A 60,948-nucleotide genomic window follows, 5' to 3' on the forward strand; every position below is an offset into this window, starting at 1 on the left:
CACTTGAAGCTCTCTTGGAGTGGAAGAGCTTGGACGGATGGTGCTCTGGGGTTGCTTGGGAATGAGTTTGAAAATGAAGGAGAGAGAGTTGTAAAGAGAGATGGGTGATGTGTGATGGAGTGATGGATGGGAGAGAGAGGGATGGGTGTGTAAGAGACTTTTTTTACTTTTGTGGCTAATGGTGTAAGAGAAGGTATGGGCTTGTAAGATCTTTTTGACTTTTGGGGCTTGCTTGGAAAAGGGTGAAAGGTGATGTGTACTTGACATGATGGGATTGATGGGTTGATTGATTGATATGACATCTCGTAGAGATTCTCTCAGATTTTGCAACACGCAGCGTTTTTCTCGCACCGAACGCTGGCCCACATCTCCCGACCAAGGTATCGCCTCGGCGCGCGAGTCGCGACATCGGAACCGCGGCGATGGCGTGGTCGCTAAGGTACAAGTCATGGGTTGAGTCGACTCGGGTTGATGGTATGAGAATCAGGGTCGCGCGCAATTACCGGTTAAGGGTCAAAGGTTACCGAAATTCGACTAGGAAGACCGCGGAAGTCTAAGAAACGGTACGGTCAAGGATACGGGGCTTACAGTATCCATAGAACATCCTAAGGTAGGAAACCTCATGAGTCAGGGATGGTGGTCATGGGACACTATGCTCGAGCTGTTGGCATATGCTGGGTGACGAACCCCCCTATAGTGACCATCGAGTCTACCTAAATTGGCTGGTTGTAATTAGAATAATAAAGGTTTGACTAATCATGCATCCATAGCATATGGCGATGACAAGTGCCTAATTCTGGATGTTATATCATGTGACCTTAGGTTTAGTAGGGTATCATTTCGCTAACTCTCAGACCATCGACTATCAACCCACGTACATGATGTACGATGGCTTGGTCATTATATTGTACGTGATGTACGCATGTGATGTACTACGCTGATGACCGACATTATGCATGGGTGACAAGCCCAAGTCCAACTGGATGAGCATTCCCAGGTCGATGTGCATTCATGCATCCATGCATTTAAATAAGACTGCATCATGTATTATTTTGAATGCCTTATTTTTTAAAAAAAAAAACTATGCTTAGCTAAGGTGGTGGTGTGTGATCTTAAGGGAAATTCACATTAAGTTGGCCACTCATTCGTCGAATATTCAACCATACAGAAAATGTAGGTTTAGGTGAGGACGACTACAGTGCAGGTCTCAATGTCGTGGCAGCAAGATTGGAGGAAGGATACTACAAGGAGGAGCCATATTAGGAGGCGACAGAATACTATGGACTTAATCAGTAATTGCAGTATTTCTTTTCTATTTTGTCTTGATATATTTGAAACTTATGAATTTTGTACTTAAGGTCCCCAGCTGAGTGGACCAGATTTCTGATATTTTGGTTATATGATCGTTCGCTATGCTTGGTTTTACCTTATTGCACTCTGATTACATTAAATTGTTTAGCTCACACACCAGTTTTTGGAAAGTGAGTCATGTACTCGGATTTCAAAAATCGAGGTGTGACAGTAAACATCCATAAACCACCAATGACACATATTGCAATCAAACTTGAAATGTGGACATGCTAGCTATTTACAAACCATTTACCACAAGACATCATTAACTGAGACCCTCAAGGGTCGATAAATCGAAACCAAGGCATAATGGTCTACACCTTGTGACGATTCACCCAAGTGATGGTGCTCGTAGGGTTAGGGTGTCAGGGAAAGATCTTCAAGAACATAAATAAGCATGCAAGCTTGTAAGAATTGAAATGAATTATATATAAGACCTAAACCCACAAACATGACTCAATACTTATATTCGATCATCACTGAATCAACGCCAATGAAAGGCAATGTTGCTATAGAGGAGATGACAGGGTGAAGGTGTAAAAATCCTCACACTTCTAAGCTCTCTCTCTCTCTCTCTCTCGCTCTTCTCCTTTCTCCTCTTTCTCCTCTCTCTTCAAAGCTAGGCTCAAAATTCATATGGGGAGAGGGGGCATGAAATGAATGGGTATTTATAATACTAGAAGTGAGGCAAATAGCCCTAATTGCCCTTTATTCTTTATATTAACCCTTGATGGGGTTGTTTCCCACTAATAGGACCCAACGGAAGGTATATGGGTCAATTTAAACCATGGGATAGGTGTCCCACAAGACGATCTACGTTTAGACACAATCATTCGATGATCGGACGTGTCGATCAATCGAAAAGGCCCTAACCCATATAGACGGCCACCGAACGTCAATCGGGTCTACAACTATATGGATGTGTCAAAAAATATCTTTAGTTGGTACCCCGACTTTAGCCATGAATCGACAATTCGAAAGTTATAACTTTGTGAAAGAGTAAACGGGTTAGTTTCACATAAGTTTCAGATTTCTATCTGAGGTATTTGCACAATTCAAGCACTCCCCTTGCGAGTCCAAGTTGAATAATTCGATATGTGATCTTGGCTTGATGTCCCACGATAGACATCACGCTCACTAAGATGAACATATTTCTATAGCCTCGAGTTTAGTGGCTCATTAACGAGAGATTTAGAGCTTATTCAGATAATCAGGGCATTTTTGGAATAAATTAAGTAGCGAGATTTTTTGTATACAATGATTAGGGTTTGGATTAGTTAAGTTCATAGTGTGGCGTATTCACAAGTAGCGAAAATGACGATTCGATTATAAACACTATAAACTGTCGGTTCTTAGGCTAAAAAGATATTGGATCAGTTTGGTTTATTAATTAAGATTTAACCCTTATTTGTCTCGGCTTTAAGTAGATCTTTATTTAATTATGATTGTCTTAATTAGTCAATAATAGGTCGGCTAGATTTGGGCTTTATGTGAACAAATCACGAGGCTAAGCCCAATGTTTAAGTGATCTGACGGATTCGTTGGCTTCCTATGGTTTATTAATCGGATTTGTACATTTCTTTCCCGGTACAACCCACGTATAGGCTTGCCTCGAGCGTTAAGGGTTAGTCAGTGACGGCGTAGGTTAAGTATATCAAAAAAAATTAATAATTTTTAAAAATTCAAAATAGCGAAAATTCGGGATGTTGCATTGTTCCCCACATATTCACACTCCACATAAGCCAATGTAACACACGTGCCATTGTCCATCTTCAATCCTCGAAATATGGCATATGCCAATGGTACTAATGTGCACTAGTCACCTCATATAGCTTTAGTGTGCGCCCACATGTTAAATGTGCCAATATGTATCTTCTATCACATGTGCTACTATACAACTTCAAGCACCTCATATGTATCACGCTTGCCGTAATTTAGCTAAAAGTGCCCATATATACCGTATATGCCACATATGTCGAAGTTCATCTCTAAGCATCCCACATGTGCCACATGTGTTGATCTAGCACATGACATGACAGTGACTATTTTTTTTTTCCAAATAACAAACTTGAAAATAAAATTTAAATTTCTATGAAAATATTATTGAAAAAAAAAAAAAAACAAGAAAAATAATATTATATTTCCTACAGTTTTATGGAAATAAAGTTTTCCGAGGAACAATATTTCATTTCTCATACTTTTCATGAATCTAAACAAACCTAAATGGAAATCCTAACATAATAATTACTTGATTTTAAAAAAAAAAAATCTTTAATTTCACCAGTGTTTCCAAATCCAACCATGAACCATCCCATCATGAGATGAGGAAAGGATGGCCAGAGAAAACATGCCAAATCAATAATGGGTTGGGTCATCTGATTAGTGCCACTTTATAATGTGGCCTATGAAATGTGATCTAGATTCGATGGATAGTCCAGATCAACTGATTGAACTATCTAAGTAAGTCTATGCAAATATGAGCACGTGCTCTCAGCAAAATTGCGATAATCTTATAGTTATTTGAGGGTAAATTTATGAGAAATTGACAACCGTTGAGATTTTGGAAATCCCATGTATTGATGTGATTACATCATTTGGTTAAATTCCTCCAAAATAGACATTGATATGTTGATGGCCATGACATCATCCGCATTTAAAGCAACGGTAAAGGGTGTTTGGATTTTATATATACGTTTATTTGTAATAAATATGTCATTCATTGTAGGTTCCAATGGATGGACGGTCCTAATTGATTAGATCATCCTGCCACACCCATCGTGGATAAATGATTCTACTATATTCTTGTTCTACCGACTCTACCATATCCTCCCCTGGTTTTACATACAACATATCTGACAGTGCTCTAAGATACATGTAAGGATTTGTACTGTACACATCACATTTCAATGAATACCAATCGTCCTGTTGCTCCCATTCAATCAAATTATGCCGCCTGTGAGAAAGAGGGTTTTGGTTGGTTGTTCATGTGCGGGTAAAATAGGCAGACATGTCAAAATTTACTCAACTCAAAGTTTGATTAAACCGCATGTGTTCCGTATGTTAAGCACAACAGATTGGAAACTGGGATAAAAAATCTATAGTTTTCTTAACTACCAATATTTACACTTCCATCTTGCGATTTGTGAAAGGATAGGGGATAGCCCTTTTGAATGGGTTCTTTTTGCCTTGCGACAATAGATGTGAGCCTACGTATTGAATGATTTTTTTCTTTTCAACGTGATTCACTACTGAAGTTCAGTAGTAAAAATGATGGAGAAAATATATATAAACTGAAAGTGTTATTTTATTAATAATTTTTACAATAATGGTACTCATGATCGGCTTAAGAAATGGTGATCAATTTGTTGCTCAATCGTGACTGAGCTTCGTAGTGGGACGGTCGTCTGTGTTGTCAAAATAGATGTATTCAATCTGAATTTGGGTTTGCTCGACCGGTCAAGAGCAAGGCTTGACCGATCGAGGGTCCACTCGACCAATTGAGACCTGCTCAACTCAAAGTCTAGCGACCTATGTTTTTTGGTGTCCGGGCTGCTCTACCAGTCGAGTGGATGGCTCGACCAGTCGAGCGGGTTGCTTGACTAGTCGAGGCCCTCCTTCGACTGGTCGAGGCTACACAAATCCTGCGTGGACTGTATAAATTTGAGGCAATTTTCAGGCTTTTCCGGACTAGGTGCGTAAGTAGAGTTTCCTAAACTATAAATAGGGGTCCATAGGGCTATTCTAAAGGATTCTAAAGCTTTCTAAAAGTTTTCCAAAGATTTCTAAAGGGTTCTAGGGTTATCAAAGGGTGTATTAAGGGTGAGATTCGAGGTTGTTCGAATCGGGTAAGTCCTCTCTCTTGTAATTTCTATTTCATAATGGATTTATGTCGCTTTGTGCCGTGGTTTTTTTCCGCAAGGGTTTTTCACGTTAAATCTTTGTATTCTCTTGTAATTGCTTATTGCTCTTGGATTGCTATCGTAGATCTAGATCTGTATGATTCCGCAGCAAAAATTCCCAACAAGTGGTATCAAAGCAATCGTTGGGGCATAGATCTGAATCTGGAGGATTAGTAACAATGGGAAACGACAAGTTTGATATTTAGAAGTACTCGGGCAAAAATAATTTTGAGTTATGGAAAGTTAAGATGATTAGTCTGTTAACCAAGCAAGGCAAGATTAAGGCTCTTGAGGAGCGAAAATCTACCATGAAAGATGATGAATGGGAAAACCTTGATAGTAATGCTTTAGCCTCTATCCGTTTATGTCTCACGGATGAGGTTCTCTATAATGTTTTGAGGGAGAAAACTGCGGCTAGTTTGTAGGCGAAGTTAGAGAACATCTATACAAAGAAGTCCTCTGAAAATCGCCTACACTTGAAGCTACAGTTTTATACTTTTAAGATGGCATAAAGTAGAGATCTAGAAGCCCTTATCAGCAACTTTAATAAATTGATATACAAATTGCTAGATATGTAGTAAGTGGTCAAAGATGAGGAACAAGCATGTATATTGTTGAATTATCTTCTTGCATCATATGAGTCTTTCAGAGATACGATGTCCACCGCAAATAAAACCCTAAGTGTTGACACTGTTATCTTAGCCCTTCAAGGAAAGGCTATGAGAAAGCTAAACGGTGACATTGGGGCATCTTTCGAGGCACTGATTACGAGGGGTAGAGATTCTAAGCGAGGTACAAGATCCTCAAGGCCTAGATCCAAATCCAAGGGCAAGGGCAAAGAAAAATTAAAGTGTTGAAATTGTGGGTTGTCTGGACACATGAAGAAGGATTGTAGAAATCATAAAGCGAAGAAAGAAAATTCAATGGATTCTTCCAAGGAGGCCAATGTTGTCACATCTAATGAAGAGACAAGTGGTGGTGAAGTTCTTTCTGTGTCTATGATCGGACATGTTCACGACAATCATGCAGATGAGTGGATCCTAGACACAAGAGCGTCATATCACATAACTCCTCATCGGAGTTGGTTCACTAATTACAAGGAATGCGATAGTAGACAGGTTTTTATGAGCAATGACAATGCCTGTAATGTTGTAGCTATTGATACAGTGAGCATCAAGATGTTTGATGGGAGGGAGCGTACCTTGACTGACGTCAAGCACGTTCCTGATATGAAGAAAAGTCTGATTTCTCGCGGTGCACTCAAGGCTATAAGGTGCAAATTCACCAATATTGATGGTGTCCTTAAAGTTTCAAAAGAGGCACTCTTGGTTATGAGAGCGAAGAGGCACGGAAACCTTTACAGGTTGATTAGAAGCACTTCAGCGGGTGGAGTGGCAACAGTTATTGCAGACTCCACGTCTTTATGTATGTGGCATGCTCATCTGGGCCACATGAGCGAGCGAGGCATGAAGGTACTTTCTGATCGATGTTTGATTCCAGCTTTTAAAAATTCTGATTTAGATATATGCAAGCATTGTATATATGGTAAACAATCTATACTGTCTTTTAAATCTAGAAAACATGTTTTTAAGGGAGTGCTTGATTATGTGCATTCTGACATATAGGGGCCATCATCAGAGTTTCCATTGGGGGTCGTCATGGTTTGTTTCATTCATTAACGACTACTCCAGGAAAGTTTGGATTTACTTCATAAAACGTAAATCCGAAGTTTTCACCATATTCAAGCAATGGAAGGCAATGGTGGAAAAACAGTCAGGGCGAAAAATAAAGGTTTTAAGGACTGACAATGGTGGAGAATTTACTTCCACTGAGTTTAATGATTATTACAAGGATGAAGGGATTATCAGGTACAACACATTGCGTTACACGTCTGTAATGCCCTGAAAATCAGGGGTCGTACATACGCTCGACTCCCGAGTTCCCGAGTGTCACTTATCATCGATTTTATGGTTTAAGATTAATCAAATTTAATTGCACAACTTGAAATTACTTGGAGCATGAACACAACTACAACTAGTCTACTGGAATGAAAGATATATATATATATACAAGTCCAAAAGAATGCAGATGGGTCGCCCAAGGTGTTGCCCAACAAAAATCACAAAATGTCATGTCCAAAAGAATAGGACTGAGTCTGCTACTCAGCAATCCAACATCTCACCTACTGATCCGATGAGGTCCCGCTCATCAACTGGAGATAGGAGAACTCGTCCTCCTCCTCGAGGCCCGCATCGCCATGATCCACACACCCCACATCACCTGCATGTACGGGCGAGTCTGGTTGGTATTTTAAAACACCTTCCTAGAGTGGGAGTGAGTGATCAACTCAGTGGGTGCTATTAGACTTAAGTTGTAACAAGCATCAGTTATAATAAGAATTTAATGAAAAGCAATCATTATCATTCACAAATACCTAATTAATCTTATTAATGTACGTGCATGGTGGATGATATGATGTATGCCCTCACCACAACTCTCCCTCGAGCGACTCCGTCTAACGATCGCGTATGTCAACGCTCCCTCAGAGCGACCTCAACTGCCAAGTCGCCAACCTAACTAGTGCAATGCAATGACAATATTAACCAGGTTCTTAGTTAAGTCCATTCATCCAGCAGATTTGGGAATCTGATACACCCCACGTATCAAATGCCATGAACGAGTTACGAGGCCAAGACCCCCCAATGTGTGAGGCTAAGACCCCGCGATCCTTGATCTTGTCGGGTTCCTCGGCCCCGACTTCAAGCACATGGGGAGTGTTGAGAGAAAGGGATCGCTCGCGGTCACTACGGGGGGAGGTGCGTCACCAGCGTAAGCCGACAGCTCGGACATAGTGTCTCATTCCACCATGCCCGGCTCACGAGACTGTAGATCAATATTCCATCCAGTATCGATGGGCTACAACGGTGGTAGGGTGTTCCAGATTCTATACATAAGTGAGCAAACATGGTTAACAAACAGGGTTGGACAGTAAATAGGTCAAACCGCACGAGTCAGGCGAGCATGCAACGAACGACATCGGGTACAAGGGACCCATGTAGTCAAACTACTGTCGCCCGTGCATACCTGCCCAAACCATGGGTTTAGCCCTAGCATAATCCTACCGATGGGACTACCGTCTCTTCTCATGTTCCTGACCAACCAAGGGTCCAATGTTAATTCCTAGCATACCAACCATCAAGATTACCAACTAGCATAATAGTATCATGTTTGCATACATCACAACATACGGTTCAATTATTCCTAACAAGCATGCTACAACAACATGAACAAGGTGCGTGTAAGTGGTGTAGGTTAGGGAGGAAGTTAAGCACTTTCTACACCTCAAGGGATCAAATAAGAGTAGTGAATCATGCACACCATAAAGCAACACATGTGAGAAAAAGAAATCAACAAACATGAGCATGTAATCATCCATACACTAGATCATGAGAAGCAAGATTTAAAATCAATGAGAACTAAACATGCCATTCCATACAATCCAACAACATGTCATTCATAGGTTCTTCTAGATTCTTCCATACAACAAACCAAGCAAATAAAATTATTAAACTCCTACTATAAGTGGTGTTAAGCTACCTAAGGATAATAGTCCGTACCTATGGATCGTTGGAGAGTTGGAAAATGACCTAAGAATGCGGATTTTAGGGTCAATCTGCCGAAATCCCTAAGGCAAACATTTATATGTTAGATTTCAATGTAAATCCCCTCTCATCACAAGGGTTTCAAGAAAAAGAGGTGATGGATCTTACCTAGACGATCAACGGAATGAAAGGGTGGTTGCGGATGAGGGTTTCTTCTTGGAGAAGAGGTAGGGAGTTGTGGGGTTTGATTTCCTTGGGCCCCACCTCGATCTAGGGTCCACCCTTGCTCTCCTTCACTCTCTCTTTCTCTCCTTGCTCTTTCTCTTCTCCCTTTACTCTCTCCCTCTTTCTCTCTTCTTCCTCTTCTAGGATAAAATCGTATGGGGAGAGGGGGTGCCCAAATGAGCCCCCTTTTATAATACCAGATTTGGTGGAAATGGCCCCAAGTGTTGGGTTTTTACTATACCAACCCTATGGGAGAGTTTTTCTGGCCTCTAGGGCTCACTATGGGGTGTAGGAGTCGACACCCATCGTTGGATAGTTGGCCCTAATGATGATTTACGTATGGATATGATCGGCGCGCCATTTAGATACGCCGATCGATAGATATGATTAAAAGTCTGTTCAACGGTCACCGATGGTCGATCAGGGCCGCAGTTATACAGATATGAGCAGGGAGATATCCTTACTCCACGTGTGAAGTTTGGTCGAAAACTGATGGTCCAAAACTCTCAACTTTGCATAAGAGTGGACGACCCAATTCACTTAAGTTTCAGCTTCTTCCTTTAGGGTATTTACACTTCTCATGCACTCGTCCTTTAACTCAAGTTGAGCGGTTCTGGGCAGTACCTAGGTCCGACTCTCGCGATGGACGTCAAGCCTAGTAAAACGGACATTACTCTATGATTTTGTAACTAATGGCCCACCAACGAGCGGTCTAGAGCTTGTTCGGAAAATTGGGACATTTTTGGAATGAATTAGGTATTGAGATTTCTCGTGGGCGATGATTAGGGTTTAAATTAACTATGTTCATAGTGTGGCCTATTTATAACTAGTGAAAGTGGAGATTTAGTCATAATTACTCTAAGCCATCGGTTTTAGGCTAAAAGAGTAACGAGGTTGATTTGGTCTATTATTCAAGATCCGGGCCTTATCTGACTCTACCACGGTTAGATCTTTAATTTAGTCATGCTTGCATTGATTAGTTACGAAGGATTGGTTAGATTTGGGCCCTCTGGCCTTAAGTTTCAATGAATTCCCACAATGACCCTCTAGGACTCCTCATTAGCTTTGGGGCGGACCCAACACCCCTTTGGCCATAAAATTTGGTGTGTATGTGCCTTATGGCTCAGTGAGGAGCTATATAAAATTTGAGAACAAACGGATGAATGGTTATAGGGTTTGAGTAAATGGTTTTGATCTTCAAATTGCCCTGTGGGGTCCATTCTGATTGATGGGGTAGTTTTGGTGGCCCTCTGGCCTTTAAACTTATAAGATAGGTGCTCCATGGCCCGATGAAGGGCCATGCAAAATTTAGGGTTGATCGGATATAGGGTTTGGTCGCACGGGTTTGATTTGTGATCAACGGTCACCGTTTCACGATCGGGTCCCAGAGTTTGTGGACGGGCGTAGAAAAATACATTAGACCCTTATCATAAATTATGAAGAAATCTGACGGCTGAAATGTCTTACATTTCAGTTTAATTTACACGCGCCAAATTTCAATTCTGGCATTGTGATACCTCATTACGAGTAGCTTAAATGAACGGTCCTGTGGCAAATCGTACGTGGACGCCCCAGGACACTGTTCTGGTTGGGCGGGACGTTACACTATACCTGATGTTCAAGTGATCGGGTGGATTCATTGGCTTCCTACGGCTAATTAATCGGACTGGTGCGGTTCTTTACTGGTACCACCCATGTATACACTAACATTGAGTGTTAATGGTTAATAAGTAATATTTAGGTTAATTAAATTAAAAAAATTGATGGATTTTTAGAAATCCAAAACAATGAAAATTCAGGATGTTACAACGTCCGAGCAAAATGGTGTGGTTGAGTGAATGAATCGGACTCTCCTGGAGAGGGCCAGATACATGTTAAGTAATGCTGCGTTGAGCAAGGACCTATGGACTGAGGCCTTTAACATGGCTTGTTATTTGGTGAACCGGTCTCCTTCAACGGCAATTGAATGTAAAATCCTAGAGGAAGTATAAAGTGGTTAGAAAATTGACTACTCAGATTTACGCATATTTGGTCATGAGGCTTACTCTCATTTACCGTTAGTTGAGAAAGATAAGCTAAACCATAGAGCCAAAAAGTATATCTTTATTAGTTATGGCATTGGTGTAAAAGGTTACAGGTTATTCAACAAGGTCATACGCAAGGTCATCACAAACCATGACATCAGATTCGATAAAAACTCCCTATTTTGCAAGAATGATCAAGAGGAGCAAGAGAAACAAAAAAGGGTGATCGTATACGTCCAGATTGACACAAATGATACTTAGGCAGAGACAGATGCGAAGACAAAAGTACAAGATCAGGTGGAGCAGCCACATGTGAGAAGGAACCCACCACATGATCGCAGGTACAAGAGCAGGTAGAGCAGCCACCTGTGAGAAGGAACCTACTGCGTGATCGCAGGTTACTGGCAAGATACATGATGAGCCTAATGCAGAAAAGTGAAAGGCGGCTATGGGCGATGAGATGGACTCGTTGCACAAAAATCACACATGAGAGCTGGTGAAGGTTCCCTTTGACCGAAAAGCGATCGGATGCAAGTGGTTATTTAAAAGGAAACATAATAGATACAAAACAATGTCGATAGCGAAGGATTATGCTCAGAAAAAAGGAATCGACTTTACAGAGATATTCGCGCCGGTGGTAAAGCAGGTATTTATCAGATTCATGTTGGCGCTAGTTGCCCAATACGATCTCGAGCTAGAACAGATGGATGTGAAGACTGGGGAATTGGAAGAGCAGATCTACATAAAGCAACCAAAGGGCTACGAAGTTAAAAGGGGAGAGAAAAAGATTTGCAAGTTAATGAGGTCGTTGTACAACTTAAAATAGTCACCTAGGCAGTGGTATAAAAAAATTGATTCTTTCATAGTGAGTCGGAAATTTACTTGGAGTGAATACGATCACTGTGTCTATTACAAGACACTGAGTGATGGAAAATTCATCATCCTAGTACTGTATGTTGATGATATGTTGATCCTCTATTATGATATGTCTGAAATCAACGTGTTAAAAACTCATTTATTAGGGACATTCGAGATGAAAGTTCTGGGGGCTGCAAAGAGGGTTCTCGGTATAGATATTCATAGAGACAGGAAGAAGAGCAGGCTTTGGTTATCACCGGCAGAATACCTTGAAAAGGTATTGATCAAGTATGGGATAGATCAGGCAAAGCCGGTGAGTGTTCCCCACGCGGCTCACTTTAAGCTTTCTTCAAAACAATGTCCTAAATTCAATGAGGAAAAACAAGTTGTCTCATGTGCCTTATTCGAATGCGGTTGGCTATTTAATGTATGCCATGGTCTGTACGAGACCAGATATTTCACATGCAGTTGGTGTTGTGAGCAGATACATGTCAAGCCCCGGCAAGCAACATCGGGAAGCGGTGAAATGGCTACTTCGATACATTCGAGATACGAAAGATTATGTCTTAACTTTTGAAAGACAAAGACAAAGTTGGTAGGATATGTGGATTCTGACTACGCAAGCAGTATAGATTCTAGGAAGTCTACTTCAGGATACTCGTTTGGACTAGCGGGTGGAGCAATTAGTTGGATGTCAACGCTTCAGTCCATGGTAGCTCTTTCCACGACTGAAGCAGAATATATGGCAGTGACCGGTTATTTCACAAGTAATTGGTGTTGTGAGCAAATACCCCCAGCAAGCAACATTGGATGGCGGTGAGATGGTTACTTCGATACATTCGAGGTATAGAAGACTACGTCTTACTTTTGAGAAGATAGAAGCAAAGGTGGTTAGGCATGTGAATTCAGATCCGGCAGACATGCTCACCTAAATCGTTTCTGTAGAGAAGTTCAAGTTCTGTGCAACTTCTTTGGGCTTAGAGATGGTGTAAAAGAAGGACGGAGTGTGCACGAGAAGCGTTGATTGAAGTTATGATGCGATGCAAGTATAAGAGAATAGATCAAGAAGCTACATGGTTAAAGATTGAAGACATGGTGGAGATTGTTGTAAAACAGGTGTCTAAAATCTTGGTTCACCGACCACTGCTGAGGGTCGAATATTGCATAGCAGACCCCGATTACTGCCCGATTTTATGTACACGATAATGCCTAACATTATAATTTAATCGTATTTTTGTTGCAGGATGTAATAAGGAGCTTGGACTGAAAAATAGTACTAAAAGTGTGGATTTAACGCTCCAAAGTCACCAGAGCAAGGAATGAACTCCAGGGGACCGAGATCGATGGATATACATGCCAGAGATCCGAGAAAATTGAGAAACTGAAGCTCAAGTGGCCCGAAATTGGTCCAGAATGCAAGATTACAGGGTTTCCACCATCCACTCAGCTCGAAACTTCATACATGGCCTGAGGACCATAAATTAACCGTACACGTCAAATTTCAGCCATTAGATCCTTATGGAAGTAGCCCAACAGAGAGATCAGAGACAATAATCATTAAGAAAGCATCTTGGACATCCTTGGGAGATCTGGACCCAAACTGAACTCTGATAGAAAGAGCACGAAAAACGGTGGATATTTGCCAAATTTCACTTCTTTTGGATGGTGCAATCAGGAGATACTGACGGCAGATATAACAAAAGAGAAGGGCAAATCTGTAAATAAATGTGCCATGCATGGCTTACGTGAAGGTAATTATATTTTTAACGGTGAATGTTGTCCATACATCGGTTAAACGTGTGGCCCACCCTGAAGTCAAATCTACTTTAAACTTGGAGGCCATGGGCAAACACTATGTACAGGAGCCGATGGAGGGAGTGGATTTCAGACGACCATCACGGTGGACCCCACCTACTTTTGCGCAAAATATCCAAATTGAGAAGTTTCACACGTCCAGTGACGGACGCTTTGGATTGGGTTTTGACGGTGGGCCCCACCCATCATTCCATTAGATGATCTGACCCGTCCATTTGCTCTGGAGGATGGCCAAGACCCTGTATATGATTCCTTTCTGGTCCCATACAAGCGATCGTGTGAATTTCTTATCCAAAAGGAAGACGGACGGTGCAATGAAACGTTCCGTGGGCCACACCGAATCTAACCCAAAACCAGTCAATTCTACATAGTTTTTCGAGCAGAATCTAATGGACGACGTGGATCTTTCACCTGACACCAAGAAGTGGGGCCCACCAACGTCCAAAGTAAGCTCGGTTACGCACGCCGTCTTCTACTGTGCGTAAAGGCTACGCATACAAGATCTATAAGAAGAAAGAGAGAGGAAGCTTGAGAAAAAAAAAAGCTTGGCGTGGGCAGCCGTGGAGGCAGGGAACGTGAGCAAAAAGAGGAGGCTTTGGGCTGGACGTTGAGCACAGTTTGGAGCTGGACGTGGAGCAGGGAAAGAGATAGAAAGGAAAAGGTTTTTTTTCTTTATTTTTGTTTAAAGGTAGCCACATCATGACGGGCTAATCCTCTTAGCTAGGGCTAAGAGGTGAAGCTTGTATTGAGATGGGAGACTCGATTTGTTGATTTAATTATTTAATTGTGAATTAAACTTGATTATGGTTTAATTATTAAGGGATGTTTGTAGTTTTTAATGGTCTATTGTGACTGAAATTACAATGGGTCTGAGATAGCTTTGAGCATGTTCCTTTCTTTTTATGTTTATGACGTCAGGAAGCCCTGTTGTTCACCATCGTCTCATGGGCATGGTCGGATGACGGTACCCTTCCTAACTTTCATGCACTATTGATTGGTTGGTAATTAGTTTAATCCTGTTGTTTGCTTTGTCTCCTGGGCATGGTTAGATGATGGAATCCATTCTAATTCATATACCTTTCATCTCTTTAAAATTATATCAGAGGAAGTTCAGTTTAATTTTCATGATTTTTGAAGCATGCATAAGATCTCCCTGATCTCCACAAGTGGATCCTCTGAATCCCTAGTTTCCTTCCTCTAAATTCCTTAAGTTTTTGATAATTATTCCACCATTATTCATTAAATTCTATTTGATTGAGATTACATCTTTTGCTAGTTCTAGATCTAGTTAGTTCCAGATCACGTACAAGTTTCAGTCCCTGTGGATTCGACCTCGGTCTTACCGAGTTTATTACTACATCACAACCCTGCACTTGGGGTGTGAACACCGATCTAGAAATGGCTCGACCGGTCGAGGGTCCACTCGACCAGTCGAGACCTGCTCAACTCGAAGTCCAGCGACCTATGTTTTTTGATGTCCGGGCTGCTCGACCGGTTGAGCGGGTTGCTTGACCAGTCAAGGCCCTCCTTCAACTAGTCGAGGCTACGCAGATCCTGTGCGGATTGCATATATTTGAGGCGGTTTCCAAACTTTTCTGGACTAAGTGCGTAAGTAGAGTTTCTTAAACTATAAATAGGGGTCCCTAGGGCTATTTTAAAGGATTTTAAAGCTTTCTAAAAGTTTTTCAAGGATTCCTAAAGGATTCTAGGGTTATCAAAGGGTGTAGCAATGGTGAGATTCGAGGTTGTTCGAATCGGGTAAGTCATCTCTCTTGTAATTTCTATTTCATAGTGGATTTCTGTCGCTTTGTGCCGTGGTTTTTTCCCGCAAGGGTTTTCCACGTCAAATCTTTGTGTTCTCTTGTGATTGATTGTTGCTCTTGGATTGCTATCCTAGATTTAAATCTGTGTGATTCCGCAGCAAAAATCCCCAATAATCTGTTCATAGCTTGATCGGAATCGAGTGTCGTGGTGATACGACCGATGAAAGAGACATCTTAAACAATATGTTCGTTTCTTGATCAGAACTGGGCTTCATGGTAAGATGGCCAATGAGGTGACAACCTGTTTGTGGTCTTGGTCAAACCCAAGCATATGGAGAGACGGTTGTGAATCAACTATTCATTCATCGTTTGGTGTAGATCAAACTTCATGAGGAGATGACCGATGGAATCACCTATCATGTAGCAAGAAAGCCTCACAGCCTTTCGTTCAAAACTGAGTGATCTTCCTTACATACCATTAGAATACTGTGGATGAAGGGTGGGGGAATAAACAAAGAACTAAAACTAAGGGCCCCGTATAATGAGCAACGATGGGGCTAAACTAAAATAAATATCCATAGTAAATGGAAAAATAAAAATGTGCTTGATTATAATGGTCTGAGACCCGGAGCTTTTCATGGAGTGTTGTTTACATAGGCTTTTTGGAAGCGGTGACCTTGCGTAGTTTTTCAGCATCGTGAAGGATTTAAATGATCGATTATAAAAATCTCTTTAATTCTTCTACATCAGCGTGTCCTATTACGTATGGCCATGTGTATAAGAGACATATCTCATATACATTGCCTGAAGTTCTCATGTCTCTGAACTCCCACATTAGAAAGTTGTTGTGATTTTTATGTTACTTGTCGTTGGCATATGTAAAAATCTCTTTAATTCTTCTACATCAGCGTGTCCTATTACGTATGGCCATGTGTATAAGAGACATATCTCATATACATTGCCTGAAGTTCTCATGTCTCTGAACTCCCACATTAGAAAGTTGTTGTGATTTTTATGTTACTTGTCGTTGGCATATGTAAAAAGTTGCTTTTGGCAAGAATCTAACATTTAATAATAGAAATAGATCTCATTTGATGGGATTTTAGCATTTAATGTTGGAAGAAACTTGCTTTAATGATACTGCTTTTGCATAAAGCACTTTTGAGAGAAATTTAGCATTTAATACTCTCTTACGTTGACGTCTCTAATTCTTCCTATTAAAGTCATATACGCCACATATAGTATAGCTGTCACGTGGCATCTTCTAGATCATTTGATCCGGGTGCACCTAATATAATGTAAAAATAATGAAGAGCGTGAGTAAAATTATGTCCATCATTTAGCGCATAGTACCAACACATGGCGAGATCTCCTTAGCCTACATAAGTGTGCGGGTGTAAACAAGTCCAAATAATCTCAGCATCTATTTATGGATAACTGCCGTAATTTTTCATTGAAATCATGATCCCAGCCATCCATTGTGGCTAATCTATTCTTCTTCTTCTCACCCATGTCAGTACACTCACTCCATGTTAGCCAACCCCGCTAGGGATCGATACTAAGACCTCAAGTGTTGAAACGAGGCATCTCCACTCAGTCTGCCAAGCCCTCAAGTGTTGAAACAAGGTAATGAACGGTGAAAATTTTTTAAAATAAAATAAATATCCATTAATCACAGCTTAGAATTGGCCAATCAATCTAATTTTCATCCCATAACTAACCTACATATGCCACGTGTTTGGTCTGGATCCTCACAAGCATCGTAGCCACGGTCGCGGATAAGGTGAGGAGGGGCAATAGCTTGGTAGGTGAGGCCCTGACCGTGGGGCCCACCTCAATACACGTGTCGTGTGTCCATGCCATTTATCCATTTTTCAGCTCAGTTTTAAGTTATGGTTCCAAAAGTGAGGCAGATCTGAATCTCATGTTTGATTTTCGGGTGAAATGGTAAATACCGTGTAAACAAAAAATAATTATTTCCCTGCGCATTTATATCCTACCTGATTTGATTGCTTACTTTTTGACACATAAACCAAGAATATTGCAAAATATCCATGGGTACCACTATGATGCATTTTGCTTATCCACACCATTCATCCATCATTCCAGTTGAATTTATAGCATGAGTAAAAAAATGAGGCATATTCAAAACTCAATTGGATCACGGCATATAAAAAAGGAAATTGAATACTGATTGTTAAAAACTTTGTGGGGCCACTGTTTCTTTTAGCATGGCTACTTGAGTATTGGATCTACTTTATTTTTTGTCTCATGCTTCAAAATATTATAGTAAAATAGATAGATAGAATAGATATATCATACACATTATCATACGGTTCAAAAATTCAAGTTATCTCTTTTGAACCAATATAACTCCTACGAATTTTCAAACACGTGAAATAGGGGAATAATTGTTTACCGTGCATTTAACATCTCTTTGAAAAAACAAAGAGTCCCAAGTGGACCACATAGTAGGTATTGAATTATCACAGTTAAAAACTTCTTAAGACTACAAAAGTTTTGGATCAAGATGTTATTTGTGCTTGCCCTTCATATATGTCTGTGTGATCTTATCAACAGGTGTGCTCTAAGTAGTTTTTAATGGTTGTCATTCAATTACTATTTTTTTGTGGTGTTGTCCACGTGAGATACGAATCTATCCAATTTTTAGGACCATTTCCTGACATGAGCCAGAAAAAAGGATGCACGGCATGGATATACAACACATATACCGAGGTGGTCGATAATTACAGGGCCTCACTCACTAATACGTGGAAGTGGATTGCATCCAACTGAACCTAACAAGGTCCCACCAGATCAGTGTGGAGGCCCACCGTGATGTATCTATTTATCCACACTGTCCATTCCTTTTCTGAGGCATATCCAATACTCTAGTGGGCAACACCAAATAGTAAGCCCGGGTTGCATTGAATGCAAGAATAATCTCTACTGTGATCCATTAGAGCGTTGGATTTGTCTCATTTTTTGGTCCATACTTTAAAATGATCTAATAAAATATACAGACGGTGTGGATAAACCGATACATCACGGTGAGCCCCACAAAGATCTGATCGGACCTTGCTAGGTCCGAGTGAGTCGGACGCAATCCACTTCCCTAAGGGCCTGTTTGGCCAAGCAGATTGGAAGGGATTGGAAGATAGATCCCGGGCTTGGCCAGGCATGCCAAATAGACACAGGATCCTAATCCCAGAATATAGCAATCCCATGGGTCTTAAGACAATCCACTGACATCATCGTCATTACCTTTAAATCCCATCCAATCCACCCTAATCCCTTCAAAATTGCATGGGACGTGTTTGGTTTGAGGGATTGATAGGGATTGGAAGGTTTAATCTCAGGATTGGCCGGGCATGCCAAACAGAACAGATATTGCAATCCCGGGATATAGCAATCTCATAGATCTTGCACCAATCCACTCACGCAGCTATCATTACCTTGAAATCCGTGCAATCCACTCTAATACCATCCAATCCCATCTAATCTACCCGGCCAAACAGGCCCTAATCTATTACCCCTCACCTAACCGCAGTCCGTAGCCACGGTACAGTCAATTGCGCCGAATCAAAAACATCATCGCTCCCTTCCCTTCCATACTACGAAACCATGTGGACATGTTTGATATTTCAGCAAACATCCAGGCGTAATTCAGTCATTCAGCTAAAGAGGTATACCAAAAACGGAAAACACATGCGTTCCTCACCTTACACCCACCGGGGGTTACTTTCTATAACGGGAAACGACTTAAGTTCACAAAATCCACCCCCTCCATCCATCAGGTGAACCACCACTTTTTGCCCTTGTTCACTCCAATATTATACCTAGAAACTCTAATTTCACGTGTTATGGCCCACCTGAGTTATAGGATGAGATGATTTTTTAGAAAATTCTTTCATTTTGGTGAGGCACATGAGATGAATGGATTTGATGGTATATAATGTCATGGTGGGTACAATACAAAACTAATGTTGCACCTTCCATCCCAACCATTTCTTATAGTGTGGCCCACCCGAGTATTGGTCCATAACGAGTCTCAAGCTTCGTGGGCTATCAAGTAACCTAACATAATGGATGGGGATTGCCTGAAGGGGATTCCTTCGACACTAAGTTTTGTGCGCCCACAATGGTATATGTGTTACATCTATGCCTTCCATCCATTTTACCTCATATATTTAAGGCATGAACTTGATAATGAGGTGGATTGTAGGCTAAAGTAGGCTGCACTTTAAAGTAAGATAATCACACCCACCATTGAAACCTTCTTAGAGCTCACTGTTATGCTTATTTGCCATACCGACTGATAAAGTCACTCTCTCTAATTTTGATGAAGGGAAAACAAAAATAGCAGCTTGATTAAAAACTTCAATAGTGCTCAAGAAGTTTTTAATGATGGGCATTTAATACCCACTATTTCTTGTGGTGTGGTTCACTTTGAATCTACTTTATTTTTTAGCTTATACCCTTGGGAAAAATGGACATCATTGATATAATTCATACATCTTGATGCCCCGAAGTACTTACTGTTGCATAAATCCCCAATAGCCATGCGCCACGGGCATTCCACCTCCACCCAACATATAATAATGGATTTGTGGATGGTGCCATTTTGCAGGTTATTGAAAACACCACCCTTTGGTTTACTAATTCATTATAGATAGGCAAGGTCTATTAGTATTTGTTATCTTTGAAAAATTGATTGGTTTCTCTCTCAAAGGTAATTAATTAGCTGTAGACCTATGGGACTACGACGATGCATGTTTTTCATGACCCTTTCAAATCCATTGCTCTATAAAAAAATAAAATAATACGGAACCTAAAAAGTCATGATGAAATAACCATTAGGTGGACTTGAAAGTTTTTCAATGGGCGTGGCCCACTAGCTTATTTAATTAGCCCTTTACTTTTTTTTGGATGCCAAGTGCCTACAATTAGCTATTAAGGAAGATCTCACAATCATGACATGGCTCTAGAAAAAATAAAAACAAGAAAAACATCTATAAAAAAAAAAGCTATGTGCGCCTATCAAATATATGAACTACAATTAAAAGTGAACAAACGGATCATTAATTTAGGAATTTTTTTCATTAATACGGCATATGTTGTTTCTAACAAGCACACGTGATACTATTTCATTAGATTTCATCAATGTTTCCTCCAACAAAAGTAATACTTGCCCCATCTTTTGGCATTTAATATTTATAGACCCTGTTTGATAGGTTGGAAACCATTAATACACAATGGTGGGCCTCACCTCCCATCAAAGTAGTCGCTCTATCATGAAAATAGAAAACCACAAAAAATAGATTGATCCAACTATCAAGCGGCTCACTATGTACATTTGGAAGGTGTCAAGCTAATGTGGATTAATTTGATTTTTTTGGCATCCAATGGTTGTGGTGGAGGACCCGTTGGATACGCAATAAGAAGAAGTCGAGTTTGTGTATGCTTTTATTGTACTGAGTAAATTGTGTTGGGGTCACAGTGAATGTATATAATTTATCCGCACTATCCATTTGTTTTTCCATCTTATTTTATTAGTTGAGCTCAAAATTTAATCATATCCAAAGCTCAAGTGGACCATACCATAGAAACTATGGTAATAATAATTTCCACAGTTGAAATTTTGCTAAGGCCTACCGTGATGTTTATCTGTCATCAAACCTATTTATAAGATCATATGCACACGGATGAAGAGAAAACACATATCAGCTTGATAAAAAACTTCTATGTATTCAACTCACATGATTTCCTATGGTGTGGCCTACTTGAGGTCTGAATATGCTTAATTTTTTGGGCTTAAGCCCTAAATTTATTTAGTAAAATAGACAAAGTGGATAAAATACATAAATTAAAGTGAACCTTGTAAAGTTCACTCAGTGTGCTCAGCATATTGAGTTACTCAGTGAGCAATCGGCTTCCCAATCATAGACAATAGTGGCCCCACATGGCTATTCAATTTTTTAACTCTACCATAAAAATGGAAAACCTTAAGGGGCCGTTTGGCGCATGTCACTGGGAAGGATTAGGTAGGATGGGATTCAAAAAAAAGTAATTATTATATATGATTGGTATAAGCCTGATACATGCTATCTTTGTAATACGGTGGTGTTTTGAGTAGATATATCATTCATGCTATTTTTGTAATACAGTGGTACATTGAATAGATATATCCACCATCATTTGAAACTATTGAAAATAACACATGTATGTTATATCTAAACTGTTCATCTGTTTTATAACCTCATTTTATGGCATGGACTTAAAAATGAGACAGATACAAAACTTATGTGGCCCCAAAGAAGTTTTCAACAGTAGGTATTCAATCCTTGCTGCGTTCTGTGGTGGGGTCCACTCGAGAATTAGATCTACCTGATTTTTTGGCCCATGCTCTAAAATAATCTCAAAAAATGGGTGGACAGTGTGGATATAGCCCACACATCATGGTGAGACCTATACAACTTGCTAACATTGAGTGGAATTGGAGTGGTCCAAATGCGATTCCATCTAATCTAATTCCAAGCTTTTCCATTCTTCCCTAACATTAAGTAGATTCCATCTAATCTAATTCAAGTTTTTTTATTCTTCCCTAACATTGACTAGAATTGGCATGGGACCAAATGCAATTCCATCCCACCTAATCCCATCTAATAATAGCATGCCCCAAACACCCCCTAAAAGGCAGCCCGCCACATGCAATTGGAGGTTTTCGGGTGGGGGCGGACGACTAGATTATTCGATTAAGCTAGAGCTTTTTGGCGTCCAATATTAACGGCCAGGACAGTTGGGTGACATTCAGGTAAAAAACACCCCCCTCAAGACGAGGGCATTTTAGTCATTTGGTGCCGACTCTGAGACGGCTCGGGGCAAACTACAAAGGGAGGCAATTGCGATATTCCAAAACAGAGGGGGGTGTTTGCATTTAACGCAAGAAAGCAAGTGGGAAGTGAGGGGGGAAGGTGGAAGGTCTCTCTCTGTTTTTTGGAGGTTTTTACAGCAGACAAGCAGTAGATTTTCAGCTCTTTCTCTCTCTCTGCAGATGGCGATGGTGATCGATCGCAGCTTTCAGTTATTTCCTGCTTTTCTTTGATCGATCATGTTCCCCAAATCTCCTGATTTCTCACTCCTGGTATGAAAATCTCTGTCATTTCTGCTCCATTTTTTCTTCCAATTTTTTTCTGTCACTTCCTTCTTTCCCTTTCTGGTTTCTGAATCTCGATTTAGGATTTTGGGTCTTTCGCATTTTGCTGGGTTTCATTATAAATGGGAATGCGGGTCTGTTTGGTCGCTTGATTTGGGATCTGGATTCGGGTTTTGGGATTCCAGACGGTTGAAATGGTAGGGTTTTGTCTCTTTCAGCCTCGATGTGGGGTTTTGAGTCACTCTCATTCTGCTGTGCTTGTTCAGAAATGGGAATGTGGGTTTGTGTAGTCACGTGATTTGGGGTCGGGGTTCTGGTTTTCGGGATTCCAGATGGTGGAAGTGGTAGCTCTCTCTCTCTCTCTCTCTCTCTCTCTCTCTCTCTCTCTCTCTCTCTCTCTCTCTCTCTCTCTCTCTCGATTTAGGGTTTTGCGTCTTTCTCATTTTGATAAGCTTGTGTAGAAACGGGAATGTGGGTTTGCCTAGGCCACGTGATTTGGGATCTGGGTTCTGATTTCGGGATTCCAGATTGTGGAAAAGGTAGTTCTCTCTTTCTCTCTCAATCTTGATATAGGGCTTTCTTATTTTGATAGCTTTGAGCATAAACGGTGATGCGGGTGTCTGTGGCATGATTTGCGATCTGGCTTCTGGTTTATGGGATTCCAGATTGTGGAGATGGTTTGGTTTTCTCTCCTTCCTTTCTGGATTTAGGGTTTTGGATCTCTTGCAATTTTCTGGTTTTGAGCTAATATGGGAATGCGGGTTTGTTTAGTCGCGTGATTTGCTATCTGGGTTCCAGTTTTTGGGATTCCAGACGGTTGAAGTGGTTGGGTGTTGTCTCTTTCAGTCCTGATGTAGAGTTTTTATAGTCTCTTTCACTTTGCTGCTTTTGTGTAGAAATGGGAATGTGGGTTTGTTTGGTCACGTGATTTGCGATCTGCGTGCTAGTTTGTAAGGTTCCAGATGATGGGAATGGTAGTGTTCTCTCCCTCTCTCTCAATCTTGATTCAGGGTTTTGAGTCTCTCTCTCATTTTGATAGGCTTGAGCAGAAACTGGAATGTGGATTTGTCTATCACATGATTTGCGATGTGGGTTCTGGTTTTTGGGATTACAGAAGGTGGAAATGGTATGGGTTTTTTCTCCTTCCAATCTGGATGTTGGATCTCTTGTAATTTTCTGGTTTTGCACTGAAATGGGAGCGTTCGTTTGTTTTGTCATGTGATTTGAGATCTGGGTTCAGGTCCTGGAATTCCAAATGGTAGAAACAGTCAGGTTTTCACTCATTTAATGTTGATTTAGGTTTCGGGTATCTCTAATTTTGCTCGTATTCAGTGAAAAAGGGGAATGTGGGAGCATTAAGTCGCGTAACTTGGGATCTGGGTTTTGGTTTTTTCATTCCAGGTGGTGGAAATGGCCTTTGTTCTTCCCAAGGTATTCGTTAATGGTAACGTTAGTCATGTGACCGTTACGATACGGGCCATAATGGCTTTTGACCCCAATAGTGGCTGTTATGGCCCTGTAACGTTCAAATTTTTATAAAGGAAATAATGGAAATTTTCAAAAGAATGAGGATTCCAAATATGTTTTTTTTTTTTCTCCTGGTTTTGAACATATATTTGATGGTGAAACGGGCCATTCCTTAGTAAGAATGCCGTCTCTGGCTTCCTGATATATTAACTTAAAACTAACTCTAAAACGATAAAACTTCTTTCTTTAGGCTTCTTAATATCTAATATCAATATATAATTAAGATTATAAGTCTACATATGAGTAATTATGAGTTGATGGCCCAATTATAGGCCGTTATGTAATTACTATATTTAGTCTTTGAACACAAGTCAATCATGATTTGGTAGATTAGGTCCCGTTACATATTAGTACAACAAAACGAAGATTGAAAAATGAAAAAAGAAGAAGTGATAGTTTACCCCTTCCAATATTTCTCAACATGGTCCGCTCTGCTTCAGTTTATTGAACCCCATACAATTTCATATTTTAATCCTTACATCTAGTTCAAACTAGTTTCTAAGTTCCCTTCAAGGTTGAAATGCATAGTGAAGTGGAAAAACTTGAGAATTTTTTTTTATTTTTTATTTTTAAAATTCAAAATGAGACCTTTATGGTCGTAACAGTGGCCTTTTTTAAAAATGGCCTGATTCACCCCGATATAACGTAACTGGGTGACCGACCGTTTCCTTTACGTAATGGCTTTTACGGCTACATCGTAACTTTTTTTTACACCATGGTTTTTCCCCCCCTAATCTCTATTTAGGGTTTTGGATCGCTTTCTTTTCACTTGTTTTCGGCCTAGTCAGGAATTTGGGCTTGTCGATATATGTGATTTGGAATCTGGGTTCTGGTTTTGGCGTTACAGATGGTGGAAATATTGAAACTTTTTTAAAAAAAATTAAATTTCCTCATTCACTCTCGATTTACGGTTTTTGATCACTTTGCTTGATTTGGACAGAAAATGGTAATGTCAGTTTGTGTAGTCAAGTGGTTTGGACATGGTTTCTGGTTTTGGCACAATGGATGGTGGAAAAGGTAGGGTTTTTCCCATTTGTCTTCATTTAAGGTTTTGGTTGCTCACATTTTGCATTTCATTTGGCAAAAACAAGACTGCAGATTTATTCCAGGGTTGTGGTCATGGCATCCTGGGTGGTGGAAATGGTAGATTGTTCTTTTGTTGGTCTCAATCTAGGTTTTTAGATCTTTACTTGTTATTTTTGGCTAATAAAGCTTTGGACCTTTGTCATGAGCCCGTTGTGTTATCTCGAAGGAATTGCGGACAGGAGCCCATTGCGTTATCTTGAAGGAATTGCGGACATGAGCCTGTTGTGTTATCTGGGATTTGGGTTCTGGTTCTGGGGATCCAGATGGTGGGAATTGTGTCCTTGTATAAACTAGGTTTTAATTTTCTATTTTGCTTTGTTTCAACAAAAATGGCAATGTGGATTTGTTCCATAACACGAGTTGGATCTGGGTTCTGCCTGTGGAACTCTATATGGTGGAAATGGTAGTGTTTCTAGAATCCTTGCATTGATTAATATTGTGGTTCTGGTGGAAATGCTCTCTCTCTCTCTCTCTCTCTCTCTCTCTCTCTCTCTCTCTCTCTCTCTCTCTCTCTATTTAGGGTTGTCTCTTTTTTGTTTTTCTTGATTTCATTGGAAATGGGAATGTGGGCTTGTTGTCCACATGGTTCCAGATCTGAATATTAATTGAGTTTTTTTTTCCCCCTTTTATTTCTCATTATGCATGGTTTTGATCTAAATGTTATCTTGCTCAATTTCTCATTCAAGCGTGGCATGCTCGATGTGCTTTTTGATTCAAGCTTGATGTTAAACTCAATTTGAGCCTTTTGATTTCTATCGAGAGAAGCCTTGTATGCTTAATGAATGATGATGAAGGGGTGAAAAGAAATGTCTCATCTAGTTGAAGTTTACATGTGCTAAATTAATTGTCAGCTTGTCATTGCCCTTGTCCAAGCATCATCAATTATCATGCAGGTTTAGTATTAGTTTTGATGGACGTGTGAGCTTGTTTATCTTCATCCCAGTAACTGTCTTCTGATGAGCTTTCTGTTGTATTTTCAGAATTCTTTTATGTACCACTTCAAGGCACTGTGATTTTCTGCCATCTACCGCATCAAGCTGATACAAGTGGTCTTGGATACCTTGTTTTGGTTCTGCTTCCTTCCCTTTGGAGCCATAGTTGTAGCATCCGCATTTGATTCACAGAAGTTCGGGGTGGCATTTGGTGTGCCGATTTCCATCGGTTTCTTCTAAGCTTTGATGGGTTCTAGATTCCCATCCCATCAGCTCAGCAATGGCCTTTATGTTTCAGGCCGCCCTGAGCAGCCAAAGGAGAGGCCTCCGACAATCAGCTCCACGGCCATGCCTTACACAGGAGGAGATATCAAGAAGTCTGGGGAACTTGGAAAAATGTTTGATATTCCTGTAGATGGCTCAAGGTCAAGGAAGTCTGGACCGATAGCTGGTGCCCCTTCACGGACTGGATCATTCGGAGGCACCGCTTCTCACTCAGGGCCAATCATGCCCAATGTTGCAGCTCGGGCCAGCTATTCTACCTCCGGTCCTGTGTCATCTGCAGGAATTCCCGGATCTGCTTCAATGGTCACAGGAGGATCAAATAGACAGAAGTCCAATTCTGGCCCTCTTAACAGACACGGAGATTCAATTAAGAAGTCATCGGGTCCTCAATCTGGTGGGGTCACCCCAATGGTCCGCCAAAAATCAGGTCCTCTCACCCCGGTGCTCCCTGCCACAGGGCTCATTACATCTGGGCCTATTTCTTCAGGGCCACTGAATTCATCCGGTGCCCCTCGGAAAGTATCGGGTCCATTGGATTCTTTTGGATCTATGAAGCTACATAATGCTTCTATAGCCCATAATCAAGCTGTTACTAATCTTAGCCAGGAGGATGACTATTCCTTCAAGAGCAGCTTCCCAAAGTCAATACTGTGGTCTGTGATTTTGCTGTTTGTCATGGGATTCATTGCTGGTGGTTTTATTCTCGGAGCTGTCCACAATGCCATTCTTCTCATTGTCGTTGTGGTTCTGTTCGGAGCCGTCGCTGCACTTTTCACTTGGAATAATTGTTGGGGAAGGAGAGCTGTCACAGGTTTCATAGCCCGTTATCCTGATGCAGAGCTTCGAACCGCTAAAGATGGGCAATTTGTCAAAGTCTCTGGGGTATGTAGGCAAGACTTGTATAATTTTTAGCAATGGATAATTCATAAGGCTCCTTTTATGGCTCCACCCATTTAGTTTTCTCACATTGCACATCCTCCATATTTGTTATGCAGTCTTTCTCATATTGGTTTTTTATTATTTTCACCTGATGTGGCAGAAGTTCAATCAGTCCCATCGAATGGTTTCAGGACTTGGCCTAGTGTACTTAGCTTTGGAAGTCATCTATACATGTCATTGTGCAATTGGTTATTCATAACAAGCCTACTTGACTTGGAGAATGTTTTTTTACGTGTTACAATTGAGTCAACTGGTATGGGTCTGGCTGAGTTGCTTGGTTTCTCTGGCCTTATGGATAGGCAGTCATTTCTACCGGCAGGACTAGGGCTGGCCCATCGGGCTTTCGGGCCTGGTCCACCTCTGGCTGAACTTGGGCTGGAGTATCACACCAGAGGGCCAGGCTCGGGCTTAAAATTCAAGCCCGTTTTTTCAATTGGGCCGGGTTTGAACTATGTACACAGCCCATCAGCCCACCTTGAATCAGTACTGGCCCATCCCATTAGGGTTTGCAGGGGCAATTTTTTAATATACAATATATATATATATATAGGGAAAAGGTACTATGCGCTCGACCTCACGAGTCCATCCCATGAGGTCGAGCTGTGTGGGCCCCACCGTGATGCGTTTCGAACATCTACCCGATCAGTCAGATGCACCATTCCATCGTGGGCCTAGGTCTCAAAAATCAAGTCAATCCGTGACTTGTGTGGGCCACACCACATACAGAAGTGGGGAGGGGCCGTGCACCATTAAAACATTCATAATCATTTTTGGGGCCCACCGAGATGTGGTTTGCAAATCCAGCCCATCCATTATGTGTGTCCCACTTGGATGAGGGTTTAGACCAAGTTTCAGACGCATGCAAATTTCAGGTGGGCCCCACCAAGTGCTTTTATATGTTTTAACTGTGTCTTCACATGATTTTAGATGGTATGGTCCACCTGAGTTCCGTATATGGCTGATTTTTGGGATATCCCATAATTTAAAGGGGACCCATCAAATGCACGGTGTTGATGGTCAACATGCATCACGGTGGGGCCCACACAGCTCGACCTCACGGGAGCTTATCGTGAGGTCGAGCGCGTAGTACCTTTTCCCATATATATACACAAATGGTCTTCACCATAGGTTTGCTCCCTATAGGTGAGGGTTTGATTCCCCTCCTTGGCTTTACCCGATACACGTGGTTGTGGGTGATTACGTGTATCCGCAGGGATTAGTCTCACTTCAAAAAAAGAGGTGGGGACACCCTGTGTCTTCAATATATATATATATATATATATATAAACTCTCTCTCTCTCTCTCTCTCTCTCTCTCTCTCTCTCTCTCTCTCTCTCTCTCGTTTCGGCTCGGTCTTGGCCTCAGCATAAACATTTTGGCCCAGACTCGGCTGGACTATTTTGGCCCAGGCCGGGTTTGGGCGCATGTTGAAAAATGCAGGCCAGGATTGGGCAGAGGTTGGCCTGGCCCACACCTAGGCAGGACCGTTGTATTTTTCCTTAAACAACTCAGTCAAGCCTGTACTGACTCGGCATCTACGCAGCAGTTCTGGTTGTGTCCAAGACTCCCAAGCTGAGCACTGGCGCCAAGTTTTAAGACTTGTCAATCCATTTATCTGGCCTGGTTTATGCATCTTGTATCTGTTCTTGAGATTTTCTGCCCTTGTTTTCTTTGCATCAGCAGTTATGAATTCGTGCACAATCTTGTAAAGATTCTTGTAGTACACATGCAAGTGGTTCATTCTTGCATAATCATTCAAAGATGCTTTTACTGCACACCTACACATACCCTTTTCATTTTTTTTCCAAGTTTGCTTCAGTGGAGACACTGCTTATTACATTTTTTTAATCAATTACACATGAAAGTCATTCTGCAGATTTCAGATTTCAGAATCCGATGTGAAACTAACAGTGAGGTGTGCAGGATCTTTCAAAAAATAATAATAATAATAATAACAGTGAAAGAAAAAAAAAAAAGTTGAGGACAAAAATATTGTTCTCATAGGGATGGGAAGGAGAGACGGTTGGCCTCTACCCTGAGAGGGACGGGAACAACCTCTGGGCTTACCTGTTACCACAGATATGGTTAAGGCTTCCCATTCTGGTGGATCTTACCCAAATTTTACCTCTCAAAAAAAAAAAGGGAATTTGTTTGCACATAAGTTGAGCTCAGAAAACACTGAGTAATTTTTTTCTGGATAATGTCTTCAACAGAGCCTATAAACCTTTCAAGAATTATAGATGTGGAATACGGTATGATGATGCTGTCATTAACTTGTAGACAATGGAAAGAAGAGACAAGATTTATACTAGAAAACTAATAGGGATTGTCTTCTGGACGCAATGCTGCTAATCAAAACAGATAAAATGATTTACTGTATTAGATGTTGCTTGCAAAGTGCAATATTAGTTAACTAGGTGACCATTAATGAGAAAAGGGGAAAGATAACACATTCTCTCTCTTTTTTCTTACAAGAATGCGATGGAAACAGTTGCCCATGAAAAGTGGTCTTTTTGCTGCCATTTGGGAACGAACAATAACATATTAGAACTTGATTGCTACGAGTATGTCCTGTTTCAAGTGTCTTTGGTTTTAACCATAGCCCAAGGATTAAAATGCTAATGCTAACACATATATCATAGGTAGCAATCAATTGTTTGTTTTTTTTTCCTTTATATTTCTTTCCACCTCTTCTTTTTCTTTTTGGCCAGTCATGTATGTATTTTTTCAGTTCAAATTAGATCAAATGTGTTTCTGGTTATGTGCTCCAAGAAAAATGCTCTTGGATTTTAAAATTTGTGTACCCGCTGACATGTGCTTCACTCCTAGTGATTTGTGTTGTTTCTAACTCATTGTATATTGATTACTCGCAGGTAGTTACATGTGGAAATGTGCCCCTTGAATCATCCTTCCAAAAGGTCCCTAGATGCGTGTACACATCTACAAGTTTATATGAATACAGGGGATGGGATTCAAAGGCTGCTAATGCCATGCATCGCCGTTTCACTTGGGGACTCAGATCTTTAGAGGTAGGTAGAGATAAGTAACCATTTGGGTTATTTTGATGAATAACCTAACAGAATTTACTGCGTTGATTCTGAAGACATTAGGAAGTTGGCTAATGGTGAATGTCAGTCCTGTGATCTACCCCTCACTAGGGCTGCAACTTGGGTTGACGTTGATAATCTCCAATCCAATTTGAGTTGGCTTAGGGGTGAAATTGGGTTGGGTTAGGTTGGGCTGGGAATAATCGCATGTATTTCATTGGGTTGGGCTGGGAATAATTACATGTATTTCGTCAGGTTGGGTTGGTTCAGCTTAGAGTTGAGAGGAATTCAGGTTGCGTCAGGTTGCAGGTTGAATCCTCTTGAGGTTGGGTCGGGCTTGTGTTGACCCTTGGTCTGACCCAATCTTCACGAGTTGCATTGCTACCCCTCACCAAAAGACACGAGTCATGTGTCCTTCTTTTTTTTTTTCGTTTCAAGGGAAAGAGAATGTTATGCCTGTATGCTTTTCCATAAGGCTGCATTTGGTTGCGCCACATATCATGAACTTTCACAATATTTTGCCCCAAATTAGACTGATTAATTATGAACTATTGTGAAATTTTATGATATTTGGTGCAGCCAAATGCAGCCTAAAGAGCAAGTTCATATGCCTCTGTCGTTGCTTTTTATTTCTTTTTCTTTTTTTATTTTGGTTGGGACCTTTATTTACTCTATTGAATTTGGGCTGTGGCAGAGGCATGTTGTCGACTTCTACATCTCTGATTTCCAGTCTGGTTTGAGAGCATTGGTTAAAACAGGCTACGGTGCTAGGGTGACTCCATATGTTGATGAGTCTATCGTCGTTGACATCAATCAGAAGAACAGAGAATTATCTCCAGAATTCGTTAGGTGGTTGGGGGAGAGGAACCTTTCGAGTGATGATCGTGTGATGCGCCTAAAAGAAGGGTAATTCGAACTTCGAGAATTTTTCTATCTGATTCATAAGTAGAAATACCTGTTGCAAGTTGCACCAGTTGATTTCCTGTTTATGAATGAGATGCCCTAAGTGCTAGTGTTACCTTAAGGGCCCATTTGGACACACCCTCCAAAGGGGCATTTGAGGTGTAAACCCCCATCTGAGCCACACTGCAGTTTTTTTTAATGTGTGTTTGGATGCACTTTGCAAACCCCTGTTTCACCATCCCATTCAATATAACAGGTGCTAAAATTACGACTCAACAAAAGCCAATTGATTGGTTTTCATGGAGTCCACTGAAAAAGCAGGCCTGAAATCCCCTTCTCTGGAAAGTCCCCCTTTTTTTTGCAAGTGCGTCCAAATGGGCCTTGGAAGTCGTATATCTTTTATCCATCTCATATAGTTTTCAGGTGATGACGGTTCACTGGCATACCAAACATCTGCTGACTTTCTGCTGAATTTCATCAAGTGTTACTGGGGCCCATCTCCAGGGCAGACAGACCTTAGGATCTGACCAGCTCCACCAATCAAGACTCTAAAGAGTCCTCCAAATTCAAAGACCCTAACCCTCCAGTGGCCTGTAGATAGATGTTAAGAGAAGGCGGAAAAAGTGCAACCCTTCAATCGAAGTATAATATTTTGGCCAGACACTGCTGGCTGCCGGCCATATATATATAGTACAATGAGAAAAAGACAATTGCATTTGAAAATGGGCCGCTGTTTTCAGAATGCTCAATATGTGTGTTGTCTCTGCAGGTACATCAAAGAAGGGAGCACTGTTAGTGTTATGGGGGTCGTCCAGAGGAACGATAACGTGCTGATGATTGTCCCACCTGCGGAACCCTTCTCGACAGGATGCCAGTGGGCCAAGTGCATCCTCCCAGCGAGTCTCGAAGGGATCGTTTTGAGATGTGAGGACACCTCAAAGATTGACGTAATACCGGTGTAAGGTGGGGCCGCATCGTGTCTGTGAATTGGGTTGTTGGGTCAATTATGGTGATGGTGTTTTCAACTTGGGTGTATAGCTTTTCTGTGCTTGTTCTTTTTATTTTGTTTTTGTTATTAAGGTGTGAAAGCTTTTGTAATGAGGATGGGTTGATTACTATATAGGAGGGGGGAGGTGGTTGTGTTTGAATTGGAGAGAGGAGTTGGGTTTTATGTTGGAGTTTGGAAGTATTTCAGAGAATTAGGTTTTGGCTAGTGACTGGTTTGGATGTGGCTTTTTAATTTTGCCTGTTGATTGTTACTCCCCAAGTGTCTTCTTGCACGGTTGGGATGTCGTCTAAATCGAAGAGGCTCTATGGATGTTGCCAATCCATGGTGGAGACACACACGATGAGTGGTCTAGATGGTCATGTTGGTGTCCATAATCACCGTATCTGATGGAACAACTAAGGACAGGAATCATCCACACCACCTGATTTAAGTATGCTTTGTTGAGTCCACCATGATGTATTTGTGAATCCACTCCGTCCGTCAGGTAAGAACCCTTATGTTAACCATACCCACAAAAGATCAGCCTGATAAGAAAACTCAGATGGGCCACACCAATGTGGACAACTTAGAATTGTGCCTAAGAACTCTTTTTAAGTTCACGTGGTATGGCCCGCGTTTAATCATGGATCAGACTGATGTTTTTTTCTTTTTTACTTCATCCCTCACCTGAAAAATGGGTTTGGTGAAAGAAACACTTCATGGTTGCCCCACACAAACCTATGGTCTTCCCTGTGGTATGGCCCACCTGAGTTAAGCATCTGGCTGATTTTCAGCCCAGGGTCTTACATGAAGGTGTGCTCCTGAATATACGGAGTGGATTTCACATAGACAACATGGTGGGCCCACTTCTTGATTAAATTTTTTAGGACAATCTTCATCTCAGCGTGGGGAACCTATCATGTCTTATTGTGGCCCACCACAGTCCTGCAGTTCTTAGTTGAAAGAGACCCACTAAGACTGCCTGTGGGCCCACGTTTGCCAATGTGGCATGTTGGTTAGAGGGATGTCATTCTTTTTTTTCTTTTTTCTTTTTTCTTTTTTTTGGGTTAGCTTGTTAGTACACAGCCATGTCAGTACACACACTCCAAGTTAGCCACCCCCACTAGGGATCGGGGATCGATACCGAGACCTAAGTGTTGAAACGAGGCATCTCCGCTCAGTCTGCCAGTTGAGCTACGGATCTGAGTGTAGAGGGATGTCATTCACCGTGGCATGCTAGCATCTAGATGCACTGGCCCACAAGCCAAGCCTGCGTGATCACCACTCGGGCAACACACGTGATGACGGTTAGGAAAATGGACCAGTGGCCCACATCCAACGAACAAGGGACTGGAATCGTCTACAAGACGCAGTTTGTGTGAGGTGCTCACCACCCTTTACCGTGATGTATGTGTTTTATCTACGCCGTCCGTCCGTTTTTCCAGCTCATTTTAAGGCATGAGACCAATATTTAAGTATATCCAAAGCTCAAGTGGACCATATCATAGGAAACAGTGGGAATTGAAAGGCTACCATTGACAACGTCTAGGGGGCACGGAAGTTTTGGATAAGCTGATATTTGTGTTTTCCTTTCATCCAGGTGTTTTTGACCTTATGAACAGGTTGGATGACAGATAAACATCACTGTGGGCCCTAGGAAGGTTTCAACAGCGGACATCATTATCCCTACTGTTTTCTGTGGTGTGGTCCACTTGAGCTTTGGATATGCTTCAATTTTGGTATCATGCCATATAATGAAGCGGAAAAACGGATGGACGGCATGGATAAAACATATACATCACGGTGGGCCGCAAGAGACTATCTCACCACGCTATAGCTGTGAGCTCCTCACTGCACAATTCGCGACCTAATCCAACGGCCTACCCAGCGCGTAAAACACGCAACTTTGTGGGGTCCATCACGTTAGATATGTCAAATCCATTCCGTCCACCAGATGAAGGCTCTTATTTAACAGTACAGGTTAAAAAGAAGCTTATAAAAAACTCAGATCGGGCCCACTAATGGGAACAGTGTAAATTGGCCTAAAATCTCTAAGTTCACACAGTGTGGCATGTCTGAGATTTTTATGAGGCTGATTTTCGTATATTCCTTCATCCTAGTGAGTCACACCTGATGAACGGGTTTGATGAAAGATAAACACAATGGTGATCCCACAAAAAAACCTACGGTTGTATCCCATCCCCATTATTCCACTGTGTTGTGCCCACATGAGATGTCGACTTGGCTGAATTTTGGCCCGAGGCTCTAGCATCGAGGAGTGCACCTGATGGACGGTCTGGATCTCAGACAAACAACATGGTGGGCCCACTGAGCTAGGCTGATTCCTGTTCACAAACACGCATCGCCCCAGGTTGTTTTTTTTATATATATTTATTTTAAATAATGATAATAATATTTTGTGTTGTTTGCGCTAGACGAGATCCACAATGGATACTGCATGATTAACGGCATCCTGCAGCCCACGTGTGCACCGCGAGTAAGATTTTAATCATACTCGCGCGAGTAGGCATGGCACCACTCGCTCATCCTCTTTCAGCCGCTTCACTTGGCTTCGATACTCTCTCTCTCTCTCTCTCTCTCTCTTTTTCCCTCAATTTCATTTTGAAAGCTATCCTTACCCTTCACCCCAACCTGAGCACCATCACCCACAACAGCAGTTACTGCTAAAATACGCCAGGATGCCCACTTTAAATCTGTACACCAACGTCCCTGTGGATGCTGTTGTGACCTCTGACATACTCAAGGATGCCACCAAAGCCGTTGCAAAAATCATAGGCAAGCCAGAATCTGTAAGTAAAACCCTTCATCCTGTCTCCTACTTTAATACTCTGATAGAGTGCGATGAATGATACACAGGCAGTTAGAAATTACTAAAAATTTGCATATTTGGAACGCAAGTAATACAAACTAAACCGTCAAAAATATGGGTACCAGTTTTTAGATGTATTGTAACTTGCATTCAGCCAGATAACTCCCTTTTTTATTCCATCATCATCATCATCTCTCTCTGGGTTTTTCTTATAGATGACATTTGGGTTTTTTCTTTCAGCAGTTATTTTGTAAGTTGAAGGTTGTTTTGCTATGTTGGTTTTCTTTAGAAACTCACTTTTTATGGATATACCCTTTTCATTTACTTTTGACACCATCGTAGTAAAGGAAGTGTGCTAGTCTAACAAGTGAAAAAGATACATGTCCATCCTTTTCCTACTTTGATTTTTTCTTTTTTTTCAAACCTTCAAATGTGTTTTCATTAAGTAATTATCCTGCAATTTGGATGTTGCCTTGCTATGCGGGTTTTCTGAAAACTGATCCTTAGACTCTCAATTTTTTATGTATACACCCCTTCATATACTTCTAACACTATCATAGTAAAGGAAGTGTACGAGTCTGGGTGCGTTTGGATGCCCTTAAGTTCTTTAAGGGCCTGTTTGGGAGCGTGGATTTGGAACCCCCTGGATTTGAAATCCTCCTATTGTGTTTTGCACCTTGGATTGGGAGTCAACTTTAATCCAAAAGTAGCTATGCATCGTATGTTTATAGGGGCTTGAATTTAATTATTAAATCAACTTTAATAACTCTAATTAGTGAACATATGTAATGTTTAACACAATGGTTGCAATCATTGTTGTTGAATCGCATATGCGATCATGTGCACATATGTGATCGCGTATTTTTTTTTTTAAATATATATATATATATATATATATATATATATATATATATATATATATATATATATATATATGGAAAAATTCAAAAAATTGTAAAAAAATATAAGAAACTGAGGAGAACTTTTCTAAGTTAATAGATAACTAATTTTACATATTTAAAATACATTTGAGAGATAAAATCAATTAAACAATGAATTAAACATCAAGTCATCCACATTTAACAATATAGTTAACAAGTCGTAACAGCAAAATCAACAAGCTATTTATTTATCATGGTAGAAAATCAACAAGTTATCTTCCTTGAAACTTGAAAGTGCTTGAATCTTGATCTTACAACTTCCAAGAGAGAGGGAATGTAAGAGAGAGAGAGAGAGATTAAGATCACTTGGAAGTAGGAAATGTTAGACAGGCCATATGCCTTGCCTTGTATAGCCGATTCTATAGATAGACGATGTATAAATAGAAGATTTTGTATTTATCATTTTACCTTTCATAGTCGTTGTAGAACTCTATATATTCAACCCTTCAGGGTTGTCTCATATATACAGAAAAGCAAAGGAGAATCATTTTCCTCAAAGCCTTCATTGTTTTTACTTTGTTTACATGGTATTAGAGCAATACCGATCTTAATCCAGCATCTTCTTCATCACTGGCATCACCGTCTGTCAAATCCGGCACTCCCCTGTCAGATCCGGCCCTCACGAAGCTCGTCCGATTGTCCCAAGCTCTGTCCGCACCAAGCTCTGTCCGATCGTCCCCTGCGCACCAAGCTCGTCTGATTGTCCCAGGCCTGTCCGCATGCCCTTGCTACACATCCCCTGCGCACGACCCTGTGCACGCACCTGCTACACATCCTTGCGCACGTCCTTGCGCACGCATATCCCTGCTACATCTGATCCCTACTCCCTCTTCTTCTCTTACTGCATCTGCATCATCTCCTGCTGCATCATCTTCTGCTACTTCCGCTCCCTACTGCAGCATCTCCTGCTACACCTACTGTTGCACGTCCTGATCTGTTGGTCTATTGCTCTTTTGTTGCTTGCTGTTCTGATCTGTGGCTGCAAGGTACTTTCTTCTTTAACATCGTTTTTATCTCATCCTATCTATGGATAAAGCCTCCCATACAGAGGCCCCACGTTATGTTTCGATGGCACCAACTACAATCTATGGGCCATCCACTTTCAAAGTTTTCTCAAGGGTCGAGGTTTGTGGGGAACTATCCTCGCTTCCACCGATGCAGACAAAATGGCTGATTGGGAAATGAAAAATGAACGGATTATTACCGGGATTCTTGATTCGGTCGATCGATCAATAGCTGTTGGCCTCACGTCACATCGCACTGCTAAGGCTATGTGGGATCATCTCCAGACAATATATCAACAGAGTAATGCGGCTCGGTTATACCGCCTGGAACAAGATCTGGTTCACCTTACTCAGGGTGATAAAAGTATTCAAACTTTCTACTCTCCAATGGTTACAATTTGGACAGAGATGGCTATGATGGATCCCGAATTTTCAAATGACTTTAAAATATTCCACACAATGCGCGAGAGTACGCAAGTTTGACAGTTTCTTATGAAACTGCGTCCGGAATTTGAGCATTGCAAGGCTGCTCTTCTGAACCATAGCCCAACTCCTTAAATGAATTTGGTTATTAATGATTTACTAGCCGAGGAACAATGACTGCAGCTCCTCTCTCAGGGGACATCTCAGGGAACATCTGACTTGACACTTACTGTATCCACCTCTGCACCAAACTGTGGTTCCACTACTTTAACTTGTCGCTGCTGTCACGAAGTAGGACATGTCGTCGCTAAGTGCAAAAATTGGTGCGCGTATTTTCGAATGACTAGTCATGGTATTCAAGACATGGTGGCCTGGACATGGTGGTCGAGGTCGTGGCCGTGGTCGTACTCTTTCTGTTACTTCTGCGACTACTTTTTCCTCACCTTTTGTTAGTGATATTGCATCCACTGGTTCTGTTGAAGGTCTTTCCTCACCTTTGACTCTTGCGATGCTCCAACAGATCGTGCAGACCCTTTCTGCGACCGATATGTCAGGTATCACCTCATCTTCTCCATGGTTCTTCGATTCCGGTGCTTCAAATTATATGACTGGTGATGTATCACATCTCCACAATACTCGTCCCTACACTGGCAATCAGGCTATTTCTACTGCAGATGGCACTAAACTACTCATACAGTCCGTTGGTTCCTTAACTTTCTCTCCTTCTGACCATCGCCAGTTTACCCTTCATGATGTGTTTCATGTCCCTAAACTCTCCTCAAATTTAATTTTTGTCGGTCAACTTACATCCAATAACTACTTGGTCATCTTTCTTCCAAATTGTTGTTTTGTGTAGGATCTGGCAACAAGGAAGGTACTTGGGAAGGGTGGGCGGCATGGATGTTTGTACATGCTGAACTTTCACCCATCCGTTACTCCAGCTCGTTGTTTCTTCTCTCCCTCTTCCTCAGATATTTATTTGGCAAATAAAATGTGGAAACTCTGGCACTTTCGCCTGGGTCATCCACATTCTGATCATTTGATTCAACTCTTTTCTTCTGGCATGTTAGGGAATATTTATCTTAATAAAAGTGATTTGGATTATTTTTGTTCTTCCTGTTGCCTTTCAAAAAGTAAGTGTATTCTCTTTCCTCTAAGTACTACAAAATCATCATCTATGTTTGAACTAGTGCATACGGATGTCTGGGGTCCTTCCCCAATAATGTCTCTCTCTGGACTACGATATTATGTTATATTCATTGACGATTTCACCCGTTACACTTGGATTTGTTTTTTGCACTCTTAAGTCATAGGTGTTTGAAAAATTCAAAATATTTCATTCTATGGTGGACACTCAATTTTGAGTAAAAATTCAAACTCTCCGCTCTGACTTAGGGGGAGAGTATCTCTCCACAAATTTTCATACATATCTTCAAGGTCATGGGATTACTCATCAAATCACCTGTTCAGATACTCTACAACAGAATGGGGTGGCTGAACGAAAAAATCATCATATTGTTGAAACTGCCAATACCTTAATGACAGCTATGAGTGTTCCTCGTTCCTTTTGGGCGGAAGCTATGATGCATTCAGTCTACTTAATTAATCGGTTGCCAACCAGTCCTGAATAGTAAATCTCCCTACTTTGTTCTCACCGATTCTCTTCCTACATATTCCACATTTCGTGTTTTTGGTTGTGTATGTTATGTTCATCTGACATCACGTGAACGTAACAAACTTTCTTCAAAATCAGTAAAATGTATGTACTTGGAATTTAGAGAAACTCAGAAGGGTTTTCGTTGCTATAACCCGGTCTCTCGTCATGTATGGGTATCACGATATATTGTTTTTCTTAAGCATATTGCCTTTCATTCATCTGTTCCTCCTTCGCCCACACCAATCTCTCCTGGTCTTTCTATGTTTCTTGACATTCCGGTTGCGTCAAGTACACCTCCTTGTCCATTGCAGGTTTATTCCCGACGACCACGTACAGATCCATCACCTACTACTCTCCCTACTGTACCTGTAACCGATCCAGATCCTATCTTGGTACGTCATTCCACTCGTGAACATTGACAGCCTGATCACTTAATATACTCTATGTCTGCCATGAATACTACCCTAGATACTGTATCTATTCCTACTTTATACCATCAGACAACCAGTCATAATTGTTGGAAGAAGGATATGACAGAAGAACTTGTAGCATTGGATGATAACCATACGTGGGACATTGTTACTCGACCTCTTGACCACCAATTTATTGGCAGTAAATGGATTTATTCTGTGAAGCTCAAGTCTGATGGATCATTGGATCGATACAAAGCTCGGCTTGTCGCTCAGGGATACAAACAGGAACACGGAATTGATTATGATGAGACATTCGCTCCTGTGGCCAAGATGAAAACTGTTCGCACTCTTCTGATAGTATCATCAGTTTACTCTTGGCCACTCACTCAGATCGACGTGAAAAATGCTTTTCTTCATGGAGACCTCCAAGAAACAGTATATTTGAAACCTCCTCCTGGATTTTTAATCTCTGCCGATAAAGTCTATCACTTGAAGAAAGCTCTATACGGTCTCAAACAGGCCCCTCGGGCATGGTTCCAACGTTTTCATGATGTTGTTATAGGAGCTGGTTTTACTTAAAGTGGTCATGATCCATCCTTATTCTTACGCACCTCTGAGCATGGAATCGTCATTGTTCTCGTTTATGTTAATGACCTACTTCTGACTGGTAGCGATAATACTGGCATCTCGCCATTAAAGGAAGTTCTGAAGTCATCCTTCAAGATGAAGGACCTGGGTCATCTAACATACTTTCTTGGACTTGAATTTTCGCGTACTATACGTGGAATCCTGGTCAGTCAGCATAAATATACCAAGGATCTTCTCGCCTTGGCCTCCTTAACGGATCAGAAGACAGTTCAGACTCCATTGGAACTTAACGTTCAATATGGCCGTGACGATGGTGAACTTATTGCAGATCCCACATTATAGCGTCGTTTGGTTGGGAGTCTGGTTTATTTAACAATGACTCGTCCTGATATTGCCTACGCGGTCCAAGTTGTCAGCCAATTTGTTTCTGCTCCTCGAACTCTTCATATGACTGCAGTATTGCGCATCTTACGGTACCTACGTGGAACTCTGGATCGATCTATATTCTTCTCCTCCACGGCTTCTCTGGATCTTCGTGCTTATTCAAATGCTGACTGGGCCGGTTGTATTCCCACCCGCAGATCTACCATTGGTTACTGTGTTTTTCTCAGCACTTCTCTCATCTCTTGGAAGTGTAAGAAGCAGGCCACTGTTTTCAAATCAAGCACGAAAGCCGAGTATAAAGCAATGTCAGCAGCTTGTGGTGAGATTATCTGGTTACATGGACTTCTTTCTGACTTGGGCGTTCGTCTACAAGATCTTACTCCACTCCATGTAGATAATCGAAGTGTCATTCAGATTGTCTCTAATCCGGTTTTCCATGAACGGACAAAACATATTGAAGTTGACTGTCACTTCATCCGCGAGAGTTTCAATCCCGGCTCATTTCGCTACCACATGTCGCTTCCTATGATCAAATTACCGACATTCTCACGAAGTGCCTCACTTCTACACGGCACTCATTTCTAGTTAGCAAACTATTACTTGTCGATGACCCGCATTAGTTTGAGGGGGGATGTTAGACAAGCCACATGCTTTGCCTTGTATAGACGATGTATAAATAGAAGATTTTGTATTTATGATTTTACCTTGTATAGTCGTTGTAGAACTCTATATATTCAACCCTTCAGGGTTATCTCATATACACAGAAAAGCAAAGGAGAATCATTTTCCTCAAAGCCTTCATTGTTTTTACTTTATTTAAAGAAAATACAAGAGAGAGGGAGATTAAGACCACTTGTAATTAAGAAACGCAAGAGAAAAATAGAGTAAGAGAGTTTTGGAGTGAGAATATTACAAATAGAGGAGATCTGGAAGCCTTTTTATAGACAAAATGTTATTTTTTTGCAAAAAAATAAAAAAATAAATAAAAATTCAATGTGCCATAGCCAATATGCGATCGCATATTTTCGCATATGCAACATATGCGATCGCATATGTGCCAGATCGCATATGCGATCGCACATGACAACAATGGTTGCAATAAGCCCACTGAAATATATGCTTTGCCCGAAAATGATGAAATTCTAAGTCTCGGATGGGATGTCCGAGTGACTAACCAACACTTTTTAACTGTTGATTTACGTGGACAATATTTGGACGGCGCCGATCTTCATATTAAAGTAATTATAGTGATGCAATTGATAATCGAATTGTTTTGGGACATCATTAGTGGGCCATGTGCCCAATAGAATAATAGTCCGGTGACATACATGTTACACATGCAACTATTTGAAGGATTTTAGATGTAATCCAAGCTCTCACCGTGGATTTCAAACCTCCTCTTCCCAATTACTTTATGGTGCCAAACAACTGGGGGATTTGAAATCCCCCCAAATCCTTGGTGCCAAACAACCCTTGAGTTGTAAGTAACTTATAGGTAAGTTGTAAATAACTTACATATGAAGGTAACTTACAGGTAATCCTATTTGGATGTGAGCTATAAGTTACTGACAAGTAAGTTGGCTTTTGTATTTGGATAACTTGTAAGTTAGTTACAAGTAAGAAGCTATAATTCACACCAAGCAAAGCTTGGAGTTAGGAATCGTTCCAAAATCTGATTGACATATAAAAAAGCTTGGCACAAAGTATGTTATTTTGTTAAACCCATCTAGATGAATAGTTGAGCCAATTCTTAGACTAAACTAATCATCAAGTGGGCCCATGTATTCAAAATACCAGTGATGTGGAACAATAACTTGAGGTAAGCAATAAGGAAACTTAAAATTCGTATTTTCAATCCAAAATATGTTTACAACACTGCAAGAAAGAGAAGCATACAAACAAGCTATATTAACAAAAAAAACCCATTTAGGAATAAGCCTTCGAAATAAAAATTCAGTAACTATTCAGCAAGTGGGGATCAAATATTTGAACAGTTAGAAATTGATTTCCAGCAAGTTGGAAATGATATCAGCACTTGAGAAATAAAGAGAAGATGCAGCTGGACAGTTAGAAATTAATTTCCAGCAAGTTGTAAATGATCTCAACACTTGAGAAATAAAGAGAAGATGCAGTTCTATATCCAAGAGAACATGAGTTAGAATCTTGAAATAAAAATCTCATATGCACACAAAAGTTAGAATCTTGATTGCTTATGGCCTACCACTCATCCATAATGGGGCCCATATTTTCAACAGTTTGATAGATGGAAAGAAAATAAAAATAATACTAACAGAAAGAGCAATGGTCGTGATTGTGAGGCCCGCCTTGATGTATGTTTTATATATCCATGCCATTCATCAGTTTTTCCAGCTCATCTCAGGGCATGTGCCCCAAAATGAAGAAGATCTAAATCTCAGGTGAGCCACACCACAAGAAACAGTGGTGACTGAATGCCCACCAATAAAAACTTCTTGTGGGCCACAACAGTTTTGGATCAACCTGATATTTGTGTTTTCCCTTCATCCGGGTCTATGTGAGATTATCAATAGGTTGGATGACAAATAAAAATTACAATGGGCCATTGGAAGTTTTAATGGTGAGCGTTCAATCAGCACTGTTTCCTATAGTGTGGCCCACCTGAAATTTGGATCTGCTTCATTTTTTGGGCCCATGCCCTAAAATGAGTTGGCAAATATGATGGACGGCGTAGATATATGCTATGTGGGTCCCACTGTCACGGCCTCACCAAATCGGGTTTGATTCAAATGCAAGAACAGACACTGAATCAGATGAAAAAGAAAACCAAAAAGCCCTACCAGGGCAAGCCGAGAGAGAGAGAGAGAGAGAGAGAGAGAGAGAGAGAGAGAGAGAGAGAGCTTGGAGCTTCTTCAATGACTGATAATGGAAGTGTGTTTCCCCCCTCTTCCCCTCTTTTCAATAATAAGACCGTTGGAGCCTCAAGCCATTTAAGTTTTTTATAACTTTTGCCTGTAACTTACTAACAGGTTGAAACCAACTTACCAGTAAGTTTTCTCCCCCAAACACCACCTGTAACTGACTTACTGGTTAGTAAGTTACATTTTACAGATCTTACAGGCATCCAAATAACACCTAAGGCTCCGTTTGGATGCCCATGAGTTTTTTAAGTTGTAAGTAACTTACAGGTGTAAGTTAAAGATAATCATGTTTGGATGTAAGCTATAACTTATAGGTAACTTAGTTTCTGTATTTGGGTAACCTATAACTTAGTTATAAGTAGGAAGTTGTATATTCACACCAACCAGAGCTTCGAGTAGGGAATCATTTAAAAATCAAATTGACACATTAAAAAGCTTAAATAAAAATTATTGAGCCCATCTAAATGAATAGTTGGGCAAATTTTTGGGCTAAACTAATCATCAGTTGGGTCATAAAAGTTGGCCCACGTATGCAAAATACTTACATAAAAGTGGGTCACGTATTCATTAGCTGGAAATTGTGTTTTCCTTTCATCCAGGTCTATGTGACCAAATCAACAGGTTGGATGGGAAATAAACATGACAGTGGCCCCCATAAAGTTTTTATTGGTAAGCGTTATATCACTACTGTTTCCTATGGTGTAGTCCACTTGAGAGTTGGATCTTCCTCATTTTTGGGATAATACCCTAAAATAATAATTTGAAATAGATGGATGGCATGGATAAAACACAAATCATGATGGAGCCCACAGAGAACCATCAAGTAGCAGTCGTGGTTTGGCTTCTGATGTTACGGGTAACCAAGTGCCTATTGTCGGTGCTCCATGAGCCCCTTGTTGGAGGTAGTTTTCTTTTCAATTGTGTTTCTGTCATGGTACTTCAATCTCTGATGGTTCTGATATCAAGAGGTGGGTTTTCCGCATGTTCTTTCTTTAGAAGTTATGGCAGTTCTGTGTGTTAAAGGTTTCTTTTTGGATGTGGGGCTTTTCATCCAAGTTGGGTTGGTGTTTTTGTTACTGGCTCGTTTGGGTTCTTTGTTTCATTCATGATGATTCACTCATGATTAAATCACTCAAAAGAGAAGCTGATCTTTCTTTCTTTAATGTTTCTGTGTGTGTTGTTTTATGATTTTGAGTGATGTGGTTGTTCAGTATGTGATGATTTTACTGAATGGAGGAGTGCCCATTGCATTTGCAGGAAGTGAAGAACCAGCTGCTTATGGAGAATTGATATCCATTGGGGGGCTTGGCCCGAGTGCTAATGGAAAGCTCAGTTCAGCAATCGCAGAAATTCTTGAAACCAAGCTTTCCATTGACAGCTCCAGATTTTATGTCAAATTCTATGATGTTCAGGTGCGCTAGCAAATTGTGCTTACTTTCCTTTTTCCCTCTTTTTTGTTTTTTTAATGTTCCTTGATGCCTGTCTTATTTGTATGCTTAAGGTATATTTTGTAGACGGCTCCAGAAATTGCATGTAAAATGCTCATAAATGATTTCACTTGATGTTACAAGTGACAAGGTTCTGGCCTCGTGATGATCTATATAATTCATCTCTAAAATCTCCCAGCTAGCAAGGTCATGCAATGTGCATCTTCTATTATCTTGATGGGTCTTAACTCTTAAATCCTCATATATGTTAGTTTCATGATTTTATTGCCTTTTCCTGCAAAATGATGGATTCTCAACAAATGACATTAATTTCAGTATTTTTTAATTTCATTATCCATTTATCTATCCATGACTCCCATTTGCGAAACAGTCAGCGTCTTCATTGGCTTTTGTTGGGGAGAATGTCAGGCAGTTAAGGAACATGTTTATAGGATGAGCAGAACTGAAATAAGGTTGTTGAGATGGACGAGTAGAAAGACAAGGAAGGATAGAATTAGAAATGAATGCACTCAAGGGAACTTAGGAGTGGCATCAATAGGTGATAAGATTGGGGAAAGTGACTTGGATGGTTTAGCCATGTGCAACAAAGACCAAGAACTGCACGGGTAAGGAGTGAATTGAGGGGAAGGCCGAAAAAGACAGGGATGGAGGTAGAAAAGATTTGATGACCATGGGTTTAATTGAGGATATGGTCTTTGATTGGTCCGAATGGTGGAACAGGATTCATGTGGCTAGCCCCTATTAGTTGGGGTAAGGCTTAGATTATGATGATTCATTGGCTTTTGTAATCATTGCACCCGCCTGCAATGATTTGTTCTTGTTTTGTAATTTCTCTTTCATACCTCTATCCTTGATTGTAGTTGGACCTTATCATGGCAACTAAGCAGATCATACCATCGAAGAATGGGCTTACAATTTTGGGATGAGGTAATCTTTTTGATATTATGGTAGTTCCATTGCCAAACTCATTGGCTACCAAACATGTAAGACAGTCAATCTATCAACATTATAGCATAATGAGCTTGCTTCAAGTTCAACACATCATCCTTACAGCTCTCCTGGTTGCTGTTATGAGCTAACTGGCTCAAGACGTTCAGCTCGTAATTACTGTATTCTCATACTCTCAACCATTTGCAGCCCACATGAAGATGATAATCTCAGTTGAAACTATAGATGAACATTGCACCCTGAAATCGTCGATTCCTTGAAGGCTTGGTTAACTGTCAAATCAAGATCGATTGGATAAAAGTTCATTATATTTATAATAATGGATCCCGTCTCCTATATCTAGACATGTATCAGCTTAAGAAGCACCAACTAAAGGCTATTCAATGCTTGAAATGTCAATGAAGAGGTCCATTGTTTGGCCGGCCAAGATATTCGGATGATCTGATTGTTGGGGCGATGTTAAGCTTGATTGATGTCGTTGCATAATTTTAGTCATGCTCTTCTTGAAACGAGGCATGAACGATTTGGTATACTTGCTATATAGGTCCCTACCCTTGCAGAACATCTTCATACAGCCAATTATGTTGGTTAGCTGTTAGGAAAGAATTGCACTATGCTTTTTCCACGGGGTTGTTGTTGAACTGTTCTCTAATACCTACTTTCATTGCAATTACTGATAATCTTTGATATGCAAGCACTCAAAGACTGTAAACATGGCATGCATTAAATCAAGTGAAACCAAATTGTAAAACCCACTGTTGCTACATGACAGTTCAAAAATCATATTGCTTGAGCAATCCTAACCTCTGATTGGTGGGCAATTGTTTATTGAAATATGACCATTGGATATTTTCCATTTTTAACCGGCCAATAAATGTCCACCAATCTGATAGTCAGGTAATCAAATAAGTGTAATTGGTCCTTGTGACATCTAAACTGGGACCCATAATTTGGACAGTTTAATTTGGATTACTTGTATGCCAAGAATTCAATTTCTTAGTAATTTCTAAGTGCTAGTGTATCATTCATCACACTGCCAGAGTATCAAAGTTTTTCTCATGATATTTTTTTGTTAATGATCTTTTTAAACCTCAATCCATCATGCCAGCATTTGGTGAGATTGCATTAAAAAAGTAAAACAATTGCAATATTGCTTCAAACCTTAACAACCAATATGATTTGCTCTCATTTTGATTCTTCTCACCTTTTTCTTGTGAAGCGTTCCTTTTTTGGGTTCAACGGCTCCACCTTCTGAGCATGCAATAAGTTTGATGCGGACTTCATCGTCTTTTGAAGATGGTAGATGTGCCAAAGTTATTGGTGAATCGTCATCGAACTGTACTTCCTCCATTCAGTCAAGATGGGTTTTTTTCAGGCAATTGTATTTCATGAATCTCCTTGTGGTTATTCAGTTGTTTGCATGAAAAAAAAGAAATCTGTTGTGCTGTTATCGAATTTTAGTCGTCGTCATCAGATTTTCCTCATAATTCTTCAGTCTTCTTGAAGCCATGGTCCCTGGTTCGCACCTCTCCACGGTGGGACATGTGAGCATGCATGAGCCACGCTCCACCTTGTAGATGACCTGGCGTAAAAACCAGTTACATCCAATTATTTATCTGGCCACGTGTAGATGGATTCGGGTTGTTGGTCACCATTCGTTGTTTTTCTACAAGAATGGACCGATCTGATTTTCACACAAAGTCGTCTTCACAAATGGTGCCCATCTTATTCATGGCTCAGATGTCTTGCAGACATGCCAGGTCCACACATGAATGCCAAGGTCCATCTGGAGACGGTGAGTAAACATTCCAGTTCTTGTAACTTGATAATTTTCAGTCTGGCAACAAATATCAAGCTCAATACCTGAATTTTAACATTGATGGTACGTGTTGGACTAAGGATGTCAACTCAATCACATACCACCCAAACAGTTACAAATACATGGAGACGGGGAAAAATCAACATTGGTTTGACTAAATTGCTCAGTTTCAAGACCGTGGCAGTGATGCCATCAGACCCGATTTTTTGAATAGGTGAGAAGATCTTTTTCTTTTGTTTGTTTGATATCCTGCAGATCGTGTCAATTTAATATCTGTGGTTCTTATATGCATTCTCACAAAGCCAAGGTATCTTCTGTAGTCTTAAAGTATGAAAAGAAAGTGGCTTTTCTTTCTTGGAATTACATGCCCAACCTGTATTGTGCAATAGATTGTTCATCTTTGGCTGATCATATATAAAATTCCTCTTTTAAAAATTTAAATTAAAAAAAAAAAAACCTGTATTGTGCAATGGACTTGTCTGTTTTACTTTTAACCCTTCTCCTCCATCCAAAAATGACTTTCTCGAAGCCCCCATTTCGTTTCTGTTGTAGAAACAGAATCCCATGCAATGTAGAAACTGTATTCACTTGCACATGCATGTATCCATGTAGAATCTTTATTATTTTTTCCCCATAGTTTGAAAACCCGAAAACTCGATTCAACTCAACTTGATGTTCATGTGACTCTACTCCATATTGAGTGATCATTCCAACTCCGTAGACGACTCAACACGACTCGGCTGACTCAAACTGAGTCACTCACTAACTGAGTGGTCATTTCAATGTTTAACCAGTGAGGCGTCCATGCAGCCGTTACGTTCTATATTAGTTAAACTACGTTTAACTCTTTTAAAAATCTACTTATGTTTCTAATATTTTCAATTTAGGATGGTTAAATATCGAGTCAAGACGGGTCAAGTCTTTAAGTCACAATGAGTTGAGTTGAATTTTCAGGTTTTTGAACTATGGTTATAACTAGTATAAAATTAGAAAATGAGCTGTGTACTTTTGCATAGCTTGTAGTTCAAAGTGTCTTCTCGTCATGCAGAGGTTGTGCATTCTTTTAGTTTTATTAAAGAACCACCATAACAAGGTGAGTTAGTCGAGATTCCAACCCATAGCCGGAATCCCTCGTGGGCCCCACTTCACATGGGTTCTGCTTCACACAAGCCCTTGCATTAATTACCTTCGGTGAGGAGTCTTGAACACGAGACCTCCCGTTGTGATACCACTTTGATGCAAGACAACTAACCACTTGCTCTAAAAGCTCGAACTAATAAAGCATGATGAATCAATCCATTTATCTCATAGCTCACACCCTACATCCCATGGGTTGGGACCTCAGCCGAACCCCCCTCAGTGGTAGATAGAGTATGTTTCAACGTTGAGGTCATGGATTCAGAGTGCCCATGTGGGGTGTGTTTGTGTGAGAATGGTAAGTTAGTCTACCTGAGTTGCTTCTCTTCCCGAGTCAAGGCTGAGTCAGACTTAGAACCAAGTGTCCTGCAGAAACTGCTTGTAGCTTGCCGAGTTGAGTTGACTCAGTCGAGTCAGCGAGTTTTAGAAGTATGGTTTTTTCCACACTTGATGCTGAATTCCCCTAGTCTGGCAAAGGCCTAAAATGACATTCCATTTGTAACCCCTCATCATCACACCCTTTTCACCCCCCATTAAATGCCATTTGGTCCCCACCACATACCAAATTGAAGTGCCTTTGGCTTTTTTCTCCTGAATTCTTCTGATACAGACCCAAACGCCCTCACTGAAGCAGTTAAATGCAAAGTCAGCATCATGTATAGCTGTTTCAATGGGAAAAGTAGGGTGAATGAAGCATGGCTGCCTGCTGTAGTCTGGCCTGTAGATCTTCCTTGTATTTAGGATTAGAGAAATTGAGAAATGTTCACATCCATATTGATTGTCGGGAAGGTGACTTCTCTGTTAGCAAAGCTACCTCAGATTTCCGTTGTCGTCATGTTTGGATTGTCCAGACAAAACCCATGTTACAAGGATCAAGAAGAGTTCCAGTGGCGCGCATTCATTTTTTTGTGTCTCGAAAGTGAAATGCTCGATGTCTATTAACGAAATGTTGTTTTCATGATAAAAACATTCTTACAATGAGTTAATGAAATGGGGCTGTTCGGAATGGTGGAAATTAGGTTTCAACTATCCAAAGGAAATTGATTTTCTCAAATGTGACATTTTCAACCATTTGCCAAAGCAAAAGCAAATTGTGGAAATCTGTTTTCCTTTCTGCTGTTTACCTTGAAAAAAAGGATCTTTTCAAAAACAAAAAACAAAAAGCAAAAATAATAAAAATAATAACAGTAAAAAAAAAACCCTGAGACATGAAGATTTTTCACATTTGTTTGAGGGAACTCTGGCCCTTTTTACCATTATTGATATTCTTGCATTGCCGAGGAAATCATATATGCTAAAATAAACCGGTCATTTAGGATTTTTTTATTTTTTTTTCGTATTTATACATTCACCTATTTTCTTATCCCTTTTAAATATACTTTTAGATCCTGTTTGTTGTACCGTTTACCATGGTTAATGTTAGTAAATGGATAATAATTATTTATCATTGTGAATGCATGCAAGTTGTCCTTGTGATGTTGATAGGTGTATTAAAATCAAGCCGCCCTTGTGATGTTGATAAGTGTATGAAAATCGAGGATAAAAACGAGCCGCAATTTGTGGGGCCCACCTTAAATGTATTTGTCTAATCCATGCCATTCATTCGTTTTATCAGCTCATTTTAGGGCATGAACCCAAAAATGAAGCAAATCCAAAGCGCATATGGACCACACCACAGGCTATAATGGGAATCAAATGCCGACCGTTAGATACTTTTTGGGGGCCAAGAAAGTTATGGATCAAGCTAATATTTGTATTTTTGTTCATCAATTTCTTTCTGACCTTATGAACAACTTGGATGACAGGTACACATTATTGTGGGCCCTACACATTTCAGCTTTTATTGGAAGACATCATTATCCCCTATGTTTCCTGTGGTGTGGTCCACTTGAGCATACAATCTGCCTCATTTTTGACCCCATGTCCTAAAATAAGCTAGTAAAACGGATGAACAATGTGGATCAGAAACATACATCACTGTGGGGCCCACAGTTTTACATAGGCAATCCAGTAAGAGGCAATTTTGGTTTTCTAGGCACAATTACCTCTATTTTTCCTCTAACCCATATGGGTATGAAAAGTAATCAACATGAAATTACCACCATTGTTGTAAATTATTAAACAAACAGGCCCATTTTCACGTTTGAAAAATACATGTAAATGAGCTTTTGCTGCACTTGGGGCCTGGCCTGTTTAATTTTCCATCTCAAAGGTAAATGAAAAAAAAACATGTAAATGAGCTTTTGCTACACATATTCCAACCAGGCACTGGTGTAGGGTATCCTAACTGTATATCAGGTGAGGCCCACCATTTAGATCATTCTGCAGGCCTCCATTTTATTGACGGAATCATTAGATCCACTGATCAGGATTCTGACAGTCTAACTCAGAGGATGCCGTTTGGCAAAGCTCTCTGGGCCTCACCATGATATATGTGTTTTATTCGTGCCGTCCATCTATTTTGCCAGCTCATTTAAGAGTATGATTTAAAAAATGAGGCAAATCCAAATCTCAGGTGGACCACACCATAGGAAAATAGTGTTGATTGAACATTCACCATTAAATATCAGCTTGATCCATTACTCTGTGGCCCCCGAAAAGTTTTCAACAGTAAGCATTCAATCCCCGCAGTTTCCTATAGCATGGTCCATCTGGGATTTGGATCTATCTCATTTTGGGCTCATACCCTAAAATGAGCTGGAAAAATGGATCAACAGTGTAGATAAAACACATGCATCATGGTGGGGCCCATGGAGCTTTAATGTTGGGGTCACTAGCCAAACCGAGTCCCAACACAGGATAACCAGACTAGCTTCTTTGATCATGTGATTTACTTAGAGAAGGCAATTTATTATAAAAGCTAATTTTACAGGATGATTATAGGACCAGCCATGCTTTATGGGATAAAATATTGGACAGTTAAGTCCACGGGATGAGTGCAATTAAAATCAAGATGTCGATATGAATGAGGGGTAATACATGAGAGGATATAATTAGAAATAAATGCATTCAAATGAATTTAGAAATAGCACTATAAGCAACCAGACAAAGGAAAGTAGATTCAGATGGTTTAGTCATGTGTAACAAAGAACAATTAAAAGTGAATAGATGTAAGGCGAAGGCTCTAAAAGGATAACGAAAAGGCTCAAAATCATGTGGTCGGAGGCAGTAAAAAAAGACTTAATGACCTATGATTTAACTAAAGTTACTGGCCCTTGATAAAGTAGAATGGCAGAAAAAGATTCATATAGCTAACCCTAATTAGTTGAGATAAGGCTTAGATTATGATGATGATCGCAAAAAGATTAAATCTAAAAGGTTGTTGTCTTATTCGCCCGCTGAAATCTCTTCAAATCCAAATTTCAACTTAATACTTTCAAGCACTTAAAAATGAACCTATGTTATTTTTAAGTCTTGATTTACCAAAATTACTCAGGATAAAAGTGGACAATTGAATCAAGTTGGCAGATACTATCGAATCCCGACAATGTGACATTTCAAGCATTAAATGGCGAGATAGGATTTGTGTAGCCCACCCAAGTAGTTGGATAAGGTTTAGATGATGATGATGATCGGTCCAACCTGATCCACAGCTTGGATTTTCAACTAATACTCTCTTTACATGATTTGTGAGTGTCCAGAGAAAATAGTCTCTATCAAAATAATACATTCCCCCATAAGGTAATGGGAGCTGATTAGGTGAGACCCTGGACTCACCGACAAGGGAGCCGCCCTTGCCGTGGGCCCCACATTGATGTACCTATTCTGGGCGCGGATTAGATACTGACAGGTTGAGTAGCGCGACTACTGCTGAAGTGACGTCACCAAGTTCTGTGGGCCCCATCATGATGTATGTTCTGTATCCACGCCGTCCATCCATTTAGAGATATCACTTTAGAGTGAAATCTAAAGAATGAGTCACATTCAAAGCTCTCGTGGACCCCACCACAGAAAACAGTGGGGAGAGTGACACCACCATTAAAAACTTCTAAAGGCGATAAAAGTTTTCCATCAAGCTGATATTTGTGTTTTCCCTTCTTTAATGTCTTTTTTAACGTTTGAACAGGTTGGATTTCGAAAATACATCATGGTGGGCCTTAGGAAGGTTTCAACGGTGGGCAGCATCAATCTTCCCACTGTTTTCTGTGGTGGGTCCACTAAAGCTTTGAATCTGGCTCATTCTCTGCATTAAAATAATATCTCCAAATGAATGGACGTTGTGGACACAACACCTACATTATAGTGGGGTCCACAACTTGGTGACGTCACTTCAGTAGCGAGTCTACCTACTCAACCTGTCAGTATCTAATCCGCATCCCCTATTCTTTATCCACTCTGTCCATCTTTTTTTTTTTTCTCTCTCTCTCTACAGATCATTTTAATGCATGATCCTAGAAATGAAGCAGATCCTATTATCGGGTAGACCATAACATGGGAAATAGTGGTGATTGACCATTAATGGGCCACAAAAGTTTTGGATCGGGCTGATATTTGTTTTTTCTCTTCATCCAACCTTATGTGACCTTATCAACGGATTAGATGGCAAACAAACACTAGGGAAACATTAAGGTGTGCTCTAAGAAGTTTTAAATGCTGGGGCACTCAATCACCACTGTTTCCTAGGGTATGGTCCACCTGAGATTTATATCTTCAACCATGCCCTAAAATGACCTGGAAAAATAAATGGACGGCATGGATACAGAATATATGTATCAAGGTGGGCCCACGGTCTTGGGTGAGACCGGGGTCTCACCTAATCCGCTCCCTACGGTGGGTCCACTAAAGCTTTGGATCTGGCTCATTATCTAAGTAATGCATTAAAATAATATCTCCAAATGAATGGACGTTGTGGGTTCAACACATCATCATAGTAGGGTCCACAACTTGGTGACGTTACTTCAGTAGCGAGTCTCGCTACTCAACCTGTCAGTATCTAACCCCTATTCTGTATCCACTCCGTCCAATCTTTTTTTTTTCTCTCTCTATAGATCATTTTAGTGCTTGATCCTAGAAATGAAGCAGATCCAATTATCGGGTAGACCATACCATGGGAAATAGTGGTGATTGACCATTAATGGGCATTGGATCGCGCTGATATTTGTTTTTTCTCTTCATCCAACCTTATGTGACCTTATCAACGGATTAGATGGCAAATAAACACTATCGAAACATTAAGGTGTGCTCTAAGAATTTTTAAATGGTAGGGCACTCAATCACCACTGTTTCCTAGGGTATGGTCCACCTGAGATTTGTATCTTCAACCATGCCCTAAAATGACCTGGAAAAATAAATGGATGGCATGGATACAGAATATATGTATCAAGGTGGGCCCCACGGTCTTGGGTGAGACCGGGGTCTCACCTAATCCGCTCCCTACGGTTATCTCTTCCTCAAGCATTCAAAGCAGTGACAAAAACCACTTTCACTTTAATGGACGAAAATGAGCCACAACCAATTTCATTAAATAGGATTTATACACCATATATTGAGCTCCATCACTTGGTTTCTATTTACAAACAACCCTACATTCCTTGCAAGATCCAGGACGCTCATCATGTGGGCCTCAACACACACATCTCAGTGACCAAAAAGAAGGCCGATCAGATCATTAAGTGGGCCACATGGCCATTCATCAATCTATTTAACCATCAATCCGCAACTTGACTTTTGGGGCCCACCTGATGAACGGCTCGGATCGCACCGAGGCACACATCAGCACAAGTGGGGACTCTTGCAGCCATCACTACTCATCTACAAAACACTCTGGACACTGAGTTAGTTCTCTTACTCGGTACAAACATCCATAACCATGCACACACCAACTTCCACCTGAATACATGAAAAGGTCATGATCTAGTCCATACGTTTTCGCTATAATTATAGAGCAAACGAACCATGTGGGCCCCACTTCGATGTGTTCATGACACCATCCCTCATTTGACTCAGGTGGGGAAGATGAGCAAGAACGGTTAGGATAAGGGAGGGCCTGCTCTCTCTAGTGTTTCCCTATGGTGTGGCCCACCTGAATTATGGATTGGTATGAATTTTGGGGTCATGGCCAAACATGGGAGGATGTGTATGATGGTTGGAGTGGATGCCATGAACACATCATGGTGGGGCCAACAGAGGTCGTTTGCACTTGATCATTTTCCTGCATGAAATCTTCCCTTTGGCTACAGCACATGTTTGATTTTCTGGTTTCTACTCCTACAACTGAAGCACGAGCTCCAGAAGATACAGCTCCCCATCAAACCTCAGCCCAGCTGATTCAGTTGGCTGCATCACACCATCCACCATGCCGCCGAATATGAATATGAACCGCCCAGATCGATCTGCGCATGCTCTATGGAACGATCGGCAATTCGGCCTACGGCCACTGACCTTCAATCTCTTCCACATATTTCCTGATGATATCATTGAGTTGGGTGCCTGGGGCCGCATTCTAACAGCCGGTATTGCACTGGGATCCAACACCCAAAAGTCATCTTTCCTGTGCCTGTATGAATCTTCGCCTCCATAAATCAGCAGCCGGCCTCCTAAGATAAGTGTCGCTGAGTGGCCCACACGCGGTAGGGGAACGCTATCGGGTACATTCAATGAGTTGTGATGCAGCTCCACCCATTCAGGATACTCGCCACCCATGTCTAAGAGCCAAAGGTCATTGAGCACCTCATAGCCTGTTCCTCTCCCTCCAAACAAAATCATGAGGGGGCCACCGATCCATGTCAGTGTGTGACCTGACCGCGCCGGGGGCGATGGATGGATTACAATCTCATGCCACCTTGCAGATCTCGCACTATCGGATAGTTCCAACAGCCATGTATCACTCAACCTGAGGCCATCTAGTCCAATCCCTCCATGGATCACCATCCTCTTGCCACCTACACAGCATCCAGCGTGGGCCCCACGAGGTGGAGGTATGTTGGGACCCACATCCAACAGCCTCCATGGGAGTTTGATTTCAAGCTTCTCGTCATGCATGATGTGACCAACCCACGTATCATTCTGGCGAATTCCATTGTCATTGATCCCACCGAAGAGAACAAGAGCATCACCAACAACAATACAGGTCTGTCCGAAACGTCCACTGGGGGTGCCTAAATTCGTCTGTCGCCACCTTGGAACCCTCGTAATCTCATTCCCAGCATATGCCACCCACGTGTCATCCAGATGGCGTCCTACACATGGAGAAGAAACAGCAATATTCACTTCTCATTTCATGGAATGAAGGACCAGTCCTGATATGCTGGACAATTAGTGGAAAAAGAGCATGTATCACAAGGTTTTGGCCCGTTTGGATGTACCCAAACCAATCGCAGATCCTCTTTCGGTCTGAACAGATAACAGTTTGAGAAGCTGTGCATTTGGGATGCTCTGAATTCGACAACCTCATAAGAAGCACTTCTGTTTTTTGCACCTTTAAGGAACATCCAACAACTTGACTCAAACTCGATGTTCATCTGGGTCAGGTTGACTTAAAGAATCGACCTGACCCGACTCGATACAGTATTTGATTATTATTAAATTAAAATTTGAATTTTGAATTTAATAGATATTGACATAGTGACATCAGTATTAGTAATATGATACAGAAAATTTATGAAGAATATAGCAGTTTACTTACGGGTTAAGAGCATTGCTCCTTTCTGAAGAGGTTTGGAGTTTGAACTTCGCTACCTGGTTATTCTTTTTAAAATAAATTTTCACAGGTGAGTGACTTGGTTTGAGTCACGTAAAGTCAACTGAGTTATTAGTTGACTCGACAGGGTCTGTCTGAGTCAGAACTGAGTCACACCCAGTTCTAAGTCTCAAAGTGACTTGGTGAGATTTTGCTTGGCCAAGTTTCAAGTCGAGTCAGTGAGTTTTAGAACTATTGATCCCACCACCCATGTTTTTGGGACACCCAAATGCACCCTCAAAATTTGGTACAGGAAACATGCCTAAATTCTCAGTTTCTTGCTTGGATGCACATGTGCTGCATTCAAGCACAAAAGATTGGCCATTCATGGAAGATAACACATGGTTTTCTTGAATCCCAATCCATGTCAGTGGGAGAAGAAAAGGGTGACGAAACAGTAGGAAAAAGCAATGGTTTGTTAGGTCTTATGGGATTACATTTCAAAATGTAGCACTTGAGTTTTGGTGGAAGATAAGTTCGTCATCATCATCTAAGCCTTATCCTAACTAATTGGGGTCTGCAACATGAATCCTGTTTTGCAATTCCACTCTATCAAGGACCAATGGACCATATCCTCAGTAACACCATCGGTCATCAAGTCTTTTCTTAAAACCTCCTCCATGCCCTTTTCGGCCTTCTCCTTGCCCTTTGAGAGTCTTCAACTTGAAAGAACTCACTCCTAACCGGTGCAGTTCTTGATCTCTTTGTACATGGCCAAACCATCTAAGTCTACTTTCACTCATTTTATTACCTATTAGTGATACTCTTGGTTCACTCGGATGCATTCATTTCTAATTCTATCCTTCCTCGTTTTGCAACTCATCCGTCTCAACATCCTCATATCAATTTTGTCAGAGTGGTTTAAGAAGAGTATATGATCGTTGATAGAGTGGAATGGTGGAACAAGATCCGTGTAGCCAACCCCAATTAGATAGGATAAGGCTTAGATGATGATTACGATGGTAAGTTAAAGTGAGAGTCTGATCAGGGAATATCGACGCAATGACCCCTTTAAATTTACTCAAGAGGACTCATGATGAGCTCCATACAAAGGATATTGCGCTCTAGAGCAATGTTTTGCACACATGTTACAAAAGATCAACTACACAAACAGCAGGCCCCGGCTGTATTTATCAATGACCTTGTGCAATTAGTCTGTTGTCACAGGAGCTGAGTCATGTTGCGTATTAGGCCTATGTAACAATATGGAGTTCTCAAATTGTTATCATGCAATACATATGGTTGATGCCTATATTTTGTAGGGAGAATCTCAATATGTTTGGAATGCAATTGTATGAAGCACGAGGCAAAGCAGCCAGCTGCCTATCCTAGATCTTCCCATTTCCAAGAAAATCCCGGTCTCGATCCGATTTAGTATCAAGGTGATTCTGTTTCCGTTCCTATATATATATATGTGTCTGCACAAATTTAAGTGCGGGGGTGAGGAAGCATCTGTTTAAAAATGTTAGCAAGTATCAACAGTTAGAAAGCAGGAATGGGAGCACGAGTACAAAGCATGATTTGGAGTGGAAGTGCCACCTAGTTACAAGGATCATGCAACTAATGTTTGGAACTTAGATGCACAAACCATGAGATGGGAAATGGTGGTTCTCAAAATGTCAAGCCTGTTTGGACTGGTGGAAGGAATCCAAAAAGTAGATTTGGAAAGAAAAATGTCACATCGGAGAAAATTTGTGGAAATATGTGTGGAAAAGAATCATAAATAACCTGTTTGTTTTAGCGTACGTGATTTCCATGGAAATATGTAAAGGTCAATGGTCAAAAATTGACTGTATCTATCAAAGAGGGTGGAAATCTCCTTGTCTTTTTAAGGTTTTTTTTTTAAGGAAATGGAAATGGCCCTTTTTGAGGAAAACCAATTTCCATAGTTGCTTTTTCTCTTGCAAACAGTCAAAAACGAGAGTGAGGATATCGATTTCCTTTCCATGGTTGAATCCTGTTCTCCACCAATCCAAATAGCCCCAAAGTGTGAATCCCTACGAAGCTCTGGGAGTGGGGGTGGGAGCTCGGGGAGAAGATTCCAAGAACCAAGGTGTCATTTGGATGCGTAGTACTAGAACATCATGGATGTTTGTCCCACAGAAAAGACTTTTTTAGGGCAACCAAAACTTTATTTGAAAAATAAATGGGAAAACACACACACAAACAGAGGGTATGATGTAGATAATACCCCAAGACTCCCAAAATAATTCCACAGACCAATCCTCCAGGACCTTGGAAGACCTTTCCCTCTCAATCACAAGCCCTTTAGCCTTTAAGAAATACCACTTCCGATGAGGTCTGACTGGGACCTAGACTCCTTACATGACCATGGTATTGAAGTGTTGGAACAAAGAGTTCAATAGAGGAGAGCACCACACATCCGAAAGAAAGCCAAGAAGCACATCTTGTGATATGCAGATGGTGTCTAGAAAGAACTCTCCAAGAAGCCACTAATACCAAAAAAGAGCTACAAACTACTGTCATTTCTGTTGTTCCTCCTCAGGGTAGGTGAACGTGTCGTGTCGACTACGCCCATTATAGACAGAACTGTAAATGGTGTAAGCAAAGGAAAGCACTCGAATTCAAGAGGTTAGGAGCTTTGCATTGCCCATGAACTATGGGAGGAAGCTCAAAGGAGGACGAAGAAAGGAGCCGTGGAATTCAGAAATTTTACGATGGACCAATGATGAATTATGGTCTTGGACATGTGGCCCCAAGGTTGATATGCACTGCTCCTGAATTACCAAAGCCGCCATTGTCTAATTCCCACTGACATCCAAATTCCAATCCAAAATTCGCATCTCAGATAGATCCTTGATGTAAAATCATCTTTTTGCATTGAGTTTGCTTGCAGTTCATGTAATATTCTAACAGAAATCAATATAAGCATTTGGATTAATTTGTAGATCAAAGAAACAATTCAAGAAATGAAGATTCATGAATTCCGACAAAAGAAGCCATCATCGATATCAAAAAATAAGAATAAAAACAACGAAACTATTCAAACACAAGTCTACAGATTCCAAGATATCAAGCAGATCTCTCAAGCAAGATTCACATAACAACAATCAAACAGACCAAAAAAAAAAAACTTCAGACCACTTTAAGAACCATTCATCCGTAGACATAAAACAACTCAAATATTCCATAATCTGCAAATCCCAAATAAAGACATGATGCCCATCAGCTTCTCAAGCGAATCACTCCATATTTTCAAAGAATTCATGCATTAATAAAACCATTCCAAGACAAACCACAGAAGCATCAAAGGTACCAATACTAACAACAATATCTTCATCAGTTTCTTTCTTCTTATTCTTTTTTTTAAACCCACTTCAAATAACCCTTTAAATAAATAAATAAAACTAGAAACCAATCCAAAATCACCCAAAAAAAAAAGTTATCCAAACAATCAAAACTAGATATAGATCTCACCAAAACTAACCTCCTTCACAAGCTCCCAAAAAAAAAAAAAAGGAAGCACAAACCAATCCAAAAATCCTCAGTACAGCAATAACAACAGCCAAACAACCCAAAAGTAAAAAAAGAAAAGCTGGGTTTGACAGAAGAAACCTCCTTCGCATCCTCCACCAAACAAAACCAAGCAATCAGAGATGAAATTGAGTGAATGGGAGGCTCTAGGCTTTGGAAGGATCCCATCTTTCCCATGCAACCTGATGCAAGAAACACAACCCAGCTGGGAAACCTGCTGATAGACCTTCTTCCAAGGCAATTTCTTGTCAGAAGAGGCCAAAAGGCCATCCACAGAGATATTCCCCCAGTCTCTCCTGCAGATACCTTCCCAGAGCATGTCAGATGAGGCTATGGACTTGAATCTTCTGCAGGTCATGGAGAAGGAGATGATGGAGTCTATGGGGAGGAGCTGGAGAATGGAGACGATGTGGTCATGAGCCAGGTGGGCCATGGAGGGCCTGTTGCTCATGTCTGCCATGAGAGCTTTTTTTCTTCTTTTTTTTATTTTTTTGCTTCTTTCCTTTGGTGGGGGTGCTGGTCTGGTTTTTTATTATTTTTTCATGTGAAAAGAGACATTTTTTTTTGTTGATGATGGTGATGGTGATGGTGGTGATGATGAGACGGATGATATGGCTTGGAAGAGAGGGAAGGAGAGGGCAGTTTGGTCATTTCTGGTTAGAGGAGAGAATAATGCATGAGAGAGATGGGCACAGAGGTACTTTAGTCATTTTTGGGAGAGGGTATTTTGGTAGCTCTTGTCAGTGGAAAGAACAGCAGAGAAAGAGAGAGTGGGAGGTAAGGGGTAGTTTAGTCATTTTAATTAATGGCAATGGCAACTGTGATAGTGATTAACTTCTAGACCCTTGTGTAAGTTTTGCACCATTTAAAGTATGGCGGTGACTCCT

At 40.8% G+C, this 60,948-nt stretch overlaps 3 protein-coding genes and 1 non-coding gene across 4 annotated transcripts; 3 read left to right on the plus strand and 1 right to left on the minus strand.

Moving 5' to 3' along the window:
- The first annotated feature begins 22,485 nt into the window (after window positions 1-22,485).
- Window positions 22,486-32,582, plus strand: LOC131217279 (uncharacterized membrane protein At1g16860-like). The gene is made up of 5 exons (XM_058212188.1): window positions 22,486-22,680; window positions 26,286-27,404; window positions 30,335-30,490; window positions 31,203-31,414; window positions 32,181-32,582. Exons 2-5 carry the CDS (start codon window positions 26,484-26,486, stop codon window positions 32,371-32,373), a joined length of 1,482 nt encoding a protein of 493 aa, XP_058068171.1. The 5' UTR covers window positions 22,486-22,680; window positions 26,286-26,483; the 3' UTR covers window positions 32,374-32,582.
- Window positions 29,462-29,586, plus strand: LOC131217980 (U6atac minor spliceosomal RNA). The gene has a single exon (XR_009157560.1). It is a non-coding gene; the product is annotated as a U6atac minor spliceosomal RNA (small nuclear RNA).
- Window positions 32,583-34,984: 2,402 nt separating the features above from the next.
- On the plus strand, window positions 34,985-47,325 carry LOC131217280 (uncharacterized). Its single transcript, XM_058212189.1, has 3 exons — window positions 34,985-35,209; window positions 44,748-44,948; window positions 47,152-47,325. The coding sequence occupies exons 1-3, from the start codon at window positions 35,099-35,101 to the stop codon at window positions 47,185-47,187; spliced, it is 348 nt and encodes a 115-aa protein (XP_058068172.1). The 5' UTR covers window positions 34,985-35,098; the 3' UTR covers window positions 47,188-47,325.
- A 6,970-nt stretch (window positions 47,326-54,295) lies between these two features.
- On the minus strand, window positions 54,296-60,589 carry LOC131217281 (F-box/kelch-repeat protein At1g51550). Its single transcript, XM_058212190.1, has 2 exons — window positions 60,143-60,589; window positions 54,296-56,066 (listed from the first exon to the last, which is right to left on the minus strand). Exons 1-2 carry the CDS (start codon window positions 60,519-60,521, stop codon window positions 55,096-55,098), a joined length of 1,350 nt encoding a protein of 449 aa, XP_058068173.1. The 5' UTR covers window positions 60,522-60,589; the 3' UTR covers window positions 54,296-55,095.
- Window positions 60,590-60,948: the final 359 nt, after the last annotated feature.

This window comes from Magnolia sinica, chromosome 10 (assembly GCF_029962835.1).
Source record: "Magnolia sinica isolate HGM2019 chromosome 10, MsV1, whole genome shotgun sequence".
Classification (NCBI taxonomy): Eukaryota; Viridiplantae; Streptophyta; class Magnoliopsida; order Magnoliales; family Magnoliaceae; genus Magnolia; species Magnolia sinica.

Coding starts and splice junctions, on each gene's coding strand:
- LOC131217279 (XM_058212188.1), top strand. CDS start 26,484: ATGGGTTCTAGATTCCCATCCCATCAGCTCAGCAATGGCCTTTATGTT. Junction 27,405..30,334: donor AATTTGTCAAAGTCTCTGGG/GTATGTAGGCAA, acceptor GATTACTCGCAG/GTAGTTACATGTGGAAATGT. Junction 31,415..32,180: donor GTGATGCGCCTAAAAGAAGG/GTAATTCGAACT, acceptor TTGTCTCTGCAG/GTACATCAAAGAAGGGAGCA.
- LOC131217280 (XM_058212189.1), top strand. CDS start 35,099: ATGCCCACTTTAAATCTGTACACCAACGTCCCTGTGGATGCTGTTGTG. Junction 35,210..44,747: donor TCATAGGCAAGCCAGAATCT/GTAAGTAAAACC, acceptor GTGGTTGTTCAG/TATGTGATGATTTTACTGAA. Junction 44,949..47,151: donor TCAAATTCTATGATGTTCAG/GTGCGCTAGCAA, acceptor TTTCTTGTGAAG/CGTTCCTTTTTTGGGTTCAA.
- LOC131217281 (XM_058212190.1), bottom strand. CDS start 60,521: ATGGCAGACATGAGCAACAGGCCCTCCATGGCCCACCTGGCTCATGAC. Junction 56,067..60,142: donor TGGTGGAGGATGCGAAGGAG/GTTTCTTCTGTC, acceptor CTCCATGTGTAG/GACGCCATCTGGATGACACG.